General features: G+C 40.0%; 2 protein-coding genes across 5 annotated transcripts in view; one reads left to right on the plus strand and one right to left on the minus strand.

Annotated features, from left to right (window-relative positions):
* lmbr1 (limb development membrane protein 1) overlaps window positions 1-2,359 on the plus strand; it is a 142,311-nt gene extending 139,952 nt beyond the window's left edge. For all 4 annotated transcript variants that reach the window (XM_034168273.1, XM_034168287.1, XM_034168264.1 and 1 more), the window contains one exon: window positions 1,100-2,359. In XM_034168273.1, coding sequence (XP_034024164.1) covers window positions 1,100-1,185 — 86 coding nt within the window. In that variant the 3' untranslated portion in view covers window positions 1,186-2,359. The remainder of the gene's footprint in view (window positions 1-1,099) is intronic.
* A 5,511-nt stretch (window positions 2,360-7,870) lies between these two features.
* On the minus strand, window positions 7,871-44,086 carry rnf32 (ring finger protein 32; the record flags this gene model as incomplete). The annotated part of the gene is given in 7 exon segments (XM_034168297.1): window positions 7,871-8,139; window positions 14,394-14,561; window positions 20,668-20,776; window positions 23,427-23,584; window positions 38,315-38,457; window positions 43,842-43,943; window positions 43,981-44,086. Coding segments are annotated over 7 exon segments (1,014 nt in total), but the record flags the coding sequence as incomplete, so codon positions are not given.
* Between the last annotated feature and the right edge of the window lie 28,003 nt (window positions 44,087-72,089).

Raw genomic sequence — 72,089 nt, forward strand, 5'->3', positions numbered from 1 at the left:
TGTCCGCGGGCCGCCGCGGTCTTATAAAACTTGTACGATGCCGTAAAAAAAAAGAACACTTTGCGATAGACATTTTAAAAACTCAGTGATGATCACGATTACAGAGTAAAACACTAACACACACCCCCTCCCCCCTTTCCCATGATGAAATCCACAGAATTTCGTGGCTCAAGTTAGTTTTGTAAAAAGTTTCTAAATATGAGTGATATTTTTACTTTTCTCGTCACCCATTGGATCAAAACTGTCATATGATAAAAAGATGCACCCTGATTGGTTGACAAATCTGCCTCACCGAGCCACACAGCAGAGGAATTCAGTACATCTTTTCATGAAAGTTGTGGGTTAAAGCCACACTCCGCATGCCTGGAACATTGCTGGTGTGCTGCAGTGAAGTTGGTTTTTGGTTGGCTAGTCAACTTGGTTAGCCAACCAAAAACCAACTTCACCACAGCACACCAGCTCACTTAGGCAATATTCAATTAAAAAAATAAAAAATCATATGTGACTGTAAACTGCAGGAAAAGTCAGATTCTTACACACACATGAATGGACGGCAAATAAATGCTTACACTGCAGGAGTGCTGTTAAAATCTTCTATTGATGTTCCTTGTTTTCCTCCATATTCTACTCAAAACAGTCTCAAGCATGTTTTAACAATTCCCCCACACAAAACGGTTCTTTCCATCACAGTGTGCCTCAGTGATTGTTAATTTTGTTAATCAAGGACACGTTCTGGTCATTAATTAATGGGTTGGTCTGAAATAGTAGCGTCCCTATTCTTTTATTAAGCTTTAGAAAGAGATGGGATTTTTGTCATAGTTTAAAATGCAGTCCATTTGTCATACAGAAGGATCTGGAGTGACAAACTGGAATATTACTGCAGTGAAATCTAGCATGCTGTGGGATTGACGTGACATTGGATGGGGCTGAAAGGTTTTTGGTGACAGGTCCTGTGTGTTTGTTTGTTGCACGGAGCGGGACAGGGTAGGGAAATGTCACTCAGAGGCACTGATGGAGTTAAAAAAAAAAAACACCATTACTTCTAAGTGAAAGCCTGAGACTTTTTAATGAGATTTCTCTCTTATCTCCTTGTGCCCAGGTCTGGATAAATTGCACCTGTCAAACAACTCCACAGACCCTGAATCTGGGAAGCTCGCAGCCAACGGGCATCAGAAAACTCTGTGAAAAGGGTGATAAACACACAAACCTTAGCACCACCGAAAGGACATTTGAGCAGGACTGCCTGATCCCTGATGGGCCACGGGGATTGGAAGGAACGTAATAAACCCAGCTAGTGTCTGTCCCATGCTGCAAATAGAGGCTGAGGGCAATTTAGCTTCACGACATTCCATCGTCTGTGTCTTGGGATGGAAACCGGGACAGATCCAGTGACGAGAGACTGGCGTCACTGCAGTGACCTTGATGTTGACCTCAACTATGAGTGTAACTTTAACCCACCCATCTCTAACTTCAGGAGCACTTTTACTTGTTTTTTCTCTCCTTCAGTCTCCTCACCACCGCACCAGACAAAAGGATGAAGCACATGTTTCAGTCTTACATCCCACCCGATAGACTGTTTTTTTTTTTGTTTGTTCCCCCCCCGTCAGCCTCTCTTCCGTGGCCACTATACTTAATGCAGTTACAATAAATTTGGGAGTGTCCAGTGGTTGTTGTCAGTGATACGTGAGCGTGCTCTTGGCGTGCACAGTACAAGTCTGTCATTGTTGGGTTTTGTGACGTGAACTGACACAGGCATGGTAAAGTGTCGATTTATCATAATTCATTTATCTCAAACTGTTAAGAGATGTTCTTTGTAAAGCATGAAAGAAGCAAATAATTCACACTCATCACAGCCAACCTGTATCCCTGCTCCGCATTCAGTACAGTGCACGCTGTCCTGCACTGTTCATTTCTAGGTTTACTCAAGTGCGCTTTATCTTTACTGATGATGTCGGGGTTTTTTTTGTTTTTGTTTTTTTAAGTTGAGCTTTATTTTTTTGTTTTTGTTTTTTTTAGGTGGTCTAGATTACAGCGCAGCCACTCTGTAGTTTGAGAACTGCACTTTTATATCACAATGTTTTGTGTTCACAACAGATCCAGTGGTTTTTATTTAGTTACATTTTACACACATGGTAAGAAAGAATTGCATTCACTTTTTCAAATTCAGTTTTAAATCTGTAGGGCACAAAAACAAATGGTCAAATGATCATTTTTGTAAAGGTTGTACATACTGTGTTTCATACCGCATAAGATGTAAATATCAGGATTTCACAGAGCCCACTAAGGGTCTGATTCATGAAGGCAATCTGTGCTTTTTCTTTTTTTTATTAAGTGAAGTACTAGATCTGATGCAAACTTGCAACAGCTGTCATGAACAGAATGCACGAGTGAAAATGTGCAACATTGCACCCAGGAGAAAAACTTTGCGACTCAGGCCCTGTTCAGACGATGTTGTATTGCTGCATAATTTTCTGAACTGTGACGTTCTCTCTCCATAACCACCTTAACTGCCTTATATGATGAGTATATCATGGGATTGTTGTTCAGGTTTTCTCGTGCTGTATAGTTTATGTACATGCATGTGCAGCGATCATTCCACTGTGAGCTCCCTGTTCGTGCTTCCAGTCTAAACCCGGCTGCACACGTGCACACGTCTTTTTGTCATGAACGTCATTACAGTAACACTCAGCTTGGACAGACTCTCTTTTTTTCCTCTCAGTAGACTTATTCATTGTCAGCACTTAGAGTTGTACTATGGATTTTATTTTGATGTTATGCATTTGTGATGGCAGCCGTAACGTGAAGAAAAAGGGGGGGAAAAAATTCAGGGTCACATACATTTAGGTCTGAATTCAAAAGTTGTTTCTTAGGATGGGGAATGTTTTACATCCAGTTTTCCCATCGAAGCCAAAGATGTCTGACAGTTATTTTAATTTAATTTGATTAATTAATTGTAGTTATTTGGCAATATTACACAAATGTTCCCAATTCTAAAATCCATGCTGAAGCTTTAGCCAGAGTGATCACAAACATTGGCTAAACCTTTTTTGAAAGTTGTTTCGAGATTGCAGGTTTAGGGTCATTAATTGCTGGGAGAAACATTTAGTAAATTTGCTGGTACATTGTGTGCCATTGAATTGACCAATTTAGCATAATCTGAATATTTAATAAATGTCAAAAGTTACTGAACAAAGTTTTCATTATGAAATAAAAAAAAAAATACAGGTACCATGTACAACTTAGCAAAAGTTTGGATACATTTTCCCCATTAAGTTGAATGAAAACGTGTGTCCAAACGTGATAGCTAGTGTATGTGTAACCGCTTTTGACATGATTTGAGGAATTTACAGTAAATATAATTTTTACAGCCAGTTTACTGCAGGCAAGTCGGGGATAGACACATGAATATTTCAAAGTCACTGAATATGTCTATTTCAATTTATTTTCATTTATATATCGCCCAGTCGGAACAGAGTTGCCTCAAGGCACTTCACACAAGTAAGGTCTAACCTTACTAACCCCCAGAGCAGCAGTGGTAAGGAAAAACTCCCTCTGAGGAAGAAACCTCAAGCATACCAGATTCAAAGGGATGACCCTCTGCTTGGGCCATGCTACAGACAGATTACAGAACAATTCATTCACAAAATAAATATACAGGAAATGCTGTTGGTGCACAGTACAGGAGGGTCGCCAGCACAAATACAACTCCCACCTCTGGATGGAGCTACACCTTAAACAGATAGAAAAAACATAATCAGGCATCAGAAAGACAAGAAATACTGTATAATTTGCCAGCATTAATCAAAAAAAAAATCTGATCTCACTGGGACAGGAAGCCAGTGAAGGGATGCCAAAATTGGTGTAATGTGGTCAAATTTTCTCCTTCATGTCAAACGTCTGGCTGCAGCATTTTGAACCAACTGGAGAGCCCTAATGCTAGACTGCGGTAAACCAGAAAATAGAATAATCTAGAAGAGATAAACGCATGGATCAGGGTCTCAGCATCAGCCATAGACAGGATGGGACGAATCTTAGCTATATTTCGCAGGTGGAAGAAAGCAGTCCTCGTAATATTTCTAATGTGGAGGTCAAAGAACAATGTAGGATCAAAAATTACCCCAAGGTTCCTCACTGTCAGTGTGATGTATGACACACAAGCCTAGGCTAAACATTAGCTGGTCAAATTGATACAGATGTCTCACTGGACCAAGAAACATGATTTCAGTCTTGTCAGAGTGTAAAAGTAGGAACTTGCTGGACATCCAGATTTTCATCAGTGCAAGGCAATCTAAGGATTTTATGTGGATGTGATTACCAGCAGTTACTGAGTATCATCAGCATAGCAATGAAAAGTAATCCCAAAATATATAGTAATATTTCTAATATGGAGGTCAAAGGACAATGTAGGATCAAAAATTATCCCAAGGTTCCTCACTTTCAGTGTGATGTATGATACATGAGCCTAGGTTGAGCGTTAACTGGTCAAATTGATGACATGTCTGAGTTTATTTCCATCAGTCATTAAGAAATGCAAGCTTTATGGTGCTGGATGGTAAATCTGTCTGTCATAGGCCGTTATCAAAAAGTGACTGTGCAGCAAGATTAGTGAGGGAAGCCACTAGACACCCATGAAAATTCTGAAGGAGTTATAGGCTTCTCAGGGTTTGAATGGAGCAAGTGAGGCTTAGTGCAGATTCTGCCTGTTGCATCACCAGCCACAGCTGCATGGAGAAGTGGACACAGAGAAGGACTTTTAATCCAACAAAACAATTAAAACCTTCCAGTGTGTCTTCTGGCAAACTGTACCTGAAATTTTTCATATTTTTAAGAAATTACTTCTCTATTCCAATCCACTATGACCAAAACCCAAATGTGGGACTATGCACAGAAACCTACAATTCCTTCAAAGTATTTTCATGTCTCTTGGTGGATTCTCTCACTTTTCTTTCTTCCGTGGTCACTCAGTATTTGAGAACTGCCTTCTCCAGACAGATTTACCACACAGTGTCATACGGTTTGTATTTTTTAGTAATTATTAGTGAAGTCCAAGACTTCTCTCAGTAAAACTGACTGTTAATGCGATGATTTGCTGTAAATTCCTCAAAGTGTGGCAATAACTGGCATCTATACATTTTGTTAAATAATTATTACAGTCATCATCATAGTTCACTGTCTGAAAGCATTACTTAAGTAGCTTTGGACATTTCATTTATTGCTTAACATATATTAAATTCTGTGCTTCACATTCATGGGTGCCAATAATTCTGATCAGGACCGTATGTCACACAATCACCCTCATCACATTATTTTTTTTTTTTTAAGTTCTAATTCCAGCAAGTGTTTGTCATTACAGTATATGTCTGTGGTGTTTGTTCAGAAGCTGACAGTTGGCCTCTACTCTGTAATGAAGCTGGGGTTTTGGTCCCCATCCCTCCTTTCTTTCTTAGTCTTATGTAATTTTTGTACATGTTTGTGAATGTATTTTTTTTTCTTTTTTGGTTGCAATTTCTGAGTTTGCTATATGTATGGTTCATTATTTTTGATGTTTATGTGTTTGCAAATAAATTAGAAAATGTGTACATATGAATTGACAATTTTTATGCATATGACTAAAGGTTTATAGTCTCTAAAATATAACCTCATAGACAATAAGATGATGCAGACTTTAATTTGTGTGTGTGTGTATATATATATATATATATATATATATATATATATATAAAATGTGCACAGTTGTGTTTAAAATAATAGTTGTTTAAAAAGTGAGTAAAGCTCAAAATCCTTAATATAGCTTTTATTTCCGTACGCAAATGCATTGGCAACACTGCGCATTTTATTCCAAATCAAAACATGAAGAAAAATGTATCAAATTTATTACTTTACAGAAAGTGAAGAAAAAGGAATATTAAGATGTTCAAAAAGCCTGTCTGCATTTTTCTTTCTGTGACCCTTATTACACCCTTACAGGTGGCCCTTATTTAAGAACGAAGGCAGCAAATGTTGTACATGATGGTTGTTGTGCATTTCGTTCTGAAAATCTGAGTAAAATCATTAATTTCAGACATTATTCAGAAGAGCAGTGTACTTTGATTAAAAAGTTGATTTGAGGTAGGGAAAATGTATAAAGAAGTGCAGAAAATGATCTTGGATGCTTTAAAATGGCACCAAAACCAGAAAGACTTGGATGGAAACAGAAGACCACCATTCAGATGAATCAAAAGAATAGACAGAATGGGAAAGACTCAGTCAAAAGTTACTCGAGTACTGCAAGAAGTAGAAGATGCTTATGTGAAGCCAAGCTATGGGCAAGAAGCTCCCACAAAGTCCCATTGTTGAAAAATCCACATATGCTAAAGAGGTTACAATTTACCAAACAACACACTGACTGGCCTAAAGAGAAATGGTGCAAAATTTTGTGAACTGATGAAAATAAGGTTCTTTTCAGGTCTAGGAGCTGCAGACAGTTTGTCAGACGACCCCAAAAACTGAACTCAAGCCACAGTACACTGTGAAGACAGTGAAGCATGGTGGAGCAAGCATTATAATATGGGATGATTCTCATACTATGTGGTCAGGCCTATTTACAGTGGCTTGCAAAAGTATTCAGCCCCTTGGCATTTCACACGTTTTAATTTGTTTCTACCATTTCAAATAGAGTACATCAAGCTTCTCAATATATATAAAAAAAAATCTAAACTTTTCTTCCTTAAACTCAAAGCAAATCTTGAGTTTTAATCTTTCTTAAAAAGAAGACCTGAAAGTTCAGGTACAATTTGCCAGAAGGTACATCTGAGATGCAAGCCTAGATTTAATGAGTGGAAAGAAAATCCTCCTCTGTACCACTTCATCATGAAGCTGTACATATAACTGGCAATGCAAAACCTGCACTGTGCACAATTTCTTCAATCACAGCCACAGTAGTCTGTAACCTCTTCTGGGTTGTCTGGGGGTCTTGGTGGCTTTCTTCACTCTTCTCCTTTTTGCACAGTTACTCAATTTTTGGGAACTGTCTGCTCCATATACGTAGATTTACCATGGAGTGCCGTACTGTTTGTGTATTTCTTCATAATTTATTTAAATAAAGTCCAAGACATATTCAGTGACTTGGAAATTTTTATGTATCCATCCCCTGACTTGTCTGAAGAAAACTGGTAATAAAGCTTATTTGCAGGTATTATACCAAAGGGGCCCATTACTTATTATGCAGCCCATCATCTTGGCTTTTATATGTTTTATTAATTTATATCAAATTCCAGAGTTTGAGTTTAAGGATGAAAATTTTAGATTTTTTTATATTCCGAAGATTGATTTACTCTTTGTATTTGAAATGGCATAAACAAATTAAAATGTGTGAAATGCCAAGGGGCCAAATATTTTTGCAAGCCACTGTATTGCATACCAGAGATCAGGGATCAGTTTAAATGTGGACTGGGGGTGGTGGTGTCATTCCATGACTGATAGTGTGATCACCAGCTCACCAATTACGGGCTATTTCCTGGGACTTTGCTGTACAGAATTTGGATGTCTTATGAGCCGGCGGTCATTGGTACCACCAGACCTATATGGTTGCTTATCTGCAACATTTCTTTTTGCATATGTAACAGTTCTTTGTTGTGCTTTGTTTTATTTATTTTGTTGGTATGGCCAAAGCAGATGGTCAACCCTCTGACTCTGGTCTGCTTGAAGTATCTTCCTATAATCAAAAAAAAACATCTAAGGGAGGTTGTCCTTACCATTACTGCTAATATGCTATGCTTGCTCAGGAGGAGGGTAAGCTTAGACTGTACTCATGTGAAGTGTCTTGGGTGAGTTAGGTTGGGATTTGGCACTGTCTAAATAAATTGAATTGTCAGTGCTCTGTACTTTTCTTGACAATCAATTGCAATTATTATACATAGGTTTGTACCTGAGTTAGATGATCTTTTTGAAGTAAGCAGATCTGCACAGGGGGCAGGAGGGTTTATATAAATTGAAGCCCTCAAACACCTCCAGACAGAGCTGGTGGAAGAGGTGGGAACAGGACAGGAGCACAGTGTGTTTGTGTTGACCAGGGTTCGCACTCTCTTCTTCAGATTCCATGCTTTGGCTCCACACAGGGGTCAGGCATATAGGACAGTCCCAAATCCCTCTCTGGATAACCTGACACATTTATAAACAATATTTTAATACACATCCTGCAAGAGTAACATGATATGTAGAGTTTACACCTCTGAAAAAGGTACCTAGTGAAAACATTCATGATACATTATGTAAATGCTGAACATGCCTGTCTGTGTACAACCTTTCCATAAAAGGAAAAAGAAATGTCTTTCCTCACACGGTAACATATTCAGAGGTGTCAAGTATGGTCAGAGGCCTTTGCAATACTACAACATTTCAGGTGCCTCTCCACATGACTACAGTGACCTGCTTAGAAATGGAGCATGCCATAGGCACTCTGGATTTTTTTGACCAGGCACTACATTGTGGGTGTGCTGAATTGGTTGTGGTGGGGCTGGTTTTTGCCATTAGGGGGCCTGTTTTCCATTGGGTGGCTCTGTTGAGGGGTGGAGTGATGTGAGTTTGGACATGAACTTGGACAAAAGCAATGTCATTTCAATATCACAGTCAACAGGCACACAATGATCGGGTTTGTGTGCTGTGATTTTTATGAATAAAGTTCATTTTATAAAGCCCTGTTATAAATCACAAAATGGGTTCCTTGTCAGCTGGTGTCCATAGAGTTCATCATCAAGTTTTGTGCATGTTCATTTTGAGAAGAGATCAGGCGGAGAGATTAGTCTACTTCTCCTGCGGTTGGGTTCATTGTCGACTTCTGAAAGCTCCTGTGTTCAGCATAAGCAGACATGCAGCTCTGCTGTCAGAGAAAATGTGCATCATGTCAGACACGTAATCTGTGCCCCGATTGCTGTTATGGTGACAACCTGTAGCACTAACTAACTAAAAACATCTCAGCATGGAAGACAAAACAAGCTAAATATTAAATTAATCCTTTTCCACATTTCTGTATGTACACATTCAGTTTGGATTACGTGTACATGTGCATTCCTCCCACTGTCCTGCGCCTGACAGCACCTGCATGAAAACACCTTGCATGGAATGTTTTAATATATACTGTAAGTAGGTACATTAAGTTAATTGTGGACTTGACACAGTTTTATCCTTTTTTCCCATCAATTCTGTAATTCAGAGTTTGACTCAGAAAATAGCATGTGGAGCTCCGGTCCGGTTCGAGGAGGAGGAGGAGGACAAAGTGAGAACAGGATAGGGTGATTCTTTAACTACGGCACTATTGGCCTTGTAAATGTAATTTCCACCACACCATTGCCTTACAATATAAAGCGCCTTGGGGCAACTGTTTGTTGTGATTTGGCGCTATATACATGTGCTCTGATGTCACTGTTTATCTCCATAGAAACTACCCAAACAATCTTTCATACAAACTGTTTAAAGGGACATTACAGTGTTGTGGTGGAAATTACGGCAATAGTGTGGGACAACTACATTTTGTTTAAAAAAATCACAACAGCTGTATGACATTGAATACCCCAATTATGTTTTGATTATTTTACTGATATTTTATTCAGAGATATTTTAAAACATTAGAAAAAAACGTTTTTTTTTTTACCATTCATTTTTATCATTGAAGATCAAAAGTCTGGGTGTGGGACAAGCACAAAACGGCAATATTTGCATATAATGATGCTGAAAAAAGGTGAAAAACTCATCATTGACTACTAGAACAAATTTCTTAAAACACTTTCATTGTAAAGATAACTATAAAAGTGTGAAATTTCCCATTTTTTCTGTTTTTCATACAATATGATCAAAGGACATAAGTGCCCGTAGTCTAAGAATCACCCGATAACAGGCACATGACTTTAAGTCCCTGCAATGCTTTTTTTAAAATCTGTTTTTATTTTTCATGTGTTAGTTGTTTACGGCCCGGTCACACGGCACTTAACGAAGGGCAATGGAGCCCAAACGAAACAAGAAATTTGGACTTTCTTTGACTTTCGTTGGCATCGTTTAACCTTCGTGCAGCTTCATCAAGATTTTTAAGCTGTCGAAAAACTTTAACAAATGCCCCTGAAAATCTCAGTTCATCTGTATTTCATTTTGCTGTCATTCTTGACGGTTTCTTATCATGTCCTTAGTTTTTGTAACGTTAGCGTTTAGTTTGACTTCGTTCGACCAGCTGAATGTTTTCACACAGTGCAGAAGAAGGTTTGTGAGCGCTACTGTGGTGGAGAGATGCAGCTCCTCTGCGGTGGAGCTGGTGTGTGGTGTGGGGCTTCTGCTGCTGCGTGTGATGGGGTGACTGCGGCTGCTGTCATGCCTGGCCAGCCAGGAAGAATTTGTTGGCCTCCTCCGCCAGCGCACGGCAGTACGTGATCGTTGTGTTGGCCAGCGCTGGGCATGTCTGCTTGAAGCTTGGAGGAGCGGTGTGACCCACTGCTTCTCTGCTTCTGAGAGAAGCAGCAGGTCCATAATTTCTTCATTAACTCCCTTCAAAGGCATTTAAAGATGTCAACCGTGACTCACTTTTGTGCTGATTAAAGTCACTAACTGGTACTCTTGTCTTGTTGCGGGCAAGAAACGAGAATCATCGTCCGTTCCACTCCGGAGTTGTTATTCATTCCTCGTTAACGTTTTGTGGGGCAGTGCATGCAATGGTTCTCTGCCGTGAGCTGGACCCGCTTCGCCAGTTTGGTAACTGATGTTACTGTCCCTCAGGTAAAGGAAATAACAGTAATCATAATATAATCTCTTTTGTGGGACTATCTGTGCAGTTCCAAACAATGGAAAAATAAATTCCAGTCAGAATTAATAGCGAATCGCTGTTGTAAATCAAGTGACACCCCTTTCCAAACGTTGTTATACAGACAGCAAACTACAACAGACCAACCCCCCCCCCCCCCCAAAAAAAGAGACATCCTCCATTCTTAATGAATTACACTGATCTTGACTTGCAGCGCTGTCAGCTGCAAGACCACTCAGAGATTATGGAGTTAAACTTATCATTTATACCTGAAAGGAAATGCTTTTGGCAAAAACTACAGATTTAGTTCATTTCTATTTATGTCCAGAGATCTAGGATCCAGTGACCATGTACAGATTTTATTTATTTTTATTTATGTCCAGTTATCAAGGATCCAGTGACCAATTTCATATTTGATCGATAAGTGGAATCAATAATCTTCCCCCCACTGAGGAAGATTGTAAATAGACTGCATTTATATAGCGGTTTTCCATCTGCATCAGACGCTCAAAGCGCTTTACAGTTATGCCTCACATTAGAGTCGCTGCTCCGTCGCGTTGAAAGGAGCCAGCTGAAATGGTTCGAGCATCTGGTAAGGATGCCTCTTGGGCACCTCCCAAGGGAGGTGTTCCAGGCACGTCCATCTGGGAGGAGACCCCGGGGAAGACCCAGGACTAGGCAGAGTATAGGGGTGTCGGAAAAAATCGATTCACGTCTGAATCGCGATTCTTATTACGATTCTGAATCGATCCAAAATGTCCAAGAATCGATTTTTAAAAGCATTTCTTAAACATAATCTTGCTTACTCGCTGCGTGTACTGTTTGTCAGGCAACGGCTTCTGTACTATAGCGTCCCCGCGAGGGTGGGGGTGGTCCGGCGTGCTTCAAACACTCGTGCGCTGCAGAGACACACAGGAATGACTCATGATGTTTTGGTGGCTTTGGGAGCCGGTTGGGAAGTGGGCTTGGCGCTTCTGAGGAGCAGCGAATCAAAGATCCACGAGCCAAATCGAACCATTGCTTCAGTGATTCACGCTTTAAACTGGAGTTGCGCTGCAGAAACGGTTGATTACACGGTCCAAAATAAGCGTAACGGGCCGTAACGCCTGTTACGATAGCTCGCTAGCTGGCGAGAGGCTAGTGTGAAGTGTCTCCGCCTGTGAGTGCTTTGTGACGGTGGAGGAGCTCAGTGGCACCCGCTGCTCGGTAGGGACAGAAACTGCGATAGAAGTCAGTCTCCAAACACAAGCAGCTACAAAAAAACCACCAGAAATAGTAGCTCGATTTGTCGCTATTCGTTTTTAACAAAGAAAATGCCGCTAAGAGGATTAGAAAAGAATGAAAACGCTCCCACGGATGTTTACACCAAAAGATCGCTCATTTCGCTGTCAATCAAAAGGATTCAGCCTAAGACAGATCATCCAATCATCATGCAGAAGCTGGGCGTCCGGGCCAGCCGAGGCCAGCCCACTGCCTCATAAACCCCCAGACACGCTGAGCGTCCGATGGGCGGGACAAAGCCCAGCATTTATCCAATGACTCGTCTCGTTTCGCGGCATGCTTTGTTTCGCTATTAAAGCACTGTGAAGCTGCGAGAGTTCAGTGGCTGTAGCTTAGCATGGCGGACGAAGTGCTAATTTAGCCAGCACCGTCTTTGCTGAAGGCAAAGGCGTAAGAAGGAGCTTGACATGACTTATGCAGTGTGCAGAATCTGCAAAATGAAAGTCAAGTACTTCGGAAACATTTCAAATCCGCAAGCCCACATGCTACGCTATCACTCGGAGCTAAAAGGAGCGGAGCAGCATTATCTGCCGACTACTGACGAGTGCTTCGCTAACCTGCCAGCCAACTCCGAACGAGCAAAGCAGATAAGTAAATTTACATCTAGAATCACTTGATTAACCTTGTAAAGCTGCATTTTCTTAAACGTAAACATTTTTTAATATAACTATTTCTCAGAGCTCTTTGAATCGAAAATCGATTCTGAATCGAATCGTCACCCCAAGAATCGGAATCGAATTGAATCGTGAGTTGTACGATTCACATCCCTAGTAGAGTATATCTCCACACTGGCCTGGGAACGCCTCGGGATCCCCCAGTCAGAAGTGGTCAATGTGGCACGGGAAAGGGAAATCTAGGGTCCCCTGCTGGAGCTGTTGCCCCCGCGACCCGAACCCGGAAAAGCGGTTGAAGATGAGTGATGAGTGACTCACCCATTCATACAAACACACTCACACACCGATGTCAGGGTGCTGACATGCAAGGCCCTCACTACACACCTGGAACAACTTGGGGATTAAGGACCTTGTCCAAGGGCCCTTAGTGATTTTCCGGTCAGGCTGGGGTTTGATCCTCTGGTCTCAAGCCTAACGCTTAACTGCTAGACCATCACCTCCCCCTCTCTTGATTGATTCCTGGACAGGATGGAAAAAATAGAAAATCTACATCCAGGGACGATGCAGTGATTCCTGTGTGTGGGTTTGTTTAATGTGGGAATTACGTTGCACACCAACAAACTCTTGGTCCTTGATAGATCCTTAGCTTGGTCCGATTGTTGCAAAATCCCAGAGGACTGGGGTCTAAGGACCTGCTACAGCCTTCATCTGCCTTCACAGCCGTTGGGTTACAAGCCAGCACCACCTCTGCCTGATTCATCCTTGAGGACTTCCTGTTTAACCAGAGCGCATTAGCTGTATTATGTTCAGGGTTCCTGTTGGGCCTTCATGATTACCATAGCAGCCACTGGGCCCACAACATCCACAACATATTTCACCCCAACAGGCAATCCCTTACTTGATCTGTTACCCAGATGTCGTGATGCAGACCAGGGGTTGGATTTTGACACACCCACAGTCAGTACCACCACTATGGTTAAACCACCATCATGCTCCCCAAAGTCACACTGTCTATGTGGTTGCCTTAGATGTGGTTACCTTACCTTAGAGTGTGGAAATAAGTCCCAAAGAGTCACGATTTGGTAGCACGGTGGCTTAGTGGTTAGCACTGTTGCCTCATAGCGAGAAGGTCATGAGTTCAATTCTTGCCTGTGGCCTTTCTGTGTGGAGTTTGCGTGTTCTCCCCATGCTTGCGTGGGTTCGCTCCAGGTGCTCCAGTTTCCTCCCACATCCAAAGACGTGGGTTAGGTCGATTGGAATCTTTAAATTGTCCATAGGTGTGCGGGTGGGTAAGAATTTGTCTGTTTGTGGCTCTCTGACTGACTGGCGTCCTGTCCTGGGTTTACCCTGCCTCGCACTCTGTGACTGCTGGGATAGGCTGCAGCCCCTCGCAACCCTTGATTGGACTAAGCGGTTGAAAATGGGTGGGTGGATGAGTCACGATTTGCCACCTTGGCATTTGGGCTGTGTTATAATGTCCTGCATGTCTTTTTGGTAGTGGAGTTATATGAACAGAAGATATAAATATCTTTAGGTCCAAAATGCCTTTCATGTATGATCAGTTTGGATTAATAACCCTCACGCTACCAAACATGTAGTAAAAGTGACGTGGAGATGGCAGCCCTTCATCCCAATATAAGCATTCCTGTAATACGCTGCAGCTTTAAATTAAAATAGGGTTACTTATTTTTCTTTTACTTTAACGATACCAGTGGCTTTCTTGTTTTGTTCCCGACCTGGTTCTGTATTCTGTCCCATTCTTTCTCCTGAGGTTCAGAGGCGTGCTTTCTTTCCAGCTGCTGGAACACTCGTCTGCTTGATGACAGCGAGCGGTCAATATCACTCAGAAAATCCTCCGTGTTGGTGTGACAGTATCGGACAAAGCTGTCATTCAATTCCTGCAACTAATTAGAAAAACCATTTTACTGGCACAATAGAGGCATGTTTCATTCAGAGACACAATAGACTTGTGTTTTTTATTTATTTATCATTTTTGAAGATTATTGAATGTGTGTGTATTGTAACAGCTGAAGCACGCTGACAGGGTGCAGTTGTTAAACATTCTGATCAATACGACCACATCACAAGTTACCATGGAAAACTACAGGAAACATGCACATTTCCTGACTGTAAATGTGACAATTTGCTGTAAATTCCTCAAAGTGTGGCAATAACTGGCATGTACACATTTTGTTGAATAATTACTACAGTCATCATCAGCATCGTTAGTTCACTGTCTGAAAGCATTACTTGTTCAGTAGCTTTGGACATTTCGTTTATTGCTGAACATATATTAAATTCTGTGCTTCAAATTCATGGGTGCCAATAATTCTGATCAGGACTGTATGTCACACAGTCACCCTCATCACATTACATTTTTTAAGTTCTAATTCCAGCGTTTGTCTTTATAATATACTGTATGTCTGTCGTGTTTGTTCAGAAGCTGACAGTTGGCCTCCACTCTGTAAAGGTGGTTAGTTTCTAAAACAGAACCTCATAGACAATAAGATGGTGCAGACTTTAATTTGTGTGTATGTATACAGTGAGGCAAATAAGTATTTGAACCAGTAGCGATTTTGCGAGTTTTCCCACCTACAAAGAATGGAGAGGTATGTAATTTTTATCGTAGGGACACTTTAACTGTGAGAGACTATCAGGCATGGCACAAACCAGAGGGACACAAATGCAAGCTCGCAAGACTGAAAGTTGAAATGGTTTAATAACAGGCAGGGGATCGGTACACGTGTGGTCCAGCAGCGAATCAAAGGTAGCAAAAGGATAAGAGGCTGAGTCGTGGTACAAAAAACAGGCACAGGTCAAAAAACACGGTGTAAGAGCTATCAGAGGCAAGGCAGAGTCAAAATACATACAGGCAAGAACAAAACAAGGAACAGGGCTGGAAAGTGTACAAAGACAACAATCTGGCAGTGAGCTGTGAGACTGTGAGGGCTTAAATAACTGGTGGTGCAATTAGTGAAACAAGATGCAGGTGTCAGTGAAAGTTCTGGAAGGGGGCGTGACTAGTGAACAAAGATATGCATGGGGCAAGATAGTGAAGGCAGGAAAACGGAGTGATGAAAGAGACAAAGACACGTGAGTAGGTGCAAGAGTGGAAGTGTATGAAAACAGAGCAAAAAGAGTCATAGTGACAGATGAAGACACAAGAGATGGTGCAGGGGCAATCAATGAAGATGAGGCAAAAACAGAAACCATGGACAGGTTAAAATACAACTATAACCAGAACAGAGCATGAACATGAGAACTGAAAACAAAACCGGACATAAAAGCATAACTGAAATCACAAATGAGATGAGCCAAAATAAACTACTGATAAACAGAGAATAAACAAACCCGATGTCTACAGAATAATGCAATTAATGAAACAAGATAACTGCTAAACATAAAGTGCAATAAATAACAAATGGAACATAATCAGATCAGAAACACTGACGATAAATAACAAAACCCTGTGACTAAAGCATAATATAATAAATGTGATAAACAGAATGAAACTAAGACTAAAGCAACTAAGGGACCAAGAGTGAAAGCAAATAATAAACAATAAAGCAAAACTAAATACGTGGCAAAGAAAAGATACCCAGAGAATAAATTAAACAAAACCAAACATAACGTGAACATGACAATGATAATAAGACATGGCATAGAGGCTCAGAACACGGAAAAAGGTCCATAATCATAACAGCTGGCCCCAAAAGGGCCAGACCATGACAGAGACAGAATCTACAAATAAATAAATAAATCATAAAATCACATTGTATGATTTTTAAATAATTAATTTACATTTTATTGCATTAAATAAGTATTTGATACAATAGAAAAACAGACCTTAATATTTGCTACAGAAACCTTTGTTTGCAGTTCCAGGGGGTCAGACATTTCCTGTAGTTTTTCACCAGGTTTGCACACTGCAACAGGGATCTTGGTCCAATCCTCCATACAGATCTTCTCCAGATCTTTCACATTTCGAGTTTCAGCTCCCTCCAAAGATTTTCTATTGACTTCAGGTCTGGAGACTGGCCAGGCCACTCCAGGACCTTGAAATGCTTCTTACAGAGCCCCTCCTTAGTTGCCCTGGCTGTGTGTTTGGGGTCATTGTCATGCTGGAAGACCCAGCCAAGACCCATCTTCAATGCTCTTACTGGGGGAAGGAGGTTGTTTGCCAAAATCTCGCAATACATGACCCCATCCATCCTCCCTTCAGTACGGTGCAGTCGTCCTGTCCCCTTTGCAGAATAGCACCCCCAAAAATGATGTTTCCACCCCCATGCTTCACAATTGGAAGGTGTTCTTGGGGTTGTGTGGTCTGCAGGATTTTAAACCATGAAGCGTAGTGTGTTACTAATGTAATCTTTGTGACTTTGGTCCCAGCTCTCTTCAGGTCATTGACCAGGTCCTCCAGTGTAGTTCTGAGCTTTCTCAGAATCATCCTTACCCCACGAGGTGAGATCTTGCATGGAGCCCCAAACCAAGTAAGATTGACGACCTTGTGTGTCTTCCATTTTCTAAAAATTGTGCCCACAGTTCTTGTCTTCTCACCAAGCTGCTTGCCTGTTGTCCTATAGTCCATCCCAGCCTTGTGCAGGTCTTCAATTTTGTCCCTGGTGTGATAGGTCTTTGGTCTTGGCCCTGGTGGACAGGTTGGAGTGTGACTGATTGAGTGTGTGAACAGGTGTCTTTTATAAAGGTAACAAGTTCAAACAGGTGCGATTAATACAGGTAAAGAGTGCAGATTAGGAGGGCTTCTTAAAGAAAAACTAACAGGTCTGTGAGAGCCAGAATTCTTGCTGGTTGGTAGCTGATCAAATACTTATTTCATGCAATGAAATGCAAATTAATTATTTAAAAATCATACAATGTGATTTTCTGAATTTGTTTTAGATTCTGTGTCTCACAGTTGAAGTGTACCTACGATTAAAAATTACAGACCTCTCCATTCTGTGTAGGTGAAAAACCTTGCAAAATCGACAGTGGATCAAATACTTATTTGCCTCACTGTAGGTATATACACACACAGTACCAGTCACAGGTTCCCGGTGTTTAACATTCTGATCAATGCAACCACATACGTTACCATAGAAAACTAATGAAAACTACATTTAAAAAAAAAAAAAAAGACAGGAAACATGCACATTTCCTGCACTATGTCATACATGCTCGCACCTAACTGTCTTATTCAGTCATTTACACAGAAAGAACAGTTAATTACACATTGGTCCCTATTACAATTAAGATTTTTAACGAGGACTATCGCACGATGAGGGAGTGTCAGCTACGTGTGTTTCTCTGTGCGTGATTCCTCAGTGTTGAGGACCTCAGTGGTTGGAGAAGGCCAAGAGGACACCTACTCTTCACCTGACTATGGCAGATATATGGTTACTTTCAAAAGGTGGGAATGGACCTGTTTTGATGTCTGGGTGGCTGTCATCCAGGACCGAAGGTGGTTCTGTGATGTGGTGGATGTGGCCATGTCAGGTGCTGGCACATCCTCCCAGACCCTCCATTTATTGGTATATTCTCTCCTGTGACAAACTGGCATCCAGTCCAGGATGTACCCCACCTCATGGCCTATAACTATGACTGCTGGAATGGGCTCCCGCCCCCCACTACCCCCTTAGACCCTGAATTGGAGTAAGTGGGTGTAGAAAATGGATGGATGGTATATTCTCAACTAAATAATTAAAAATGTTCAGGCCAAGTCTGGAAGCATGCCCTGGTCCCATGTGTCACTACATCCACTACACTACACAATCGCCTTGAATCCTGGACAGCAACCACCCAGACAGACAACTGGTCCATCACCACCTCTCAAAAGCAACTATCTTTATGCTGCAGCCAGGCCAAATGTGGGTGCCCCCTTGGTCTTTTTCAGTTATTTGAGTACTCAACACTTATGCACATGTGTGTGATATCATGCCGCATATTAATAATATTGTTAAAATATTAATCACACACATTTGTGGAGCCCGAGGGGTGGCACAGTGGATTAGTGATTAGCACCGTTGCCCCACAGCAATAAGGCTGTGGGATCGCATCCCGCCTGGGCCTTTCTGTGTGGCGTTTGCATGTTCTCTCCATGTTCACATGGGTTCATACCAGCTTCCTCCCACTTCCAAAGACATGCAGGTTAGGTGAATTGGTGACTGTAATTTGACCGTAGGTGCGTGACTGTGTTTGTCTGTCTGTATGTGGCCCTGTGATAGATTAGATTAGATTATAGACTGGCATCCCATCCATGGTGTACCAGCCTCCTGCCTTATAGTTAATACAATATTTTTGTTAAACCCCTTGAATTAATACTAAAAATCTACACTACTGTCACATCTTGATTGTTGCATTTCGACTCCATTGTGGTTGTGTACAGAGGCAAAATGGCTAAAATTGTCCCGATACATATGGACCTGACTGTATAAGTGCACTTGAATGAAGTGAAAATTGCAACATTAACAACATTTTCAGTAGCAGAGAGTGACTTTAGTAATGTATCTACTACAGCATAACACCATGTTTAAAAGTGCACCTGCCTGCAAACACACATGCACTTGATGTTATCTGTCATGCACACACACAAACGCACACCATCCCGTAGCTCACCTCAGTGACACTAGAACTGCTTTACAGCTCAGCCTTTATCACTAATTAAACAAATCTTAACCCTTTGGATGGAGGGTTTTATGAGTTTTCCACAGCCGGGGCAAACAGTACAGCCTCTGCTGAACTTTGTCTTGCTCCACAGTAGATGTGGGCAGGGGAGGACACAGAGGGGGCCGAGGAGGTGGAGCGCACGGCTGTTATCTCACGGCAATCCGTCTTGATGTCGGTAGTGTCCCCCTTAATGTGTTGACTCAGGGTTGGACCTCCGAAGCAAGTAAAAAATGAAAGCTGGGCATCAGGATCAGCTGATAAGACTGCTGACACTGACCTGGTATCTTTATTCGTCGCTGTTGTTGCAGGGAACACCTGTGGTTTCATGGTACAATGATACATTATTGCGTCCTGCTATCAGGGGGAAAACTGAAAGAAAAGGCTCCTTGGACTCATGCAGGTCCCGGCCCGGCGCGAACATGCCTGTTTGCATTACAGTCAGCTAAGCAAATATGTCTCCCCCTTAAAATTCAAGTCAATCAGAGCTGTCAGCGCAGTGCTGCAAGATCATCATCCGTGTGACAAAAGACACGAGACAATCTCATGACCACCCACCACCAGTAAATCACATACATGGACTAATGTCTTGTCACACCTTAAGTGCATTGGAGTGATTTTTAAAATTTATTTTAAAGATGGTCATTGGAGCAGTTTGCTCAAAAATGTGCTTTTTTTATTTGTAAAAATCCCATTTTCCTGTTTTACATCAGGCAGACTGGTGGCTTCCTTGATCATCCCCTAATGAGGTTCACTAGGTGGCAATGTTACCTTTTTCTGAGAGCCGCCATGAAGGCAACACAAGCCTTCATTCTGACTGCTCTTAACGTCAGTGGACCACTTTTAAACATCCCCACTATCAAGTCCTGTCGCTGCATGATGTATCCCTTTGAAACAGGACAAGAGAACAAAGCCAGAAACGACAACCAGCGTCTGATATCCAAACGCCACGGCCGGCCTCACCTCTTCACCTGACAAACCTACGCCGGCAGGTGAAGGAGGGCCCAGACGCAAACACGCTCGGGAGCTTTGTGCTTTTATGCCGGCACTGGAATGTCCAGACTGTTTGGTTGAAGCACAAAACTCTCTCCACATTAGTGTATCATTCACATGCCATCAAAGGTGCTTGAGAGGGTGAGCGGGTGAGGGTGTCTAGGTGTGCCTCAGGGTCAGCGGGTCCCTCCGGAGCTGCAGCCCTCGTCTCAGTGTGAAATGCATGAAGCCTAAAAGGGACAGTTGCTGAGCAATTTGACCTTAACCTATGGTTCAAGGAACTGGCTTAATCTGTAAGACTCTTTACACAGTGTTTCGGTAAATGTGCAGAGTGTGGTCACAGCAGCCCAAACTCACCTTGGATTCAAAGAATGTGCGTCGTAGCTCTTTGTCTTTTGGGCAGGTAGATTTCCTTGCATTTTTGTACCACTTTTGAACAACATAGCCCCTCCAGCATGCTTGAATTCTGCCCACAGCAAACATAAGTTATAAAGAATCAAAACTCATGGAAAATAACAGGACTGATTCAACATTTATGGGCTCCAGCCCACCTGCAAATTTAGTATATGAAAAACTTGTTTGCTATTTAGCGTGTCAGTATGGTGGGCAGTGGGGGCCACGACACTGCCCAGTTAAGACAACACAAGCAAATGCAAAATACATGTCTATAATGAAAGGCATCAGAAATGTACCCTGCACACTCTGCACACCACGATATCAGTGTACAAGCAATTATATCTGTAATTGTGGTTTGGACTATGTATGACTCTATTGTATCAATCATAAATATTTTGCTGATCCATCCAAGGAATATTCCCATCAAGTTTGATACACCTCGGCTTTTGGTTGATGAGCTATACAAAAGGTGTTTTTCAGACCACATTTTCCTTGACCTTTGACATTTAACCAAACAATTCCAAAATTGAATCACCTTTAGATATCTATCCTGCTAAACAGATGTTTAAATCATGGGAGGTTTGAAGAAAATCTATCCAGCTGTTTCTGAATTATCTTGTGCACACACAAAGAAACAAAATAACAGCCACCTGCATCGATTCATCAATTCAACAGCATGTAGTCCTGTCAAAAATGTCTTGCAAATTCAGAAAATGCTTGCAAACAAAGAACACAAACATAATCCACAGCAGCATATGTAACAATTTAATCTCTTCACACAACACACACAAACACTTTGCAAAATTTCACAACTTCACAGAAGTACTCTCAACCCAAACAGAAGTTTCTGCTCGGTGGACTTTAACTGAGTTCTGTTCTTCAGTGCAAATAAAATAGCAAAAGGTGAAAATACAAATCTTGAATAAAGTACATAAACTTACTCAGCTATGCTGACCAGGTAGAGATGAAGAGTGGAGTATCATGATGCACTGAACAGTCCCTCAGTTAAATTCCTCCAGGCAGAAATGACGGTTTGTGTTTTGAGTACTTGGGTGATTCTTTAACTACGGGCACTATTGGCCTTGTAAATGTAATTTCCACCACACCATTGCCTTACAATATAAAGCGCCTTGGGGCAACTGTTTGTTGTGATTTGGTGCTATATACATGTGCTCTGATGTCACTGTTTATCTCCATAGAAACTACCCAAACAATCTTTCATACAAACTGTTTAAAGGGACATTACAGTGTTGTGGTGGAAATTACGACAATAGTGTGGGACAATTACATTTTGTTTAAAAAAAAAAAAAAAAAAAATCAACAGTTGTATGACATTGAATACCACAATTATGTTTTGATTATTTTACTGATATTTTATTCAGAGATATTTTAAAACATTAGAAAAACCGTTTCTTTACCATTCATTTTTATCATTGAAGATCAAAAGTCTGGGTGTGGGACAAGCACAAAACGGCAATATTTGCATATAATGATGCTGAAAAAAGGTGAAAAAGTCATCATAGACTACTAGAACAAATTTCTTAACACACTTTCATTGTAAAGATAACTATAAAAGTGTGAAATTTCCCCTTTTTTCTGTTTTTCATACAATATGATCAAAGGTCATAATAAGTGCCCGTAGTCTAAGAATCACCCACTTCTGTTGTGTTGGTATCCTTCCGTTGTATTGTGAAGCTTTGCAAAGCATTTCTTTTTTGTGCATTGTGTCAATATGTAGCAGACATGTCATCAAATTAAATTGTTGCATGTACTGCAGGTTACATTTGTTTGTTTCATGAGTTTGTGTTTGTTTGTTTTTTATTTGACAATTTAAAAAGTATGCTACCAATATGAAATCTGCCTCTGGCTTGCAATAAATTAGAACCTGATAATGTATCTTAGGGTGATTCTTAGACTAAGGGCACTTATGTCCTTTGATCATATTGTATGAAAAACAGAAAAAAAGGGGAAATTTCACACTTTTATAGTTATCTTTACAATGAAAGTGTGTTAAGAAATTTGTTCTAGTAGTCTGATGACTTTTTCACCTTTTTTCAGCATCATTATATGCAAATATTGCCGTTTTGTGCTTGTCCCACACCCAGACTTTTGATCTTCAATGATAAAAATGAATGGTAAAAAAAAACAAAACGTTTTTTTCTAATTTTTTAAAATATCTCTGAATAAAATATCAGTAAAATAATCAAAACATAATTGGGGTATTCAATGTCATACAACTGTTGTGATTTTTTTAAACAAAATGTAGTTGTCCCACACTATTGCTGTAATTTCCACCACAACACTGTAATGTCCCTTTAAACAGTTTGTATGAAAGATTGTTTGGGTAGTTTCTATGGAGATAAACAGTGACATCAGAGCACATGTATATAGCGCCAAATCACAACAAACAGTTGCCCCAAGGCGCTTTATATTGTAAGGCAATGGTGTGGTGGAAATTACATTTACAAGGCCAATAGTGCCCGTAGTTAAAGAATCACCCCTTAATGTTTGTTAATGGTATTTTGTGTATTCCACATTAAATAAATGAATTAAGTTTCCTTAATTTATTTAATCTGGAATATCTGTCCAAGTATTACTAATTGCATCACATTTGTAGTGATATTTATGAACACGTGTAAAAAAATAAACCAATAAATCAAGCAATATGCCATCTTTCTATTCATTTAAAACAGATGTGATGTTTTTGTTAACTTATTTACCTTGTGGCACACTGGTGTCTGAAGAGACGAGCTCCTTCATGGATCACCCGTGTCTCGTACTGCTCTGTTCTACACATCGGGCAGCTGTTCCTGCCACAGTACCTCTCAAAGGTGCGCAGACATGCTCTATGGAAAACATGAGAGCAAGACAGCAACACCTAAAAAGAGACAACACCACAAACAACTACAACCCCTGGCAAAAATTATGGAATCACCGGCCTCGGAGGATGTTCATTCAGTTGTTTAATTTTGTAGAAAAAAGCAGATCAGACATGACACAAAACTAAAGTCATTTCAAATGTCAACTTTCTGGCTTTAAGAAACACTATAAGAAATCAGGAAAAAAAATTGTGGCAGTCAGTAATGGTTACTTTTTTAGACCAAGCAGAGGGAAAAAAATATGGAATCACTCAATTCTGAGGAAAAAATTATTGGATCATGAAAAACAAAAGAACGCTCCAACACATCACTAGTATTTTGTTGCACCACCTCTGGCTTTTATAACAGCTTGCAGTCTCTGAGGCATGGACTTAATGAGTGACAAACAGTACTCTTCATCAATCTGGCTCCAACTTTCTCTGATTGCTGTTGCCAGATCAGATTTGCAGGTTGGAGCCTTGTCATGGACCATTTTCTTCAACTTCCACCAAAGATTTTCAATTGGATTAAGATCCGGACTATTTGCAGGCCATGACATTGACCCTATGTGTCTTTTTGCAAGGAATGTTTTCACAGTTTTTGCTTTATGGCAAGATGCATTATCATCTTGAAAAATGATTTCATCATCCCCAGACATCCTTTCAATTGATGGGATAAGAAAAGTGTCCAAAATATCAACGTAAACTTGTGCATTTATTGATGATGTAATGACAGCCATCTCCCCAGTGTGTTTACCTGACATGCAGCCCCATATCATCAATGACTGTGTAAATTTACATGTTCTCTTCAGGCAGTCATCTTTATAAATCTCATTGGAACGGCACCAAACAAAAGTTCCAGCATCATCACCTTGCCCAATGCAGATTCGAGATTCATCACTGAATATGACTTTAATCCAGTCATCCACAGTCCACGATTGCTTTTCCTTAGCCCATTGTAACCTTGTTTTTTTTCTGTTTAGGTGTTAATGATGGCTTTCGTTTAGCTTTTCTGTATGTAAATCCCATTTCCTTTAGGCGATTTCTTACAGTTCGGTCACAGACGTTGATTCCAGTTTCCTCCCATTCGTTCCTCATTTGTTTTGTTGTGCATTTTCGATTTCTGAGACATATTGCTTTTTCTGTCTTGACGCTTTGATGTCTTCCTTGGTCTACCAGTATGTTTGCCTTTAACAACCTTCCCATTTTGTTTGTATTTGGTCCAGAGTTTAGACACAGCTGACTGTGAACAACCAACATCTTTTGCAACAATCTCAAAAATCGAAAATGCACAACAAAACAAATGAGGAACGAATGGGAGGAAACTGGAGTCAACGTCTGTGACCGAACTGTAAGAAACCGCCTAAAGGAAATGGGATTTACATACAGAAAAGCTAAACAGAAAAAAACAAGGTTACAATGGGCTAAGGAAAAGCAATCGTGGACTCTGGATGACTGGATGAAAGTCATATTCAGTGATGAATCTCGAATCTGCATTGGGCAAGGTGAAGATGCTGGAACTTTTGTTTGGTACCGTTCCAATGAGATTTAGAAAGATGACTGCCTGAAGAGAACGTAAATTTCCACAGTCATTGATGATATGGGGCTGCATGTCAGGTAAAGGCACTGGGAAGATGGCTGTCATTACATCATCAATAAATGCACAAGTTTACGTTGATATTTTGGACACTTTTCCTACCCATCAATTGAAAGGATGTTTGGGGGTGATGAAATCATTTTTCAAGATGATAATGCATCTTGCCTTAGAGCAAAAACTGTGAAAATATTCCTTGCAAAAAGACACATAGGGTCAATGTCATGGCCTGCAAATAGTCCGGATCTTAATCCAATTGAAAATCTTTGGTGGAAGTTGAAGAAAATGGTCCATGACAAGGCTCCAACCTGCAAAGCTGATCTGGCAACAGCAATCAGAGGAAGTTGGAGCCAGATTGATGAAGAGTACTGTTTGTCACTCATTAAGTCCATCCCTCAGAGACCGCAGGCTGTTATAAAAGACAGCGGTGGTGCAACAAAATACTAGTGATGTGTTGGAGCATTCTTTTGTTTTTCATGATTCCATAATTTTTTCCTCAGAATTGAGTGATTCCATATTTTTTCCCCCTCTGCTTGGTCTAAAAAAGTAACCGTTACTGACTGCCACAATTTTTTTTTCCTGATTTCTTAGTGTTTCTTAAAGCCAGAAAGTTGCCATTTGAAATTACTTTAGTTTTGTGTCATGTCTGTGATCTGCTTTTTTTTTCTACAAAATTAAACAACTGAATGAACATCCTCCAAGGCTGGTGATTCCATAATTTTTGCCAGGGGTTGTAGCAGAACCTTAAAATCTGATCTCACTGGGACAGGAAGCCAGTGAAGGGATGCCAAAATGGGTGTAATGTGGTTGTACTTTCTGCTTCGTGTCTGGCTGCAGCATTTTGAACCAATTGGAGACCCCTAATGCTAGACTGCGGTAAACCAGAAAATAGAACATTGCAGTAGTCCAATCTAGAAGAGATAAATGCATGGATCAGGGTCTCAGCATCAGCCATAGACGGGATGGGACGAATCTTCGCGATATTTCGCAGGTGGAAGAAATCAGTCCTAGTAATATTTCTAATGTGGAGGCCAAAGGACAATGAAGGATCAAAAATTACCCCAAGGTTCTTCACTTTGACAGTGTGATGTATGACACATGAGCCGAGGCTGAGCGTTAACTGGTCAAATTGATGCCAATGTCTCACTGGACCAAGAACCATCATTTCAGTCTTATCCGAGTTTAAAAGTAGGACCTTTATAGACTTCCAACTTCTCACTGCTGCAAGGCAATCTTCTAAGGATTTTATGTGAACGAGATTACCAGCAGTTATCGGCATGTATAACTGAGTATCATCTGCATAGCACTGAAAGGTAATCCCAAATGCCACAATATGTGCCCAAGGGGTGCTATATAAAGGGAGAAAAGCAGGGGGCCTAAGACAGACCCCTGTGGAACCCCAAATTTCATGTCACTAAGGTTAGAGGTAGTGTTACTGTACAAAACACAGAACGACTGGTCAAGTATGACGTCAGCCATGCAAGAGCACTCCCAGTAATCCCAAAATGATTTTCCAGCCTATCAAGTAGAATATGATGATCCACTGTATCAAATGCAGCACTGAGATCTAACAGCAACAGAACTGTAGTGGTGTTCGAATCCATTGTAAGCAGAAGATCATTCACCACTTTAGTGAGAGCCATCTCTGTGGAATGATATTTTCTAAAAGCAGACTGCAGTGGCTCAAAGAGATTATTCTCAGTAAGATAGTCTACGAGCTGCCGTGACACCACTTTTTCCAGAATTTTAGAGAAAAATGATAATTTGATATTGGCCAATAGTTTTTCAATACACTAGGGTCAAGATTAGGTTTCTTAAGTAATGGTTTAATCCACTGCAGATTTGAAACATTTAGGAACAGATCCAGAAGTTAAAGAAAGATTAATAATTTCCAGGACAGTCGGCCCAAGAGTGGGTCACAGGTCCTTAAATAGTTTTGTTGTTATAGGATCAAATAAACAGGTTGTGCTTTTTGTTGACATTACGAGTTTTGTCAGCATGCCTAGTGAGATACTATCCAATTCTGTAAATCTAGGTAATACCTCAGTAGTGGCGCCCACCTCAATAGCAGGGTGTAGTGGCTGGGTTAAGGTATTCCGGGATATGTTTAACCTGGTGTCTTCTATTTTCTTCCCAAAGTAATCCAGGAAATCTTGTGCTGTAAAAGGAGAACCAGCTATAGGTGGTTGTCCATGCAACCGGTTTTAACACAGGTGGTGCAATCATGTCGAGTGTAGTTTTGAGCACTGAGTTTAAACTATCCACAAGTCTGTCTACTGACTGTATTTTGTCAAATGTGAAGCTAAGACATCAGGCAGTCTAGCTTCGAGTTCAGTCTTAGTTGAGGAGTTGATGCATCACCGTAATGATATATAAGGTGGTTGTTCCACTAAACACGGCAGCAAAACTGTAAACTGTAAAGTGAGTGATCAGACACCACTGATGTAAGAGGCATGATGTCAGTATTCGTGACAGCAATACCACGTGCGAGAACCAGATCCAGGGTATTTCCACTAATGTGCGTCAAAACCCGAATGCATTGCCGAAATCCTAATGGATCCACAATTTCCATAAATGATTTGCAAAGGTGATTAGAAGGCTTATTTATATGAATGTTAAAGTCACCAATGATCAGAATGTTATCTACACTAGTTGACAAGTTAGAAATGAATGCACCAAATTCATCTAAGAATTCAGAATATGGGCCAGGAGGCCTATATACAGTGATAAAGTAATACGACTGATTTTTATTCTTCTGACCTTGGCAATGTGTGATATCCTGAGCAGAGCGGAGAATCAGATGCTCAAACGAGTTATATTTGTAACCCGCAACAGCTAATAAGCTAAACCTAGATTTAGAAATAAGAGCAGCACCCCCGTCTTGCTTCGCATCACGAGGGACGTGACTAAATGCATATGCTGGTGGGCAGGCCTCATTTAAGGGGAGGACAGCTGTAGGTTTAAGCTAGGTTTCACATAGCCCAATCATATCTAAGTGCACTATCATCATAGTGGATTTTCTGCACTAATTTCCCCGCTAAGCTAATGGATTCCACACCCACATTTGTCATAAGCCATGCAGGATCTCTAATCACCTGCTCTGTGGCCTGCTGTAGATTCCTAATGTTACCCTCCCTGTAGAGCGCTATCTATGTTCGCAGACAAGGTGGCGGTGCCTTCCCCAGTAGGGTGGAGGCCGTCTGGCATCAGCAAGCCACAGCGGCCCCAGAACGAAGGCCATTTATCAATAAAGTTAAAGCCTTGCTGTCTACAAAACTGTGCCAGCCACCTATTTAACGATGTCAGCCTGCTAAACGCCTCATCAGTACGCCGGGAGGGGAGGGGACCAGAGACTATTAGTCGATGCCGACACATCTTTCTGGCAAGGTCACAAGTCCTCTGTCCATTTTTGTAACCTCTGAGTGCTTCATCCTGTTATCATTGGTGTCAACGTGAATAACTATGTGACTATATCTCATGTCATGTTCCTTCGTCAGTCTTCCCTTCTGCAGACACTTGGGGGCACCTACTTGGCCTTTTCCAGTTGCCTGGGTCCTCAACACTGAGGCATCTGTGTGCTGGATTTTGTCCAGCATCTCAGACCTTCCAGAAATTACAGTGTACCTGGAAAGTATTCACAATGCTTCACTTTTCCCATATTATGTTACAGCCTTATTCCAAAATGGATGAAATTCATTTTATCCTCAAAATTCTACACACAATACCTCATCATGACAATGTGATAAAAGATTTAAATTTTTTGTAAATTTATTAAAAATAAAAACTAAGAAATCACATGTACATGAGTATTCACAGCCTTTGCCATGAAGCTCAAAATTGAGCTCAGGTGCATCCTGTTTCCAGTGATCATCTTTGAGATGTTTATACAGCTTAATTGGAGTCCACCTGAAATAAATTCAGTTGATTGGACATGATTTGGAAGGAACATGATGCTAGATACTGTCACATAGTTATTCACATTGGCGCCAATGATGTCAGTATGAAACACTGAGGTCAAAAAAATGAACATAGCGAGGACTTGTGGCCTTGCCAGAAAGATGTGTCAGCATCAATTAATTGTCTCTTGTCCTCTGCCCTCCCGGGGTAATGATGAGGCGTTTAGCAGGCTGACATAGTTAAATAGGTGGCTGGCACAATTTTGTAGACAGCAAGGCTTTAGCTTTATTGACAACTGGCCCTCGTTTTGGGGCCGCTGTGGCTTGCTGATGCCGGACAGTCTTCACCCTACTGGAGAAGGTGCCACCATCTTGTCTGCAAACAGATAGACCTCTATAGGGAGGGTAGTATTAGGACTTTACAGCAAGCCACGGAGCGGGTGATTAGAGACCCTGCAAGGCTTATGACAAATGTGGGTGTGGAATCCATTAGCATAGCGGGGAAATTAGTGCAGTAAATCCACTATGATGATAGTGCAGTTTATTTGGCAGGGAGGGAAATTCGTCCAGTTGAGACTGTGGCCTGTTTCTACAGTCTTGTCCATAAACATCATAGAGGGATATGCTTTGCAAACTTAACACCCATTACTATATTGGATGATGCTGAAATTGAGGATGGCCCGCTGGCTGTTCCAGCAATATCAACTATTTTGTGTCTGCTACCTACAACCCGCGTGGAATGTCTCAAACCAAAACCTACTTCCAGGCATCTTATATATGCTACTCTGGAACCACCCCTAAATCCAAACAGTTCAACTGTCAACCCCACTGAGGTCCCCCCCCACGATGCTACCTATTACCAAGGTCAGAAGAATAAAAATCAGCCGTATTACTTTGTCACTGTATATAGGCCCCCTGGCCTATATACAGTGACAAAGGCTTAGATTAATTTGGTGAGTTCATCTCTAACCTGTCAACTAGTGCAGATAACATTATGATTATTGGTGACTTCAATATTTTTATAAGTAAGCCTTCTGATCCCCTCTGCAAATCATTTATGGAAACTGTGGATGTATTAGGATTCCAGCAATGCGTTCAGGATTGGCCGCACATTAGTGGAAATCCCCTGGATTTGGTTCTCGCACGTGGTATTGCTCTCACAAATATTGACATCATGCCTCTTGCATCAGTGGTCTCTGATCACTCACTAATTGTCTTTTGGATGTTGTTCCTGCACAATTTTTAAAAAGTCTTATATCTGTCCTTGGGCCGTACATTCTAAATGTTTTGAATGTTTCCCTTTTATCTGGCTGTGTTCCAGGAATTTTAAAGCATGCTGTGGTTGAGCCACTCCTTAAAAAGCCAACCTTGGATCCCAATATTCTTGCCAACTATCGTCCCATTTCAAAGTTACCATTTTTGGAAGAAATCCTTGAGAAAATTGTTTACGATCAATTGCAGTCTCATTTGGACTCTAATGGCATTTTTGAAAAATTTCAGTCTGGCTTCAAATCTCTTCGTAGTACTGAAATAGCACTTCTAAATGTTTTAAATGATCTCCTTTTAATTGTTGACTCTGGTTGCTCCAGGATTTTAGTTTTGTTAGATTTGACAGCAGCCTTTGACACAGTTGATCACTGTATCTTACTGTCCCGTTTGGAGTATTATGCTGGTTTTAAAAGTGCAGCACTAGACTGGTTCAAATCTTATTTTAGAGACTGAAGTTTCTCTGTATACCTTGAGCCTCACCAGTCCAATTCAGCACCATTAAATGATGGTGTTCCACAGGGCTCTGTTTTAGGCCCTGCACTTTTTCCACTTTATATGTTGCCACTTGGCACCATAGTCTCAAGGTACAACATGGCCTTTCATTTTTATGCAGATGGCCTGCAGATTTATTTGCCACTCAAATTCTCCTCAAATTCTGTTGCTATTTTGGTAAACTGTCTGCAGGAAGTAAAAACTTGGTTGGCCCAAAACTTTTTAATTCTCAATGAGAAGAAACTGAAATTGTGTGTTTTTTTTTTTTTTTTTTTTATCCCATATTGTCTGGTGGCTTGACTGATGTGCTTGGTCCTTTGTCTCCCTACGTACATGACTGTGTTAGAAACTTGGGTGTAATTTTTGACAGCTCCTTTAAAATGGACAAGCATATTAATTCTGTGGTTAAGGCCAGTTTTTACCAACTCAGAATCTTAAGTAAAGACCTACCTTCCAGCTTGTGTTTTTGAGCGAGTTATTCATTTGTTCATAACATCTCATTTAGATTACTGTAACTCGCTCTACTGTGGGCTGGACCAGTCCTCTCTAAAGCATCTGCAGCAAGTCCAGAATGCTGCTACACGATTTAAGATTCTGTTGTTTGTGTTTAATTGTTTAAATGGGTTGGCTCCTCAATACCTCTGAGCTTTTGACTCCGTATGTGCCAGTCAGATCAGTGAGGTCTGAAAACCAGCTTTTATTAAATGTGCCCAGATCTCGATTAAAGACTCGAGGTGATCGGCCTTTTCGGTGGCTGCACCCAAACAGTGGAACAGTTTGCCTTTAAACATCAGAGCTGCTCCAACTCTAGAGTCTTTTAAATCTGCTCTTAAGACATACCTTTTTTGCTTTGGCTTTTAATACAATTTAAGCTGTATGTGTCTGGTTTTTTACTTGCCTTTTGTTTATCTGGATTTTAATAGCCCTGTTTTTGTAATGCTTTTGATATTTTTTTAACATGTGAAGCACTTTGGGCAGCTGATGTTGTTGAAAATGTGCTATATAAATAAAACTTACATTGACTTACTTATTAGGTTTACAGTTTCGCTACCGTGTTTAGTGGAACAACAACCTTATTTATCACTGTGGTGAGGCATCAACTCCTCAACTATGACTGAACTCGAAGCTAGACTGCCTGATGTCTTAGCTTCACATCTGGAAAATGTCCAATCAGTAGACAGTCTTGTGGATAGTTTAAACTCAGTGCTCAAAACTACACTCGACATGATTGTGCCACCTTTATTAAACCCATGCCCCCCCAAAAGTCACCTTGGTTCAATGATTGCTTGTGTGACCTCAAGCATAAGGCTAGAGGTCTAGAACAGAAATGGCATAGTTAAAAATTAGAAGTATTCCACCTTGCGTGGAATGATGCTATCTTAGACTATAAGCATGCATTACTGGCTACAAAGCGGACCTATTACTCTGATTTGCTCAACAAAAACAAGCATAACTCAAAGTTCTTGTTCAACACGGTGGCAACACTTATTCATAGACAACCACCTGTAAGTCACTCTCCTTTAACAGCACAAGATTTCTTGGATTACTTTAAGAAAATAGAAACATTAGGTTAAACATATCCCAGCATGCCTTAACCCAGCCATTACACCCTGCTATTGAGGTGGGTGCCATTAGTGATGTATTACTTAGATTTACAGAATTTGATTGTATCTCACTAGGCTTGCTGACGAAACATATAACATCTACAAAAGCACAACCTGTTTATTTGATCCTATACCAACAAAACTTTTTCAGGACCTGTGGCCCACTCTTGGGCCAACTGTGCTGGAAATTATTAATCTCTCATTAACCTCTGGATCTGTTCCTCAATATTTCAAATCTGCAGTGATTAAACCATTACTTAAGAAATCTAATCTTGACCCTAGTGTATTGAAAAACTATAGGCCGATATCAAATCTATCATTTTTCTCTAAAATTCTGGAAAAAGTGGTGTCATGGCAGCTTGTGGACTATCTTACTGAGAATAATCTCTTTGAGCCACTGCAGTCTGCTTTTAGAAAATATCATTCCACAGAGACAGCTCTCACTAAAGTGGTGAACGATCTGCTTGCAATGGATTCGAACACCACTACCTTTCTGGTGCTGTTAGATCTTAGCGCTGTGTTTGATACCGTGGATCATCATATTGGGCCATCAGACTGTTCAACTCTTCCCATCTCAGTAAGAAATAATCCTGTGACACATCTGTTTGACCTTTTAATTGCTTTCTTTTGCACTACCAACACTGTTTACACTGCTTACTTCTTTGCACAACCTACACTGTTCACATTGTGTACTGTTTACATCTGTGCTACCTCCTCACTACTGCACTACTACATTTACTCCTCCGTCATATTCTCTGAGACTGGATGCTGCACTTGCACACATTTATTTTATTTTTAGTTAGTAGCTTTTATTGATTAGTCCATTTTCTTTTATTTACTTAACCCTATTTTGTGTGTGTGGTGCAATGTGTGTGTCTTGTCTAATGTGTAAGCTGCTGGATGCCTTGAATTTCCCTCTGGGATCAATAAAGTATCTATCTATCTATTGTACCTGATAGGCTGGAGAATCATTTTAGGATTACTGGGAAATGCCCTTACATGGTTGACATCATACCTGACCGGTCGTTCTCACTGTGTTTTGTACAGTAACACTACCTCTAACCGTAGTGACATGAATTTTGGGGTTTCACAGGGGTCCATCTTAGGCCCCCTGTTTTTCTCCCTTTATATAGCACCCCTTGGGCACATATTGCAGCATTTTGGGATTACTTTTCATTGCTATGCTGATGATACTCAGTTATACTTGCCGTTAACTGCTGGTAATCACATCCACATAAAATCCTTAGATTGCCTTGCATTGATGAAAAGCTGGATGTCAAGCAAGTTCCTACTTTTAAACTGACAAGACTGAAATCATGTTTCTTGGTCCAGTGAGACATCTGTATCAATTTGACCAGCTAATGTTTAGCCTAGGCTTGTGTGTCATACATCACACTGACAGTGAGGAACCTTGGGGTAATTTTTGATCCTACATTGTTCTTTGACCTCCACATTAGAAATATTACGAGGACTGCTTTCTTCCACCTGCGAAATATAGTGAAGATTTGTCACATCCTGTCTATGGCTAATGCTGAGACCATGATCCATGCGTTTGTTTCTTTTAGATTGGACTACTGCAATATTCTATTTTCTGGTTTTCCTCAGTCCAGCATTAGGGGTCTCCAATTGGTTCAAAATGTTGCTGCCAGACTTTTGACAGGAAGCAGAAGGTTTGACCACATTACACCCATTTTGGCACCTCTTCGCTGACTTCCTGTCCCTGTGAGATCAGATTTTAAGTTTCTGCTACTAACCTATAAAGTTGTTCACGGACTGGCACATACCTACTTAGCTGACCCAATTAAACCCTACGTACCGGCCTGGGCTCTGCGTTCTCAGGGTGCAGGACTACTTTGTGTCCCTAGGGTGAATAAAAAGTCTGCAGGTCACAGAGCTTTCTCTTATCATGCCCCTGTTCTGTGAAATGATCTCCCTGCATCATTAAAACAGTCAGATTCTGTAGAGATTTTGAGGTCCAGACTTATGACGCACTTTCGTATGGGTAGCATACTGGCATAGTATGTTACTATGCTTTTTATCCTTTTTAAATTCATTTTTTTAGGAAACGGAGCGGGACGCAGCCTCACCTTTATCTAAAGTCTGGGTCTTTTAGTGAAGGTTTGAGCTAGTGGCTGGCAATCACCTTAATATTTCTTCTGTTTTTCTTGTTGCTTAATGCTGACAAATTATACTGTATTTGTTGTCTTTCTGATGTGTGATTCTGTTTTTTCTCTCTGTTTGAGGTGCGGCTCCATCCAGAGATGGGGAGTGGTGTTTGTTTCTGCAACCCTCCCATCCTGTGCACCGGCAAAATTTCTTGTATATTCATTTTGTAAATTGTTTTGTCAATTGTCAGTATTGCCCAACCAGAGGGTCACCCCTTTGAGTCTGGTCTGCTTGAGGTTTCTTCCTTAAATCATCAGAGAGAGTTTTTCCTTATCACTGTCACCTGTGTGCTTGCTCTGGGGGTTGGTAAGGTTAGACCTTACTTATGTGAAGCGCCTTGAGACAACTTTGTTGTGATTTGGCACAGTATAAATGAAATAAACTGTAATTGGTTTCTGCTTGTTTGCATTTTAATAATGTGCCAAGTAAACTAATTTTTGCTTGCATGTTTCAAAAATAAATGTGACTTATAGACAGGGCCCTGCGATAGACTGGGGTCCAGCCTCCCCATGACCCTTGACTGGAGTAAGCAGAATAAATATATATATATATATATATATATATATATATATATATATATATATATATATATAAAATATTACGTCTGTCTGGGATAAACTCCCAAACTATAATATGTAGCCCTAAAAACTATATGTATTCTGAATTATGACATGGGGAACAAACTGGTACCATTTTTTTAAAAGTTGAACTGAAAATTACCCCAAAATGGCCATTTATGTAAGACCATACAGTGTTGTACCATGTGCTTTTCATGCTGCCACTTCTGTCTGTCTTTCTGTCTGTCCGGGATAAACTCCCAAACTACAATATGTAGCCTTAAAAAGTGTGTGTGTGTATGTATGTGTGTGTGTGTATCTAAGAGCAGTGAAACCTAGGAAAGCTGCTGGCCTTGGTCTGCTTGAGGTTTCTTCCTCAGAGAGAGTTTTTCCTGACCACCGTCACCAGGGTGCTTGCTCTGGGTGTTGGTAAGGTTAGACTTTACTTGTGTGAAGCGCCTTGAGGAAACTTTGTGACTTGGCACTATATAAATGAAATAAATTAAATTGAATGATTTGGAAAGGGACACACCTGTCTACATATAAGGTCCCACAGTTGACAGTGCATGTCAGAGCACAAACCAAGTATGAAGTCAAAGGAATTGTCTCAAGGCACAAATCCAAGGAAGGGTACAGAAACATTTCTGATGCTTTGAAGGTCCCAATGAGCACAGTGACCTCAATCATCTGTAAATGGAAGAGGTTCAGATCAACAAGGACTCTTCCTGGAGCTGGCCCTCCCATCACAACTGAGCGATTGGGGGAGAAGGGCCTTAGTCAGGGAGGTAAATAAGAAACTGATGATCACTCTGTCAAAGCTCCAGCATTCTTCTGTAGAGAGAGGAGAAGCTTTCACAAGTTCAACCATCTCTGCAGCAATCCACCACTCAGGCCTGTATGGTAGAGTGACCAGACAGAAGGCACTCCTTAGTAAACGGCACATGGCATCCCACCTGGAGTTTGCCAAAAGGCACCTGAAGGCCTCTCAGACTATGAGAAACAAAATTCTCTGATCTGATGAGATAAAGATTGAACTTTTTGGTGTGAATGCCACGCATCATAGTTGGAGGAAATCAGGCATCATCTCTACAGTGAAGCGTGGTGGCAGCATGATGCTGCAGTGACGTTTTTCAGTGGCAGGAACTGGGAGACTAGTCAGGATTGAGGAAAAGATGAATGCAGCAATGTATAGAGACATCCTGGATGAAAACCTGCTCCAGAGCGCTCTTGACCTCAGACTGGGGCGATGTTTCATCTTTCAGCAGGACAATGACCCTAAGCACACAGCCAAGATATCAAAGGAGTAGCTTCAGGACAACTCTGTGAATGTCCTTGAGTGGCCCAGACCTGACCTGAATTCCCCCTGAACATTTCTGGAGAGATCTGAAAATGGCTGTTTCTCCATGGTTTCTGAGGGAATATTCTTTTCATGAGTTTTAATACCTCTATCAGTCACCCTTTATGAAAACTACAGTCTGCAAAAAATGTGTTTTCAAACAGACACCTGAATCAAGGTTAGCATGCTAACTTTAGCTTGTATTGTAACTCAGACATGGTGCATGTTCGGGCATAATTCGTCAACCTGGACTTGCCCATGCTCCACCTCTTTACCCATTTTTGGTCTGTCCAGGAGTTAAGTGAAGTCAGGCACTGCCAAGATGGAAACATTTGGAACTGCCCCATTTTAAACTTCTAACAAGCTCTTCAGAAAATCTTATGGGTGAGGTTTGGAGAGTATATTCACACTCTGTGCTCCCTACAAGATGGTTTGAGGCCACTTGCTCTCCATTCTGCTTGTACATCTGGAGTTGTGTCAGAAACGTCATACAGTGTGAAACGTGCCAAATCAGCATCCGCATCCATACTGGATCGTCGATGGCAACCCAGAGCAAAACAGGAAAAGCCAGAAGAAATTAGCATCCCCTGCAAATATTTTAACTGTCATGTTAATGTTTGAATGCAGCACAAACCTTCTGTTCGTACGCACACATGCGCACACACACACACAGTTATAGTATGAAGGATTGCAAGAAAATGCCAAATCAACAAACCTTCCCTTTTGTCAGTTTCACTTGTTAGTACGGTCTAATTAACTTTTACCCCCTGAGTCAAACTAATATTTACACGTGCATCTATGGCAACTGTGCTTTGTGTGGTAGCCTATTCTAGTCCCACATTCTTGAGGAGATTGGCATCTTAAAAGGGGATCGAAAAGGTGCAAAAACCTGAATGACCCTCACAGTAACACACTGATCGCTAAATCATCACGTCACAGTTGAGGTCCAAGGCAGTATGGGCAAATTTATACAGTTGTACACACAGATTAGAGAATACAGGAACTGGAGGCAGAGAACAGCTTTGTGTGTGTGTGTATTTGGAAACACGGGTTTCCCTGAGGACAGACACACAACAGTCAACATGTAAAAAAAACAAATAAACCAAAGGCACTCGGAGAGTGCATACCTCTGCCAAGGCCAGATATTCCCCCACTGCCAAAATGCCCAGTTTCACTTCTATTTAGTATCAGGCATCAAGACTGGTTTCTTAAGGATTTATCTATAAGCTCATAAAATTTCATCAAGATCCATTCATACGTACCTTTTAGAGTTCAGTGTTGATATATTCTTATGGATCCCGGATCCAGAATATACGGATCAACTCAAAAATTACATCAATTATTTCCTAGTATATTATTTATCTACTTACCAAATATGATCAGAGTTCATTATTAATACATTTTTTTTGAATTAAATGTTCCTGAATGCTTAAAACATGCTTAAACATTGGATCCAAAATATGTTTTGGGCCAAATTCAAAATAAAATCTCAAATTTTCTTGGACATTATTTATCTGCTCACAAAATTTCATCAATGTCCTCTCACAATTTATTTTTTTTTTTTTAGTAAAATGTTGCTATGTGCCAAACATTCTTCTCTATCTCAGTTTCAGAATATATTCCAGCTCACCTCCAAAACAGAATCACTTATTCGGCAGAATATTATTTATCTGCTCACCAAATGTCACTGAAATTTGTTCATTACTTTTTGAGTTATCCTGCTAAGACAGACAAACAGAAAAGCACAGGTGAAAACATTACCTCCTTGGTGGAAGTTACACATCAAAACAAGAGTTCTGCTATTAACTATTGTGTATTATGATGTCTTGAGAAATACCTGAGGCTGAAGATGAAACTCTTCCCTGCATATTGCACAGGGCTGTGCTGATTCTCTCTGCTGAACAGACCTAGTCTTCACCTGAATCCATTCACCGTCTGTCAGCGTCACCGCTGGTGAGTCCACCAACCCCATCTTCTGAGCTACAAGAAACAGGGAAGGAACACTCATGAGGAATTCAAAGGAGCTTGCAACTTCACATTTTTACTTCCACGAAGGTTACAACCACTGTACATTCATTCATTTTCTACTGCTTATCCAGGTCTGGGTTGTGGTGGCAGCAGGGTCTACTCCCAGTTGGACATGCCTGAAAGACATCCCTAGGGAGACAACCAGGGGGCATCCTCACTAGGTGCCCGAATCACCTTGCTGGCTCCTTTCATTGCGAAGAAGCAGCAGCTCTACTCAGAGTCCCTAGATAGTCAAGCTTCTCACCCTGTCCAGGAGTGTAAGTCCAGATACCCGATGGAGGAATCTCATTTTTGCCGCTTGTATCTTCATCCATAGGTGAGGATTGGAGTGCAAATCGACTGGTAAATTGAGAGCCTCGTCTTTTGGCTCAGCTCCTTCTTCACCATGACGATCCAGTACAGTGTCCATAAAACATCAGGCACCGCCCTGATCTGTCAATCGATCTCACATGCCAACTTAACCCCACTCATAAACAAGACCCAGAAATACTTAAACTCCTTCCCTCAGGAGAATAACTCTCTCCTAATCCAAAGGGGAAAGTCCATTCTTTTTCAACAGAGGACCATGGTCTCAGATTTGGAGGAGCTGATTCTCATCCCATTTGGAAAAAAAAAACCAACAACCTGGTTTCACCTCCGTGTGGGCTCAGCACCAGCAAGGAGTATGTAAATGGTCTGGTGCGCTGTGTTACGGGCAGTGGTCAGGGGCAAATGCCCACATGGACTGAAACCACTGTACAAAATCCAGTTTTTCCACTGCAGCTAGGCAACCCTATAAGTTCCTTATGTGAGACACATTACCTGAAATAACAGGCATGTAGAGCTAAGTATCATCAGCATAACAGTGAAAAGGTATTCTATAATGATATAAGATGTGACCTAGAGGAGCTATACAAGGATAAAATAACAAGGGGCTGAAAACAGGTACATGCGGTATTCCTGACTGAATGCCTAGACAAATTCATGAGTCTATCCTTTGTGTTTGTCCCAAAAACAATACAAGCTCCATCTTAAAACAGTAAAATGAGGAAAAACTGAATAAAATTTGATGAACTTTGATGTGCAAGATCAAGTTGTTTTGATGATTTTAAATACCATTTTTAATGACACCTAAATAGATGCTTTTCATTTGATTGGCAAATTCTATGTCATATAGTAGAGAAGTTTGAATCTTCGACTGGACTGGGTTGCTTGACGTGTCCAGTCGAAGATTCAAACTTCTCAACTATGGAAACCACCTGGACAACTGAGAGCCTACACAGAAACATCTATCTCATATGATATTCATTATTTGTCCCAGTGCATGGGGGTGTTACCATTGTGCATTTTTGGTATTATCCATGGATTATTCTCCCATCCGTTTCTCACCACTGCACAGCTCCATTAGCTTCTGGTACACAGCTTTTTACACAGCTAAATTCAGCAGCCACAGTGGTTACGGGTGCATCTTTAGGGCTGTTGAAGCCCTGTCATTTAAAGAGCTGGATCAATTCTTGTTGCGATTTCTCGCTGGATTTAAGTGAGCAGATGTGTTTCCAAACACCAGTTAGAGCTCCTCAGGTTCTAGTTCTGCTCTGTGGTGTGTTAGCAGAGCTGCCTGTCGGCTGGAGTGGACTGCTGGGTCCCACTTCCACCCAATTCCTGCTCCAAGAAGAAACATCTCTCTAATTTTAAGTAAAATAAAAAAAAAAACAAATAAAATGATGCAGATCTATTTAGGTGTCATATAAAACAAATAATGAATGCTTTACATTTATGCAATGGTAAGAATATTTTCATGCATTGAAAGATGGAATCTACCATCTCTCAACGTATGGAGATATTCTTACGATTGCACAAAATGAAAACATTCATTTGTATAATGTGACAACCACTTGGACACGTCTGGGCTTGATGCACAGAATAATCTTATCACATGCATGATGAACATTAGCAGCAGGCATTGCTTTTTTCTTAACATGTGTGATTGCTGCGACAGACTGGCGTCCTGTCCTGGGTGTACCCCGTCTCACGCCCTATGACTGCTGGGATAGGCTCCAGCCCCCCGCGACCCTTAATTGGACTAAGCGGTAGAAGATGATTTAATATGTGTGATTGAAGTTAAATGGAGCATAAATGATCTTATTTCTCAGTTTTTTGTAAATTTATTAAAAATTAAAAACTAAGAAATCACCTGTACATAAGTATTCACACCCTTTGCTCAATACTTTGTTGATGCACCTTTGGCAGCACTTACAGCCTTCTTGAATTATGATGCCACAAGCTTGGTGCACCTATCTTTTGGCAGTTTCCTCATTCCTCTTTGCAGCACCTCTCAAGCTTCATCAGGTTGGATGGGGAGCGTCGGTGCACAGCCATTTTCAAATCTCTCCAGAGATGTTCAATGAGATGCAAGTCTGGGCTCTGGCTGGCCCACTCAAGGACATTCACAGAGTTGTCGTGAAGCCACTCCTTTGATATCTTGGCTGTGTGCTTAGGGTCATTGACATGCTGAAAGATGAACCGTCACCACAGTCTGAGGACGAGAGCAATCTGGAGCAGGTTTTCATCCAGGATATCTCTGTACTTTGCCGCATTCATCTTTTTCTCAATCCTGACGAGTCTCCTAGTTCCTGCCACTGAAAAACCATGATGCTGCCACCACCATGCGTCATTGTTGGGATGGTGCCAGATTTCTGCCAAACATGACGCCTGGCATTCACACCAGAGTTCAATCATTTTCTCATCAGAACAGAGAATTTTGTTTCTCATGGTCCGAGAGTCCTTTAGGTGCCTTTTGGCAAACTCCAGGTGGGCTACGTTACGCTTTGTACTAAGGAGTGGTTTCTGTCTGGCCACTCTACCATACAGGCCTGATTGGTGGATTGCACCTGAGCTCAATTTTGAGCTTCACGGCAAAGGCTATGACTTTAGTTTTTTCACATTTTTAACAAGTTTACAAAAATCGCATTAAACATTTCTCACATTGTCATTATGGGGTATTGTGTGTAGAATTATGAAAAAAATGAATTTCATCCATTTTGGAATAAGGCTGTAACATAACAAAATGTGGAAAACTTGAAGAGCTGTAAGAACTTTCCGGATGCACTGTAGTCAGGTAGTGTGACTGGGAATCAAACCCACATCTATATATTGGTAGCTCAAATTCCATTCCCACTGAGCTGCTCTACACAAAAGTATACGCTGCACCCAAAAAGTACTGTATTTACAGTGCTTCTGGATTGTGCAGCCATTTTTTTCCATAATGGACAATAATTGAGCAGAATCCATGGCTATAGCTGGAAATAGTCCACCGTAATGGCCATAAATTGTGCCCTGAAAATCCATAAGTACTGAAAATTCCAGTACCCCCCACTGTGCCTGAGAGGCACCGCTTCATCTGCGTCTTCACTTCCATCCTTACATTTTGGCTCCATGCTGATTACATACAATACACATGCAGGTGACTCAAATCATAACTTCAGCCAGGTCATTTTTACAATGGTCACAATGCATGTCATTAATTACACAAAAAATCAATGATTTTATTTTTGGTATCAAATCTAGATGAATGCATCTTCTACATACACAGTGCTTCACTTTTTCCACATTTTTACAGCCTTATTCCCAAATGGATGAAATTTCCCCCCCAAAATTCAAAACACAATAACCCTTGATAACCATGGGAAAAAAAGTTTTATTTAAAGATTTTTGCAAATTTATATATATGAAAACAAAACTAAGAAATCACATGCACATAAGTATTCACAGGCTTTGCCATGAAGCTCAAAATTGAGGTCAGGTGCATCCTGCTTCCACTGATCATCCATGACATGTTTCTACAGCTTAATTGGAGTCCACCTCGGGTAAATTCAGTTGATTTGACATGATTTGAAAAGGCACGTACCTGTTTACATAAGAGGTCCCACAGTTGACAGTGCATGTCAGAACACAAACCAAGCATGAAGTCAAAGGAAGTGTCTGTAGACCTCTGAGATAGGATTGTCTCAAGCCACAAATCTAGGGAAGTGTACAGGAACATTTCTGATGCTTTGAAGGTCCCAATGAGCACAGTGGCCTTCATCATCCATAAGTGGAAGAAGTTGTGATCCACCAGGACTCTTCCTAGAGCTGGTCGCCCGTCTAAACTGAGCGATCGGGGGAGAAGGGCCTTAGTGAGTGAGGTGATCAAGAACCTGGTGAAGCATGATGGTGGCAGCATCATGCTGTGGGGATGTTTTTCAGCAGCAGGAACTGGGAGACTAGTCAGGATTGAAGGAAAGATGAATGCAGCAAAGTACAGAGACATCCTGGATGAAAACCTGCTCCAGTGCGCTCTTGACCTCAAACTGGAGCACCAATTCATCTTTCAACAAGACAATGACCCTAAGCACACAGCCAAGATATCAAAGGAGTGGCTTCAGGACAACTCTGAATTTGTGAGTTTTTTTACTTAAAATGTACCTGCTCTGTACAGCATGCAGACTGTCTATGCCTCCAAGAAGCAGGGGCGTTAGGTCTTAAAACCCCAAGTGCTAAACAGATGAAATGTAATAGAGCTGGAGAAACATCTGCAGAGACACTAATAACATTATATATCCCACAGCATTGAAGTGATATGACATGCTGTCTCCTTTTTAATCATCATTCACTTGAGTCTCATGAATGTCACAAATTGCTCTCTGAAAATTAATGATGACAACATACACACAATGCAATGCAACTTACTACACCTTAACTAAAGTGACATGAAATATACAATGACATGGCTAAAAGTCTTCTCTATTACCCGTGCATAGAACGGGTAACTCAGCTTGTACAGTATAATATAATATATGAATGTGTATGTATATGTATAAATGTATGAATGTGTTTGGGAAGTTACTTTATTGATAAATTGTATGTATGTGCATATGTCTACCTATTTATATAGTTATATTTAGATAAGAGTTGATATTTTGCATTTAAGAAGTATTTCTGAAAAAATCAAATTTTATTATAGGACGCTGTAAATATAAGTAAATTTAATGAGTTAATAATCAAGAAGTTAAGTGTATATATAATGTTTATGGGGGACAGGGGGCATCCTTTTGAACACTGAAAACAGTAGAAGGGGTAAGAATTTTTGATAAGCATTTTGGTTTCTTCCTGCTCCTTCTCAAAGGTATTTCTTCTTTTTTATTGTGATGAAAATTAGGTCATCTACTTTGTGCTTTAGTTTTGATGTATTGTAATACATTATGTCTGTTGATTGTTTGAGGCAGCTAAACAAAGTCTATTTTATTTGAGAAACTAATTGTTTAATCACTAAAACAAAGTATTTTCTCTGGTATCTCCAATTTCCCAGATTACTGTACCTAATGTTAAAGGACTTGGAGCAGAGTCAAGGACATATTCTCTGTCATCTTGCTCATCTTGTCTCTTCTGTTCAACATTTGCTGGATTTTGTGGAAGTCTGTCTTTTGTTATGGACTTTCTATTGCAGCTCTGCATCACAGTCACAAAGTGACCAGTCTGGATGCAGCAGATTCTGCGTGATGTGGTCTTGAAAGGCAACTGAGGTGATGACCAGTTTGTTGCTAGCTCTGCTTTTCAAACCCTATAAAACACATTACGCCTCAATATAATGCAATATGTTACATCGCTTGACATCTGTAAATATAATGAAATACATCTCTTCACATCTGTAAATATAATGCAATATATTACACTGCTTCACATCTATAAATACAGTTGTATGGAAAAGCTTGGGCACCCTTGATAATTTTCTTGATTTTCGTTTATACATAATTGGTTGTCTGGATCAGAAATTACAGTTAAATATATCATATAGCAGACGAACACACTGATATTTGAGAAGTGAAATAAAGTTTCTAGTATTTACAGAAAGTGTGCAATAATTATTGAAACAAAATAAGGCAGGTGCATAAATTTGGGTACCTTTTGTCATTTTATTGAATACATTTAGCACTAATTATTACAACCCCAATTCCAATGAAGTTGGGACGTTGTGTAAAATGTAAATAAAAACAGAATACAATGATTTGCAAATCCTCTTCAACCTATATTCAATTGAATACACCACAAAGACAAGATATTTAATGTTCAAACTGATAAACTTTATTGTTTTTGTGCAAATATTTGCTCATTTTTAAATGGATGTCTGCAACACATTTCAAAAAAAGTTGGGACAGTGGCAACAAAAGACTAGGAAAGTTGATGAATGCTCAGACACTTGTTTGGGACATTCCACAGGTGTACAGGTTAATTGGAAACAGGTGAGTGTCATAATTGGGTACAAAAGGAGCATCCCCAAAAGGCTCAGCTGTTCACAAGAAAAGATGGGGCGAAGATCACCACTTTGTGAACAACTGCAGGAAACAAATAGTCCAACAGTTTAAGAACAATGTTCCTCAATGTTCAATTGCAAGGCATTTAGGGATTCCATCATCTACAGTCCATAATATAATCAGAAGATTCAGAGAATCTAGAGAGCATTCTACATGCAAGCGGCAAGGCCGAAAACCAGCATTGAATGTCCGCGACCGTCGATCCCTCAGGTGGCACTGCATTAAAAACAAGATCATTGTGTAAAGGATCAGGAACACTTTGTCAGTTAACCATTGTCAGTTAACACAGTTCGTCGCTGCATCTACAAGTGCAAGTTAAAATTCTACCATTCAAAGTGAAAGCCATACATCAACAACATCCAGAAATGCTGCCGCCTTCTCTGGGCCCAAGCTCATTTGAAATGGACAGACGCAAAGTGGAAAAGTGTGCTGTGGTCTGATGAGTCCACATTTCAAATTGTTTTTGGAAATCAGGGACGTCGCGTCCTCTGGAAAAAGACCATCCAGATTGTTACCAGCGCAAAGTTCAAAAGCCAGCATCTGTGATGGTATGGGGGTGTGTTAGTGCCCATGGCATGGACAACTTCCACATCTGTGATGGCACCATCAACGCTGAAAGATACATCCAGGTTTTAGAGCAACACATGCTGCCATCCAAGTCTTTCTCAGGGATGTCCCTGCTTATTTCAGCAAGACAATGCCAAGCCACATTCTGCACGTGTTACAACAGCGTGGCTTTGTCGTAAAAGAGTGCAGGTACTAGACTGGCCAGCCTGAAGTCCAGACCTGTCACCCACTGAAAATGTGTGGCGCATTATGAAGTGCAAAATACGACAATGGAGACCCCAGACTGAAGCCATACATCAAGTAAGAATAGGAAAAAATTCCACCTACAAAGCTTCAAAAATTAGTGTCAGTTCCCAAACGCTTATTGAATGTTGTTAGAAGGAAAGGTGATGTAACACAATGGTAAACATACCACTGTCCCAGCTTTTTTGAAACGTGTTGCAGGCATCCATTTCAAAATGAGAAAATATTTGCACTAAAACAATAGTTTATCAGTTTGAACATTAAATATCTTGTCTTTGTGGTGTATTCAATTGAATATAGGTTGAAGAGGATTTGCAAATCATTGTATTCTGTTTTTATTTACATTTTACACAATGTCCCAACTTAATTGGAGTTGTAGAACACAAAATTGGTGTGGTAAGCTCATTGACCCTTGACCTCCTTACACAGGTGAATCAAATCATGAGAAAGGGTATTTAATGCTGCGTTTACACATAACGACGACAAGTCACGAATGCCACGAAGTACACATTCTTGGCCGCTGATCAGGAATGTGATGATTCGGGGCAGAGGCGTCAGGTGTCTTCAGGAACTGCTGCAACCTGTTACCACCCGTTACAATTAATGGCACATGTTGGTGGAGAATTATCAGGAACCATTATGCACGGTCAAGATTAATTTTCCGCATTGTTGTGCGCTATTACGCGTAACAGTGCATCGTTAAGTTCTGTCACGTTGTGAACGAGGTGAATTGTCTCCACACACACACCCATATTCATCCAACTGAATTCAGATCGCTCCAGTTTTTCAGAAGAAGTTTGTGACTGCATGCATAGTTGGGCTCTGTGCCATGGAGCAGTGCAAAGAGGAGGAGGAGGAGACGGACAGAGCCAGATGTGTGGCTTCATGCGGCTCTCGTCTCGCGCGTTTTCCCAAACATCAGGCACATGCACCAGGTGGAACACCTGCAGGAGCGCGCTGAAGAGCACTGAAATGAGACTTTTAGCGGACTTGGTGTCAGCAATCAAACTGAATGCGGTGCAGCAGGGTTTAATTGTGCGCACGCTTCTTCCTCTGCCGGACTGGAGGAGGTGCAGAGATGTCTGGCTGCACGTGAGTCTCCTCTCGCTCCTCTGTTTCCTCTAGCTCAGACTTGTTCTCCCGCTCATCAGTTACAACAGCAGGTGGAACACCTGCAGAAGCGTCCTGAGGAGCTTCAGCAGGAACTGTGGAACGGCACTTGGCTGACTGCGTCACGGTTCCTCTTCAGCATACTGCATCAAACTGAACGCTGTGGAGCCGAGTTTAATTGTGCGCACGTGACAGAAAACTGACTTGTCGTGGTGCGCAGTGAAATGTGACGCCGCGTTACAAGTCATGTCAAAACTTGACAGTTTCCGTGTCACTTCGTAATAATGCGTGACAGTTTGGGCTCCAAGAACCATCACAGGAACCACTATGAACGTTGTCACATTCTATTAAGGATCACTACTCATCAAGACGGATCAATACGCTCAGTTGCGACCTCCACGACGTGAGACGAAATGAGGGTGGTGTGTGACATTCGTGGAAGATTTTTTGACAGCCAAAAACATGCTCCACGAATATCAAGAATATCACGCACCAACACGCACTATTAAGAAACCTATTCAGATGGGTTAAGTCACGTTAAGAATGTCAGGAATGTGTCACGAAGGACAGAAAAATTACATTCGTAACGCGTCTTGCTCGTGTAAACGCACCTTAAGGTTGCCATTTACCAATGTTTCCCCTCTTTGCATCTCTTCTAATGAGTGGCAACATGGGAGCCTCTAAAAAAAACTCTAAAATGACCTGAAAACAAAGACTGTTCAACATCATGGTTTAGGGGAAGGATCCAAAAAGCTATCTAATTGATTTCAGCTGTCAGTTTCCACTGTGAGGAACATAGTGAGGAAATGGAAGACCACAGGCACAGTACTAGTTAAGGCCTGAAGTGGCAGGACGAAAAAAACTCTCAGATCAGCTGAAGCGAAGCATGGTGATAAGTCATAGTCAACCCACAGACCTGCTCCAAAGACCTACAACATGATCTTGCTGCAGATAGTGTCTCTGTGCATCATGCTGTAATGCAGAGGAAGGCTTTTCTGCATACATGCCACAAATAGTCACTTGAGGTATGCTAAAGCACATTTGGACAAGCCAGCTTTATTTTGGAATAAGGTGCTGTGGACTGATGAAACTATAATTGAGTCATCCAGTTGTTAAGTGTGACATAATGCATCATGTGATTTTTCGCACAATGTAAACACAAACTAAACTTAAACTGTAAATCCTTAAAAGGATCAAACAGCCGTAACTTTAATTGTAAACTTGGAGATTTATCACGTGATGCGTTACATCAGCGCTTAACAACCGGATTTGGACATAAGGGGTGGTATGCATGGTGGAAAAAGAACACACCATTCCAAGAAAAACACTTGCTACCTACAGTAAAATTTGAAGGTGGTTCCATCATGCTGTGTGGCCAGTGCAGGTACTGGGAATCTTGTTAAAGTTGAGGATCACATGGATTCCAGTCAATATCAGCAGATTCTTGAGAACAATGTTCAAGAATCAGTGACAAAGCTGAAGTTGCTGGATTTTTCAACAAAACAACGAACCTAAACACTGCTCAAAATCTACTAAGGCATTCATGCAGAGGAACAAGTACAACATTCTGGAATGGCCATCTCAGTCCCCAGACCTGAATATTATTGAAAATCTGTGTTTTTTTTTTTTTGTTTTTTTTTAGCGGGCTGTCCATGCTCGGAAGCCAACAAACCTGACTGAACTTGGAGATGTTTTGTGAAAAAGAATGGCCCAAAATACCTTCAACCAGAATCTAGACTCTCATTGGAAGTTATAGGAAGTGTTTAGAGGCTGTTATTTCTGCAAAAGGTGGATCTACTAAATATTGATGTATTTTTTCTGTTGGGGTGCCCAAATTTTTGCAACTGCCTAATTTTGTTTAAAGAATTATTGCACACTTTCTGTAAATCCTACGAACTTCATTTCACTTCTCAAATATCACTGTGTTTGTCTGCTATATGAAATATTTAACTGAAATTGCTGATCCAAACAACCAATGATTTATAAAGGAAAATTATCAGGGGTGCCCAAACGTTTGCATACAAATAAATAATGAAATACGTTACATCTCTTCACATCTGTAAATATAATGAAATACGTTTCATCTCTTCACATCTGTAAATATAATGAAATACGTTTCATCTCTTCACATCTGTAAACATAATGCAATATGTTTCATCTCTTCACATCTGTAAATATAATGCAATACGTTACACCTCTTCACATCTGTAAATATAATGCAACATGTTAATCTCTTCACATCTGGAAATATAATGCAATACGTTACACCTCTTCACATCTGGAAATATAATGCAATACGTTACACCTCTTCACATCTGGAAATATAATGCAATACGTTACACCTCTTCACATCTGTAAATATCATGCAACATGTTACATCTCTTCACATCTGTAAATGCAAAGTAATGCAACTTTATGCCAAACCACATTAGCAAAGTATTAAATTAGGACTTTTAAAATGATCTCAGAGTGGGAAAAATCAACACTTATTTTTGTACCATTAAACACTAAATGTGGAGGAATATGTTGGTAACAAATCACTTTTTAAAAAATGGTCACAGATGAAGTGCAGTCGGGTGCACTATATTTTATGGCTTCTACACAATAAGCCTAAAAAGGCCCGTAACTCATAGAAAAGTGTCTATCTAAAGACTAACTACACATATAAGAAGAAAAAAATTAGCTTCATAAATGAACATGCCTTCAACTAATAAATTAGAAAGATGAATGGAACAAACAAAACTAAAACCAAACCTTCCGCAGTGCCATTCTATCAAAACAAGACAGATTGTTTCATGTAGTATCTTAGCAACCACGCCCCACCCATCTCCTCCACAATGGAGCAAAAGCTCTGCCTGTGATTGGCTGAATTACACCCTCTTGTTACAACACATGCTTCATTATAAGAAATAAATTGTATCTTATCACTTATATATATATATATATAATCACACACTCTTTTGGTTTTGCTCCCATTTTGTATGAGATGAACTCAAAGATCTAAAACTTTTTCCACATACACAATATCACCATTTCCCTCAAATATTGTTCACAAACCAGTCTAAATCTGTGATAGTGAGCACTTCTCCTTTGCTGAGATAATCCATCCCACCTCACAGGTGTGCCATATCAAGATGCTGATTAGACACCATGATTAGTGCACAGGTGTGCCTTAGACTGTCCACAATAAAAGGCCACTCTGAAAGATGCAGTTTTGTTTTATTGGGGGGGATACCAGTCAGTATCTGGTGTGACCACCATTTGCCTCATGTAGTGCAACACATCTCCTTCGCATAGAGTTGATCAGGTTGTCAACTGTGGCCTGTGGAATGTTGGTCCACTCCTCTTCAATGGCTGTGCCAAGTTGCTGGATATTGGCAGGAACTGGTACACGCTGTCGTATACGGGGAAAGCAAAACTCTACATAGAAAGGACAATGTGGGACACAATCTCAGGACCTTCCTGCTGTGAGGCAACAGTGCTAACCACTAAGCACCATGCTGCCCGTTACTGCTTTACTTCTGTTTTATTTGATTTTATTAGATCTTATTGTATGTTTTATTTATCTTACTAGGTCTTATTCTACTTCTTCCTTTACTTCCATGTATTTTATGTATCTTATTTTTGTTTTATTCGTGTGTTTGTATGACTGTTTTATGACTGGGTTTTTTTGTCTTTTTTGTGCTGGTGAGCCGAAGACAATTTTCCACATCGGTGGACAATAAAGAATTATTCTATTCTATTATTATTAATTTATTTATTTTAAGGGTAGCTCTTTTTCAACACCTCAGATTTGCAGGGACTGTTTATAATATTTTTATTCTTACTTTTGGAATTACAATATCAGTGTTTACTTTTTAGTCGCATGTTGTGTTACTACATAATAAATATATATATATATATATATATATATATATATATATATATATATATATATATAATTTTTTTTTTTTTTGAGTTTACATGTTTTTTATAGTATATTTTCCTGAGTCACTTTAGATAAGTGTCATGTTGCTGGTACCATGTGTAGCGTAAGTGTCATGCTCTTGGTACCATAAGTGAAATATGTCATATTTTTAATATCTTCTGTCACCATCTTTGTTTGTCAAATTAAAAGCACCTCTTTAAAGCTGTGCATGCATGCATTTTTCATCACGCACAAACTGTGGAGAGCTAACATTTGCCATTTTGTATGTTTATGTATTTTGGGTCAGTGATGAACTGCGCCAAAACTAAATGTTCATATTTTTAGAGAAGCTGCATATATTAGCTAACAACACTGAACAATGGATATTAATATTTACATTCTGGACTCACATGCCATTCCAGCAGGGGGCAGTAAATCATCTATATATTAAAAGCATGACTGTGTGCGTGCCTTTATTTACTAAGTTCAGTGTAAGAATATAATAGCATTGTAAATACATTAAAAAAACATGGATGGCACAAGAAAGGGGAAACACTTATTTCCATTGTGGTCTATTTAAAAATCAAATGACAAAATATAAGTAGTAGTAATAATAATAATAAAGCAAAGCGACACACAGCAGCACAAAGCTCACTGATGGTACAGGGAGTCCCAAACAGGAAGTGCCACATTTTGGGTCCACAGTGAAATGGGAAATATCAAATGTCAAACACGTCCTGGATCGACACTTCCTGGATTGACAGTCAGCATCTTTTGGAATCTCACGGGAACTCAGTGGCAAGTTCAAATTTTGAGTCCACATTGAAACAGGAAATGTCAAATGTTGAACAGTTCCTGGTATGTGTGGAACTAGAGCGGAGGCCAGGGTTGCACTGGACTCCCCTCAAATCTGAGCTGCATTTTGAAACTGTGACATATATTGACTGCTAGGTCTCTCCTGTACAGTAGGTGGCACTGTATACCACCACCAGAAGTTCTAATCCACCTTAGTAGAAGAAGAAAAATGTTAGACTAAAATTTTAAACTGAAAACATTGTCTTAACCACAGACTCCTAATGACACCAAAGTTATATTGCTGAATAAATGACTGTACGAGGTCTGTTAGAAAAGTAACGGACCTTTTTATTTTTGCAAAAACTATATGGATTTGAATCATGTGTGATTGCATCAGCCAAGCTTGAACCTTCGTGCGCATGCGTGAGTTTTTTCACGCCTGTCGGTTGCGTCATTCGCCTGTGAGCACCCCTTGTGGGAGGAGTGGTCCAGCCCCCTCATTGGATTTTCATTGTCAGGAAATTGGCTGATCGACTGCCGCTTTGCTTCATCAAAATTTTTTCAGAAAGTGTGAGAGACAGCCAAGTGGAAACCATTTGGAAAATTCAGGTGGCTTTCGGTGAAGATCTTATGGGGATCACACAGATTAAGAACAATTACAACTGGATTAAAGATGGCCCACAGCGGCTGATGGCGCGCCGCACACCGAACGGCGATCAACAGGCTCAAACGACCAGATCATTTCCAAAGTGAACGCTTTGTTGATCCGGGACGCCATCTGACTACCAGAGAAATGGCAAGACAGCTGGACATAGCACTTTTTCAGCACATTCCACTGTTACAGGCGTTTTTGTCATGAAAAGACGTGCGGAGGAATTCGCGCGTTGGGACGGATGCGCAGGGCACAGAACAAAAAGCAACGCCGTGATGAAGCCTCACAGGACATGTGGCATGTCCAGCTCGTCCACAATTTCTCGGATAGTCACACGACTGAAAAGCCACCAAAAGCCGTCTGAATCTTCCAAACGGTGCAAGAGCTGGACATGTTAGGGCTTGTCCTGTGAGACCCGTTACTGCTTTACTTCTGTTGCTTTCGTGCCGCGCCATGAGCGGCTCCGTGGCGAATTTCTCCGCGCCTCTTTCCATTACAAAAACTACTGTAACAGTGGAATGTGCCGAAAAAGTGCTATGTCCAGCTGTCTTGCCATTTCTCTGGTAGTCAGATGACGTCCCGGATCAACAAAGCGTTCACTTTGGAAATGATCTGGTCGTTTCAGCCTGTCGATCGCCGCTCGGCGTGCCATCCGCCGCTGTGGGCCGTCTTTAATCCAGTTGTAATTGTCCTTAATCTGTGTGATCCCCATAAGATCTTCACCGAAAGCCATCTGAATTTTCCAAATGGTTTCCACTTGGCTGTCTCTCACAGTTTCTGAAAAAATTTTGATGAAGCAAAGCGGCAGTCGATCAGCCAATTTCCTGACAATGAAAATCCGACGAGGTGGCTGTACTACTCCTCCCACAAAGCGTGCTCACAGGCGAATGACGCAACCGACAGGCGTGAAAACTCACGCATGCGCATGAAGGTTCAAGCTTGGCTGATGCAATCACACATGATTCAAATCCATATAGTTTTCGCAAAAAATAAAAAGGTCCGTTACTTTTCTAACAGACCTCGTATTTTATGCCAGAAATGAGGTCCAGGATGTTAAAAGCAGCATTTCTTCTTTAATTCAGGTTGCCTTATATGTATGTGTTTCAGTGATTTTTAAACAAGCAGGCAACTGTTGATTCATGAGATATAACGTGAAGAAGCTCAGGCTGAGAGAAATACAGGTAATTTACTCCTCCTCTGTTCTGTATAAAACCTGTGTAACCTCTTGATTTTGCTCTCTGAAGGACTTATTTTTAAATATCCTCTTAATTTTGCTGTGAGTGACAAACCACTGACACAAGTTTAGATAAATAAATTTAAGTTATCTTCCTTAAACTCAAACTTAAAGCAAATCTCTACAACTTGATATAAATTAATTAAAAATATAAAATCCAGCTTCCCGATGAAGTGGTGTAGAGGAGAAATTTCTTAAAAAGAAGACATGATAATTCAGCTACAATTTGCCAGAAAGTACATCTGAGATGAAAGCCTAGATTTGATGTTTTGGTGAAAGAAAATGTTGTGTTTCTTCATAATTTATGTAAATAAAGTCCAAGACTTATTCAGTGACTTGAAATGTTCATGTTTCCATCCTCTGACTTGTCTCAATACAACTGGCAATAAAACTGATTATTATTTACAAGTATTAAGTTTTAGAGATTTGCTTTCAGTTTGAGTTTGAGGAAGGTAATTTTAGAATTTTTTATTCTTTTATGTTTTTTGTATTTCTTGTATTTGAAATGGCATAAACAAATTAAAATGTGTGAAATTCCAAGTGTTCCAATACTTTTGGAGGGCACAGTATCCTAACTTTATGATGAATGCAAAATGAGTGTGGTATTATTACTGTTTTGTTTAAGTGTTTAATTTTCACTGTTGCTGCACTTTGTGTGAAATCATAGTCATATCGTATATCATATTGATATGCCAATATTGAGATATGATAATTTGGGCATATTGTAGTTGAAAGGTTTTAGCCATGCTAATGCTCCCCTGAAATATTTACTCAAACATCTGAAGGGCCTAAATGGCATGGTGAGATGCTGAAAAGCTTCACTCATTCATATCCGCAACATATATACATATTATTAATAATAATTTGTTTATTTGTTTTTCATTATTTTTCATTAATGAGCTGGACAGTCATTGGCGTATTTTGTCTGAGATTTTAATTTGCGCCCCGCTGTCGTGTAAGACTAGTCTAATGTGACAGGCAAAGACTATTTTGCTTCTGGAAAACTGTAAGTGCAGCCTTATTTTCAATAATGATTATTTTATTATCAGGGAGCCGTCAGTAAATAGTTGGAACATGACCAAAAGAGGTTAGTCTACGTGTCTTGGTGAGTCACCAAGCTGTCGTCAGAGGAGGTATTGAACAAAGCTAAGCTGCTCATACCTGTGCTGTGAGCTCAGGGAACCTTCCCAGATCACACTGCCGTGAAAAACCACACACGCACACACACTTGGAGTCCAAACTGTCTCTTTTTGTGAGCCTGATGAAAAGTTTGCTTCACACAACAGGGGACTTTTAAAATGCTTTGACTGACTTTGATGCGCTGGGTGAGAATTGGTGGACAAACAGCCGAGGAGAGGGCTAACGGTGAGGCCTGTCAATCCTGGGAGTCCTCTAAGAAAACAAAGTGAAGACCTCGGTTCTGGGAGACGAGGAAACCCCTGAACTTTTCAAGAGGTTGCTGCATTCTTGAGATTAGGGCAAGACAAACGCAGACCACTGCCGCTAATGCCCCAGACAAAGGCGGAGAACAATTTATTAGTTAAGAATTCAAGCTCACAGCTCAATCAAAGGCCTGTCGTCCACAATGCCAGACTTGGGGCTTTAGTTTGTTTTTTTAGGTAAATAATCACGCTTAAAAGATACTGTGAAGATGGGCCTGAAGTCCCTAATAAAGCCTGCATTCTTCCAACTGTCATCGGAGTGGGTTTCAGTGCCTGCTCTTATTTTCAGCACCGACTTTGTTTGTCTTTTTCTTTTATGAATACCATTTTAAAGAGCTTTTTATTTAACTTTCCTCCCCACAGACCTCTTTACCTGATTGTTTTTTTTTTTTTTTTTTTTTTTAAGATGAATCACGTTGACATGCAGTTTTTTCTTAGTGGGGTCATGAGTTTTTTTTTTTTTCTGTCAGTTCACACACTATTGTTCAATAATCATAAAATTACCCATTAGATCACACACACAAATACAAATTTGGAATGTGTGACCAACTTACAGGCAGAAATATAGAAAACGTATGTAGACAACATCACACAATAGTCAAGATAGATGTTCTTCTTTAGGTGAGACCCTTCTCCTTCACTCTTCCTGGATATTTGATCATCATCCTACTATTTATGCATTTCACTATGTTCTGGCTCCAACACAGAGCTGTTTGACAAGGAAATGAATTACTGTTATTATTAATTCACTTGCCATACAAACCAAATAATGCAAATAAGTGACATGAATTTAACTGATTCCACTGTATTGTTAAACATTATTTCATGAGTTCTGTGAAAAGTGGGGGTGCTACAGGACTAGATTAGGATATATGTGAAACAGGTAGCTAAGTTTCATAAGGAAATGTGTGGCCATTCGCAGCATTAACACAATAACAGTTAGCAGATGATCACTGTCGAGCTGGATGTGAAATTTGTCTAAGTGCCCCATCAGTGTGGCTTTGCAAGCAGACACAGTGACACAGTTGGTGTGTGCGCCTACAAGAGCAGCTGCGGGGATCTGTGGTTCTGGGCGTCATGGCTGGGGAACACAAACTGTGTTTGGGCAGACATGAACTAACAACTGTCCACTGTGACGCGCGTGTGTCTGCTTGCTGTCATCACATGGGCATACATAAAAACATATCGCTGTTGCAATGGGTAGCAGCGTGCGAGCGGGCGTGCACTGTGCACATTGACAGGCTACCCCAGGTGATCCAGACTGTCAGATCATTTATTTATTTAATATTTATTTCATTCATTTAAAAGAAAAAAACATAATAGCAGAAATAACAAAACTTTACAAACCCTTGAATGAAAAGGAGCAGATTGGAAGAACAAGTCTTATATTTTCTGCCCCTTATTTACAATACAATCTTACAATATCAAGCATCATTAATCAACATAATTTAACAGATTACATTTCTATGACTTTGTCACATGCCACCGACTTTTGATCGTTACGATCATAACGCGCAACGGGTGATCTGAATGTCACGCCACTCACAAGAGCTCTGTTCCACATGACGCAGTGTCTGGCCTGTGGCGCGCCATCCACAAGACACGCATGTTGGGCAGGACAAGCGCGAGGGGCTGGCTGGACACGCCGCCAGCAGATGTGGACATAAGAATGCGATGCTCCTCATTCAGGTCATTTCATGGCTGTATGTCTGTTTGTACTTATTCCTACTGTGTGTAAAGGGGCCCTAAGGAATGCACACAAAAAATGTAATTCCCTTTTCTCTGGATTATAAATTAATAAAATATCAAATGACAAGGATCTGTTTTAGGTGTTATATAAAACAAATAATGAATGTTATTTCATTTGTGCAATGGTAAGAATATTTCATATGGTGAAAGGTGAAATGTTTCACTCATAAACATTCATTATTTGTATACTGTTGTAGTCATAACATTATTTCATGAATACTATGGGATGTGGGGGTCCTATAGGACCAGATTTGGATGCAGGTAAAATAGGCAACTCAGTGTGATAAGGAGTTGGACTATCAATATGTCAACCTGGGTTTCTTGCACAAGACACTTCATCTGCATTGTCTCACTCTACCCAGCTGTAAATACATACAGCCTTGACTGGGAATGGAACCTGCAATGGGCTTGCATCTCATCCAGGGGGAGATGTTGATTTTCATCTGGTTCATACTGTGGAATACAGGAATATAGGAGTTGATGATATAGGTGTTGTTTCAAAGATTAGTCTTTGAATTGCTTAACATCTTAAAATAAGTGCCTGGCACACTTCTACAGAGAACAGCTCTAGTTTTGTGGATAAATGACTCTCTTTTGGGGTCAATGTGGTATGCTGACAATAGACAGCCTTCATCATACTGGGGAATTCATTAAAATCTGATCCAGGAATGTACAGTTGTATGCAAAAGTTTGGGCACCCCTGATAATTTTCATGATTTTCCTTTATAAATCATTGGTTGTCTGGATCAGAAATTTCAGTTAATCATATAGCAGATGAACACACTGATATATGAGAAGTGAAATGAAGATTACAGAAAGAGTGCAATAATTATTTAAACAAAATTTGGCAGGTGCATAAATTTAGGCACCCTTGTCATTTTGATTTGAATACATTTAGCACTAATTATTGGAACATAAAATTGACCCTTGACCTCCATATACAGTTGAATCCAATCACGAGAAAGGGTATTTAAGGTGGCCATTTGCAAAAGTTTCCCATCTATGCATTTCTTCTAATGAGTGGCAACATGGGAGCCTCTAAACAAATTACCTGAAAACAAAGATTGTTCAACATCATGGTTTAGGGAAAGGATACAAAAAGCTATCTCAGTTGAAGCGAAGGATGGTGAGAACAGTCATAGTTAACCCACAGACTGTCTGTGCATCGTTCAACTATACAGCGCACTTTGCACAAAGAGAAGCTGGATGAGAGAGTAATTTAGAGGAAGCCTTTTCTGCATACATGCCACAAACAGAGTCACTTGAGATATGCTAAAGCACATTTGCATAAGCCAGCTTCATTTTGGAATAAGGTGCTGTGGACTGATGAAACTAAAATTGAGTTATTTGGACATAACAAGGGGCAGTATGCATGGCTGAAAAAGAACACAGCATTCCAAGAAAAACACTTGCTACCTACAGTAAAATTTGGAGGTGGTTCCATCATGCTATGGTGCTGTGTGGCCAGTGCAGATACCGGGAAGCTTGTTAAAGTTGAGGGTCACATGGATTCCAGTCAATATCAGCAGATTCTTGAGAACAGTGTTCATGAATCAGTGACAACTTTGAAGTTGTGCTGGAGCTGGATCTTTCAACAAGACAACGACCCTAAACACTGCTCAGATTCATGCAGAGGAACAAGTACAACATTCTGGAATGGCCATCTCAGTCCCCAAACCTGAATATTATTGAAAATCTATGGTGTGATTTTAAGTGGGCTGTCCAAGCTCGGAAACCAACAAATTTGACTGAACTGGAGATGTTTTGTAAAGCCGAATGGTCCAAAATACCTTCAACCAGAATCCAGACTCTCATTGGAAGCTATAGGAAGCATTTAGAAGCTGTTATTTTTGCAAAAGAAGGATCTACTAAATATTGATGTATTTTTTTTCTGTTGGGGTGCCCAAATTTATGCACCCGCCTAATTTTGTTTAAAGAATTATTGCAAATTTTCTGTAAATCCTATAAACTTCATTTCATTTCTTAAACATCACTGTGTTTGTTTGCTATATGATATATTTAACTGAAATTGCTGATCCAACCAACCAATGATTTATAAAGGAAAATCATGGAAATCATCAGGGCTGCCCAAACTTTTACATACAGCTGTAGATATCATTTTATAGCAGGGGTCTAGAGTCCAGTAACTTAGTGGGTAAATTACATCAGGAAAACATTTTCATGATAGTGTTGGACAGGTGAAACATAGGTTTTTTTTTTTGTTTGTTTGTTTTATTAAAATGGTCTAATGTTCTCACTGAAGTACACAAAAGTTTGTTAAACATAAATCGCAAAATATTCATGCCTGTTTACACTCTAGAGAGTAAATTTCTTAAAGCATGTGTGAAACAATTCATAAAATCTATGTGTCTCTTTCAGTACATGCATTTAGGTCCTGTAAATTCTTTATCCATAAAATCAAACATCTTACATCTGGAGTCCAGGGTATAATTGGCTGTTTTGACTACTTTTGGTTTTATCTTCATAATTTACCTTAAAAACTATTTACTTTGCCTTGTTTGGTGTCATTTTTTTCAGCGCAACCTCACCTGTGTGACTTTACAGTTTTTCTTTCATTCTGACATACTGTATAAACACAATAAACCTAAATTCACACAAAAACATAAAATCCAAATAGAAAAGTTTTGTTTTTTACAGTGAACACCACAAACATGTTTAGCAAACCATTTTTATAACAGAATGCAAATATAAATTGCAAATTTCAAAAGCATATGTACAGATTTAGCATACAACAAAGTTTTATATAACTATTTACATTAAAATGCATGAAATGCTTTAGGCGTTTTTTTTTTGTGTACAACTGTTTACAAAACAATAAGATGCCACAAATTATTTGTGCCACTCAAAAAAAGATTCCAGACAATTCCAGAGGGTTAAGACAACATTAATTCCCATCTTAAATGTTTTGCTTGTCAAATCCAGTCGGTCCCTTGGACATTGTCGCTGTTTTCAAAATCACTGCTACATTGCATAATTTTGAAACATAAGTTAAATATGAGAGAGTTTTGTGAAACTTGGCCAAAGCCCAACATACACTTGCCTTTGAAAATCCCCTGTCTGCTCTGATATATAACTGTACATGTTGCTTGCAATGGGAAGGAAGGTTACAGTATCTTTTTGAGCATCTAGTTCCCTGTCCCGGACATGAGCAGCTGTATTTAGGCCCCCTGGCCCATATTATAAATGGTGAAATTGATCATGACAGAACCCCACTGGGAACCATAGTCCAAACTTTGAAGGCACTTCCTTGTTTTACACTTGCACATTGTCAGTTCTGAAACATAGCATGACAGTATTCACTAATTGAGTAGGCCTGATATCGAGTCAGATCATATTCATAAAACCGGTCTGTATTCGTACATCACATACCGTGATGTATTGCATTGTTGTCAAATGAGTAATTGCTGTGAGATATAGATGGGAGAGGGCAGCCCATAATGGTTAATTAACAATTATGTCAGCCAGTAAGATGACCAGGAGACCAATCACTTTGATAGGAGACAGTGGAGGGGACAGGAATCAAATTATTTTATGACCCAACCTGTAATGTTTCCCTAACATGACTTTAATCACTTCGTGGTGGATTGGACTCCCTCACAGCTATCTGGGAGTGAAACCATCAAGAACGGAGGACAGTGAGGCTTTACTATTTGCTATTATCTCCTGCACCACTGCTGACTAAGTAAGCTATAAAAGAACACAGCCATCATTACAGCAGTTTGGTTGGTTTTCAGAGAGATGGAGCTCCTAATGATTAGACATGTCCTTTGTAAATGAAATACAAATCACCCCAGGCTTTTGGTTTTACTTCATTTACTAAGTGCTACATTACCTCATACTTTGGACCTAACAATGGATTTCCTATAAATCTCCCAGTAGTTGAAATGATGAAGGGGCTCACATATCACAAAATGTGCCAGTGCTTATTAGCACTTGAGAAGTTATTGATCGGGCATTTTGATTAATGTCTGCTTGGGGCTATGGTGGCATTCAGAGAGGCCCTCCTGTGCAACTGGCTGGGACTTCAACCTCTCCATTACCTCCACTTTGTGCTGACTGCCAGCCTGAGCTCAGGCCAGACGACAGCCACTGCAGTGTCCCGATGCCAGGATTAATATGGATTCACTTTGTGTTTTTCAATTCCTCTCCATTATTCCAACACAAACATATTGAAAGCAGGAGGATGCCAAGAAGGGATTACGTATTGGATATGATGTAGCACAAGTGGGTTAGACAGTCTTGTGTGGAATGCGTTTTCAAATATTAATTTTTATGATGGCGAGACACTTTAATCCTAATTAGGCCAGGAGTAGCTGTGCAATCCCGGGTGATAATTAAGCAAGGCACAAGTGGCACTTGGTTTCAACAGTATGATATTATCCAGTTGGCAAAATCTATTAATCACTAATTATATTAGTGTGAGAGATCCATAAAGTGTCTGACATGGGATTCTGTATCCCTCTGTAGACAACAGAAAGCACAGCCATCACTTGAAATGATAACAGTACAACGTAGTTGAAATTAGAAGAGTCATTGTCTGGAAGACAACTGCAAACACAAGACACTAGATGGGGAAACTAAGAGACAGCATACCTGCCCAACAGTCCCCTGATCTGTCATTACAGGTGCTGAAGTGTGGTTTTAAGGGGACGGTCCTCCATAAAAGTACTACAAATAACCCATAAATCTACAGGAGACATCATGGAGGACAGCAGTATGATGCTGTATCCACCACACTACGGAACTGCCTTGGGTCCTTGATGGCAACCACCCAGGCAGACAACTGGTCATTCCCCATCTCATATGAAAGTAACCATCTAGCTCTTGCCTCTAGGTGAAACATGGGCATCCCCTTGTTCTTCTCCAGCTGCTGGATTCCTCAACACTTAGGCACCTGCATGCTGGATCATGCCTAGAGGAAAGCGGCACATGACAAAATGTCATAGCTGATGCTCCCTCACAATGCAAGTGATACTTCTCATCTGAGTCTCACAAAGTAGTTGTTTGACTCAAAGTCATTCCGTAGAGATCTAGTACCAAAGTGGAACAGTTGTTCCATTAGTCACTGGTCAGCATCCAACTTTTACAACTATACAGTTAGACAGGAAGCACACGGACCCCAAAGGCTTAGACCTGCATTCTCCTGCAAGCATATCAGCATCACCAAACCACTCAGTCCAGTAACTTTGTAGGTTTTTGCAGGTGTCTCTCTATTCTAAAAGCTGAGGACTCAGAAACATGAATGTCACTGCTGAGACAAGTGGGGAAAAAAATACTTCTGTCTGAATGTGCTTTCACTTCAAACTCTGTCTGAATGTATATATTTCACTATAGAAAACTAGATCTTTATCTGGAGCTACATAAAATTTCAATTGTTGATTGTCATGTGATATGGTAAATGAATTTCAACAAAATCAGTTATATTTACTTTTTGGGAAACTGGGCTGTTAAAGTCAGACATTTTTCCATGATAATAATGATAATGATAATAATAATTATAATAATAGCCAAGTGACCTTTGTGTGTGTGTGTGCGTGCATGCATATGTATGGCTTCAATCACGCAAAAACCTGGCGTTTGGTATGCTTATGTATTTTGGGATGAATGCTGCAAAAACAGAAAGTTGATAGGAGAAATTGTTTTGTATAGAAATGAGCAATTTTATCTAACTAATAACTGCTCTTCTGCAATGCACCATGGGAGTTCAGGGTTATGTTATTGTGGTTTATGTTAGTTTAACTGTTAGCATTTTTCATTTGTTGTTTTTTGTAGCTCAATTGGTTTAGTCAGTTTAGATATGTCTCATATTGCTATTACCATGAGTGACTTAAGTTTCATGTTGGTACCATGACTGAAATGTTTTGTGGTTTTAACATCTTCAGCCACTGTCTTTGTTTGTGAAATCAAAACCACCTGCTTACAGCAGCTGTACGTGCGTGCAACTTTGACCAGGAACAAATAGAGCACGCTGACATTTGCTGTTTGGCATATGCTTATGTATTTTGGGTCAAGGATGAACAGCGCCAAAACGGAACATTGATAGGACTCATAGTTTTGGAGAAGCTATGAATATTAGCTAAGATTGCTAATTACATTTTGGACTCACGCACCTTTCCAACAGGGGGCAGTAAATCGTCTTTATATTAAAAGCGTGAGTGTAAGTGCATATCATTGTAAATATGTTAAAAATACATGGATGACACAAGAAAGTGAAAACACATATTTCCTTTGTGGTCAATTTAAAAATCAAATGACAAAATAGAAGAAATAATAAAATGATGATGATGATAGTAGTGTGTATATAACAACCTAAACAATTTCTAAATGCATTAAGACAGTAAATTAACATTAAAAATTACATAATTAAATGGGAAATAAAAGGGTTGAGTTCCTCTTCTAAAAATTGAGGTCTAAGGTTCTAAAAATATTCTGGACTGGCACACCATTCCAACTCATTGCTTAATTTATTATCACCCTTAAAAAAAAGTCAGCTCCCTATTTTACAAACACTACCCAATCTAGAGTCAGTGGATCGCCACAGGCAACGCACTAGTAAAATTAATAATTTTAAATTTAATTTCAACACAAAAATATAACTGGTTCTTCCTTTTGATTGGATGGATGATTCTTCCAAGCTTTGTGCAGATTGAAATATCCTAATTGATGGTTATGAGCACAAGAATTTTCCACATTGTGATATATGCATTTATCATCATAAGAGGCTCACAAGCAGAAATGGAAAGAACAATATGATGATGAGCTCATCACATTACAATTAATTAAAATATGTACATGAATCTGTCAAAAAGTCAACAGAAGTTTCATTTGAGTTACTGTACGCTGACCTGAACATGCACTGTAATTTCAATGTAATGCTGCTGAAGCAGAATTGTTCATTTCTGGCATGATTGTGCAGCCATTTTTTTTCCATAATGGACAATAATTGAGCAGAATCCATGGCTATAGCTGGAAATAGTCCACTGTAATGGCATAAATTGTGCCCTGAAAATCCATAAGCACTGAAAATTCCAGCACCCCCACTGTGCCTGAGAGACACCACTTCATCTGTGTCTTCACTTCCATCCTTACATTTTGGCTCCATGCTGATTACATACAATACACATCCAGGTGACTCAAATCATAACTTTTAAGCACAGAGTTCATCCAGGTCATCTTTATAATGGTCACAATGCATGGCATGAATGCCATAAAAAATAGATGATTTTATTTTTGGTATCAAATCTTCTGCATCTTCTGCATATATAGAGATCAATATGGTCAAAGCAGAATGTTGTTCACACAAGTTAGTAGGATATGATCTTGGGGTTTTAATCTGGGCAATGTGCATTCTTCCCGTGTCCCTTGATTGGAGTAAGTGGGTATAGGAAAATGAATGAATGAATAATAATAATAATGATTCAAGGGCAATAAAAAAACATCATGTTGTCATTATGGGGTATTGTGAGTAGAATTTTGAGGGGTAAAAATGAATTTACTCCGTTTTGGAATAAGTCTGGAACATAACAAAATGTGGAAAAAGCGAAGTGCTGTGAATACTTTCCGGATGCACTGTATGTGAGATTTTCTGACAGTGTTCCTGAGGTTAACACAGTTTGATTTGACTGAAAAAAGCAGAGCTGTACCTGTCACTGTTGTGGAGATTTACTTTCTGAAAGAGTACTGTAAACACAATTAACTGATTTCATTTTTTTAAAGGAGCACCTGAATTAAATAGGCAGAGCTGGAGACTTCCTTGGAAATCCATAAATCATCAGTGTAGCTATTTGGTCTGATTGAACGAGTGCAAAGAGCCTGAAGTTTGCATGTGCACTGGGGAATGTGTTTGTGGTGAGTCTCATAAATGCCAAGTTCTTTGGGCAACAAGGATAAATATCACAACCTCTCTCTAGAATTGACACATAATTGGGGACTTTGTGTGGCTGCACAGGACCCTGCTGTCTCTAACGGCTCTAAGTACCACCAAGGATGAGTCCATCTCCCGGCTGTTAGTGGTGGGAAAATAGTGGGATGAGCCATATTTAGCCTGGCGGCACATACATTTTAAGACCTTAGAAAGTACCACCAGTAGTGATATTCATTGTATTTTACAGAATATAAGTCACAGTTTTGTTTTGTTTTTTGCTAGTTTGGGAGAACCTGTGACTTATACTACAGTGCAAGTTATATACTGAAAAATCATGTGTCCGTTATCAATAATAATTAGTACTATATAGGACTTTCCCAAGGATCAAAGCACTAAACAAAATAGACTCCAATAATGAAAGATAAGTGCTAATAATAAAAGTACTCCACAACAATGCATAAAAATCACAAATGAAAAAGCTGATTTAAAAAAAAAAAAAAATCTAATTGAGGCATTTTTATTGTACAGTTTCCAATTCTGTGGGCCAATCTATCCCTGTGTATTTAACTATTTCTTTGTCCAAACTACATCAAATAACATTCAATATGTTGTAGATTGCATGTTTATTTGTCCATCTTGCTTATTTTTGGTAATTTAAAAGTCCCTATGTTAAGTAACAGCAGAGCCTTGTGTGCACATGTGCAACACTGAGTTCCTGTCCATTATTAAACTCGCTCTCAGTGGAACGCTGTGTTAAAATGTGCAACTTATACTCTGGTGCAACTCATACTTGAAAAAAATATGGTGTTAAAAACATGAATTGGTGTCATATTTGTTCATACAGTAATTATGTTGGTTTTCAGCTGTTTTAAGAATATAGAGCTGGTAGCTCAGTGGGACATGGAGTTGTGATGCCAATATGTATACCTGGGTTTGGTTCCCAGCCTCTTTATCAGTCTGTGTCCTTGGCCAAGACACCTCATCTGCATTGTTTCACTCCACCCAGTTTCACTAACCCTAACCCACCCTGTAAATGGGTACCAGCCTTGGCCGTCAAAATATCATTTAACAGGGGGACTAGTTGGCAGTTCATGCTACAGAATCAAGGAATAGGCATCTGCACCAATGGGCCTCAGGGCTTACGTCTTTTTCTATTTCACAGAAAAGGATTTTCTTGAAAAGATGAAAATATAACACAATGCTAAATTACCCTTGGCCGTATGATCATTGTGTTCTTTCTAATTTGCAGTTGTTTAATTAATTATTATGATCCTATTGTCTTATGTAAATTTGTATTTTCAAATCAAATCATTTGTTCCTGTTTTGCAAATCAAGAAATATTTGTAGATCACCCTCTGTTCATTTCCAGTTATTAATGAGACAAATTTAACTCCATAGGAAGTTATCTTTGAGTTAGCGAAAGTTAGCGTGCAAGCTAACGTCCGGAAATGTCAATTGCTCCAGAAGTGTTATCAGGTTACAAAAACAGCATTTTCAGTTTCAGAAATGTTTATTTCTCACTAGCTTTCACATAATATACCAGAAACGGAACTGTTAGCAAGTAGCTACACCAGGAAGTGACGACACCATGCTAACCTTGGCAAAATGTCTTGTAAATACATTTAGAGGGGTTATTCTCCCTCATGGGAGACTTGAGTCTAGATTTGATCTATTAAGTCCTTCCCTCTTCCATTCCACCATGAAGCTGTGGAAATGGTGATGCAACAGAAAAAGTAGAACTGTACAACCAGTTCCTTCAGCCACACCCTCATGACTCCTTCAGAGTTGTCATGGTTGCCTTGGTGGCTTCCCTCACTAGTCTTCTTGCATGGTTACACTACTTACTCCAGACACATCCACACTACAGCACCTTCTTCTTATGGAGTGATGTAAAAGAACTATTCAGTGATTGGAAATGTATCTATTCCCTGACCTGAATGAATAAAATTAGTTATGGCAGTGGTCATTTTCCTGTAAATTCATCAAAGTATTCCAATAACTGTATTATAACTATATGAAAGTATATGCTGTTGTTCGGTGACTGGATATTTTATTAAATATTCTGAATACATGAAATTGCATACTTTACATTTAATTCTGAGATTATTTTAAATTTTGTCCTTCAAATTCAGGGATGGTGGTAATGCTGAACAGGACTGTTCAAACAACAGGAAAATGTATGAATGAATGAATTTGTTTGCACACAACAACAACAAAAACTCATAACAAAGCAACATTTCAAATGACAATATCACAGAAATGCTAATAAATAATGAAAATCAACATGGGAGTGGGCCCCCCTCATAGAAGCTGCCATGTGGCAGCATCATGTTGCCACAGTCACCCAAATGGGACATATTTACTCTGACATTCACGTTTTGCAGCTCATCTGAAAGACAAAATGAAAAGAAGAGACAAAAAGAACAAAAATCAGTGGTTGCTCCCCTATACACTGTCTACTGGCTGATAGTGCAGGCTAACAAGTTTGAGAATCCTAATAAAAAAAAAAATGGGGATGATTCATTTTGCTTATCGCAACAGAAGGAAGCATGAATACATGACGAGAAACAAAATCGTGACTGGTGAAGGTAAAATGCAATCTGCAAGATCACCACTAGATGCCACTAAATCATACACACTGTAGCTTTACAGTCCTTTGAGCAGAAGCCTCTTTTTGCGTTGTTAGCCCTTTAGTTGCACTGTAGTAATTTGCAATACTTTTTTTTTGCGTACCGTGTCAGTTTGCTGTGTTAGTGTTTTCTGAATTTGCAAGATGATTTTTGATGTAAATTACCTGCTATAGAATCAATGCAGGGTGGTTGTTGTTATTATTATTATCAGTATTCTGATTTTTTATTTATTCTTAATTTGGTATATGCAAGCATTGCTTGTGTTGTGGCCTCTCTCAGCTACCGTATGGAGTTGTATCTACCTCAAAATTCAATCAACTCTTCCACTGCCTGTAGCCTATCTCTCCATCAAAAATGATTTAAACCTATTCATGTCATTTTAAGATATCAGTCCATAAAATTATGAATACATAAACAAACAAACTTAAAAAACCCACACAAATCATTATCTATGTGGTAAAAGTACTGTAATTACTACAAATCACAACTGCTGATCCACAGAGCATCTTTATCTGTACGGATTATCCTGACAGAATAAGTAATCTCCTGTAGAAAAAGCATCGGCAGTCCATCCCCCTTTGGCATGGGTCACGTCTCACTACCAGCTTGGCATATTAACCTGTCAAACATTTTCCCGAGTAAAACAACCACAAATGATTTGATTGACAAAAGCAAAGCCAATCATTAAAAAAAAAAACATCGTGTCTGTGTTGTAATCGACACATGTTGCTTCAGCGCTCAGAGGCCAAGTCATTCACCATCTCTTGTGCACTTCAAAGCATATTGAGATTCTGCCAAAAGAAGCACAGTCTCTGGGTTTCTTGTTGTAATTTTAGTGTGTGTTGAAAGGTAAAGGAGCAACACTTTATTTACGTGTCATTCAGTGCTCCAAAGGTGCACCCACAGATGTTTTTCTTTCCAATATCTGTCTCATCCTATCTGTTCCTCCCATCAACTGATGATCGCTTATTAATGAATCTCAGCTTTAAAAACAAAAAAGAGCATTAAAGAAGACTTTGACTTCTAGGTTTGTTGTGTAATTTTGTTATGTAATTTTGTAAAACTATACATTTTTAGAAATGTCCATTCATTCATTCAGCCACATATCAATCAATCAATCAGTTTTTTTATATAGCGCCAAATCACAACAAACAGTTGCCCCAAGGCGCTTTATATTGAAAGGCAAGGCCATACAATAATTATGTAAAACCCCAACGGTCAAAACGACCCCCTGTGAGCAAGCACTTGGCTACAGTGGGAAGGAAAAACTCCCTTTTAACAGGAAGAAACCTCCAGCAGAACCAGGCTCAGGGAGGGGCAGTCTTCTGCTGGGACTGGTTGGGGCTGAGGGAGAGAACCAGGAAAAAGACATGCTGTGGAGGGGAGCAGAGATCGATCACTAATGATTAAATGCAGAGTGGTGCATACAGAGCAAAAAGAGAAAGAAACAGTGCATCATGGGAACCCCCCAGCAGTCTACGTCTATAGCAGCATAACTAAGGGATGGTTCAGGGTCACCTGATCCAGCCCTAACTATAAGCTTTAGCAAAAAGGAAAGTTTTAAGCCTAATCTTAAAAGTAGAGAGGGTGTCTGTCTCCCTGATCTGAATTGGGAGCTGGTTCCACAGGAGAGGAGCCTGAAAGCTGAAGGCTCTGCCTCCCATTCTACTCTTACAAACCCTAGGAACTACAAGTAAGCCTGCAGTCTGAGAGCGAAGCGCTTTATTGGGGTGATATGGTACTATGAGGTCCCGAAGATAAGATGGGACCTGATTATTCAAAACCTTATAAGTAAGAAGAAGAATTTTAAATTCTATTCTAGAATTAACAGGAAGCCAATGAAGAGAGGCCAATATGGGTGAGATATGCTCTCTCCTTCTAGTCCCCGTCAGTACTCTAGCTGCAGCATTTTGAATTAACTGAAGGCTTTTTAGGGAACTTTTAGGACAACCTGATAATAATGAATTACAATAGTCCAGCCTAGAGGAAATAAATGCATGAATTAGTTTTTCAGCATCACTCTGAGACAAGACCTTTCTGATTTTAGAGATATTGCGTAAATACAAAAAAGCAGTCCTACATATTTGTTTAATATGCGCTTTGAATGACATATCCTGATCAAAAATGACTCCAAGATTTCTCACAGTATTACTAGAGGTCAGGGTAATGCCATCCAGAGTAAGGATCTGGTTAGACACCATGTTTCTAAGATTTGTGGGGCCAACATATAGACAGACAAACGCATTCACAACTACGGATCATTTAGAGTCATCAGTTCACCTAACCTAAATGTCTTTGGAAGTGGGAAGAAGCCAAAGCACCCAGAGGGAACCCACGCAAACATGTAAACTCCACACAGAAAGGCCACAGGTGGGAATCAAATCCATGACCTTCGTGCTGTGACGCAACAGTACTAACTGCTAAGCCACCGTGCTGCCTGGACGTTCCATGCAATAGCCAATCATAAAATAGATGATTCTATTTTCCAGGAAGCCACCATAGTGGCCATCCTGGAATTTTTAAAAAATGGTAGCTAAAAATAGAAAAGTAAGACCTTTCGGCTGCTCACCACATCAGATCCAAGGTTTGGCCCAGGTTTTACACCGTATGCCCTTCCTGATGCAACTCCACATTACATGGAGAAATGTGACAGGCGTGGGAACCAGGAATATAGGAGTTTGTAAATAGCTCAGCTTCTGCTTGAGTGAGGATCTTGATTCCAGTGGCCAACAACACATTTTCAGGGCCAAGGAATCCAGTGGTGCTAATTACAAGAATGCACATGTGGGCAAAGTCACATTTATGCTTGACCATTCTTGAATTTGTGAGCATGAATGACTACACATTCATCATATATATGTTGCTATCCTTTCGGCTGCACCCATAAGTTCGGGGTTGCCACAGTGGATACAGCCAGACCCGCAGTGATATTTGGCACAAGTTTTTCAATTTCAATTTATTTTAGTTTTTATAGCACCAAATCACAACAGAGTTGCCTCAAGGTGCTTCACACAAGTAAGGTCTAACCTTAGTAACCCCCAGAGCAACAGTGGTAAGGTAAAACTCCCTCTGAGGAAGAAACCTCAAGCAGACCAGACACAAAAGGGTGACCCTCTGCTTAGATTACGCCAGATGCCCTTTCTGATGCAACTCGTGTTACCTGGAGAAACACACACAGCCCCTGGTGTTCCGAACAGGTCTCCCATCCAAGTACTAACCAGGCTCCATGGTGCTTAGCGTCTGAGATCTGATGTGATCAGGCTGACTGGCTGCACACATTCATCATATATAAGTAAAAAAAAAAAAATACTTTCACCAATAAAAATGAGATAATAAACAAACAAAACGTATAGATTTTAAATGATAGTTTTCACTGATTTATTTATTTATTTATTTTTTTTTCTGACATTTTACATCCATGTGGTGACATCATCACACAACAACTCATTGGCAACAAATGGACCTGCCTTTGGCAGCTTCCTCTGAGAATAAAGTATTGTAGCAGCAACACACAATTGGTGCCACAGCTGCACAGTTCCTCATTAAATTGGGACAGCCATCAAATTCAAATGGCTCATCATTTCTTTTGCCCATGAATTTGATAACAGAGTCTTTATTAGTCTTTGTTGGTTAAAATAACAAACACGTCATTGGTAAAAAAAAAGAAAAAAAAAAAAGGAACGCTCACTGGTGTTCAACCTTTATAGACGAGTTTGGACTTTATAGGACTGCTGGAGACAAATGCTGCGTTAAGGTGCTGCCTTCCTAACCTATCATTTTAAAACTTTTCTTTACATTTACCGAGGTAAATATGCACATGTGCACCTCTGCAACAAAATACTCTGAGCTTCACGACATGTCTTATGATATTCTAGCATGTTCAGTGGCCACCAGAAGCATTTTACCGCTGTGTTGTCCATTTGCCCCGCACACGTCCTACATGTAAGTGTAGGTCTTAGTGATCAAACTAAATAGTGGATTGGATTTAAATCATTGAAGTCTTGAGTGAAAAGTTGAACACAAAACAATCTGATAATAGGCCCTCGGTTGAAAAATGTCAACCTTCTCCTTTAACTGAGTCCATACTGAGGACATAAACTTAAAATAACTTGAAACCAAATTACATACCAGATTTTTCTTCCAGTAAATGTTTTTTTCCTGCAGCACAGAATGAAGTTGTATCTTGTGAACTTAAAGTTGTTGATTTGATGTTTGACAGGCACCAGTTAATTGCATTTCCCATCATGCATTCAGCTGAAGGATTTGAAAGACGGCATGAAAACAGGCAGGGGATGGGAAAATCTGCCCATGGAAAAACAAAAGGTTGTGGCTTGAACATCAGTAGAGTACAAACTAAACTAGTACGAGTATAATTCATGTTTATGCACAGCTCCACCATACAGGCGTCTTTTCCCCCCGATAAAGAATCTGTTATTCCACTTGAGTGTCATTTTGTGTCACAGAAACACTGAGCATCTCCAAATAGAACTGACCCTGAAATGTTCCACTGACCCATCCTTGTCATGTTAAGTGTAATGCCAGGTAACATTTCTGCACAAGTTACAGTGATTCACTCACTTGTGAGGCGACATTACCGGAGGATCCACTGGGAGAAGTGACAGGCTACTGGCTCTTTGCCTGCTCAGCCTTCACTGCCAAAGCAAACAGATGAACTACTCATCTTTTCACACCTCTGCCTGCTCTGCTCCACTGACAGAGAATCACACGGAACAAAACCAAGAAGACGCACATCAGATATCATCAGCATTCATCATATGGTTAATAATTGGCCTACTTACAGGTGGTAAGATGTTTCCATAGCCTGCATTGTTTCATCAAACTGGCAACTGGAGAACCGTGTTCTACTAATCTCCCTTGAAATAACAGAAAAGAATCCTGAAGTGTCAGCTAACCATTTTAATGGAACTTGTCCAAAACAGTGAATTTGCTTGAATGTGCCAGTCACTTGCAAATCATGAAATATTAATTGGATCACAAAGGTGGTGAAACCTCTAGGTATCTGTGGTGTTGGTGCTGAACT

Source organism: Thalassophryne amazonica, chromosome 1, assembly GCF_902500255.1.
Source record: "Thalassophryne amazonica chromosome 1, fThaAma1.1, whole genome shotgun sequence".
Taxonomy (NCBI): Eukaryota; Metazoa; Chordata; class Actinopteri; order Batrachoidiformes; family Batrachoididae; genus Thalassophryne; species Thalassophryne amazonica.